Source organism: Rhododendron vialii, chromosome 4a (genome assembly GCF_030253575.1).
Source record: "Rhododendron vialii isolate Sample 1 chromosome 4a, ASM3025357v1".
Taxonomy (NCBI): domain Eukaryota; kingdom Viridiplantae; phylum Streptophyta; class Magnoliopsida; order Ericales; family Ericaceae; genus Rhododendron; species Rhododendron vialii.
In genome coordinates, this window is record NC_080560.1 from 41,820,159 (window position 1) to 41,890,366 (window position 70,208).

Here is a 70,208-nt window from a genome sequence, read left to right on the forward strand (position 1 = left end):
TAGCACCACTGGGTAGATAAAGGTCCTACTTAAGGGGCGTAGCACCGCTGGGTAGATAAAGGTCCTACTCAATGCAAGGGACAAGTTTTTTCAACGGAACTTGGTAGGATACATGACACGGGATACATGAAAGTGTTTATAAAAGAGAATGGACGGCTCAATCTAAATCGTTCATTCTCTTTCCTGGACAGATAGAGCCGTCCATTCTCTTTCATAGACACTTTCATGTATCATAACATTTCGGTTTTTCAACTTCTACTCCATGATTCCCTGCAGCCTTTTCAAATTGCCTTAATTATTTGTTCCAACTCTGTACGCTGAACTCACTGTGGCTTTTCACACTAGTATGGGAAAAAATCCTCAAAATAGGCATATTTTGAAATTTTTTCCACATTTGATCCCATGTGTATTCAAACAAACAGACCAAGTATGTCTCTAAACGGTTGATCCCCCCAAAGTCATTCAACTTTTAAGAATACAAAACATGTGTTTGATTCTACATCAAGACGAATATCATTCAGTTCTCCCAAAGCTAAATTACCTTGCCGACACATCCATGTATTATTCCTGCTGAGCTCACAATTATTTGGTAGAGAGAGAGAGAGAGAGAGAGAGAGAGAGAGAGAGACTAAATCCGGTGATGATGCATCCAGAAGATTAAACCTATAGGCGAGATTTTGCTTGTTCCACCGAAGAACTCTGCAAAGGTCACGTCCACATATTTATTAGCAAAGTAGACACAATAGTCATCTAGTTGAAGTTACTCCCAGTGTCCCAAAATGATAGCCCATTATGAACAATTTTTGAACTTACAAAAAAAAAAAAAATTGAAAAATTATGCACAAAAGTGCTTTATTTTTATCAGAAAAAACAGTACAACTTTTTATGATGAACTAAAGTTGTGGGAGGGAGGGAGAACACTGGTAAACTAAACGAACCCTTAACTACTTAAGTACACAAATAAGTCCTGAAAATCTCACCAGTGGAGCCCCCTTGGCAGCTCTTTCAGCCAAGAATGAGCATGGCTTGAAGAACGCTGCTCCGTACATGTTCGACCATTCTTCCAATCTCGAACAGATATATTTTGATCCTAAAGAGTCCGCCCAGAACAGGATCCCTCCCCTGATCAAAGATAACACAAAGTTATATGAGCAACTCAAACAAGCTCCAACCAAGCTCTGATTGCATCACCAAGATGGATAACACAATTTGAGTATTCATATCTGGAGACCCAAAAGGAAAATGGAACTGGTCTCTATACATAACTAATACTCATCATACATAGATTCCATGTGCACGAATTGGTACTGTGGAGAAGTTATCGACAATACTTACAAAAAGTGATCCACATTTGGTATACCCAAATTTTTTCTAAAACAATTAAAAAAAATATTTGTTGGAAATGAAGGATTGTGTAAAATGAATTGAGCTTTTAGGAACTAGGGATGGAAAAAGGAGAATTGTGATTGTAGGGAATGCATATCAGGCGGATGAAACCACAAACCTGTACGGTGGGAACCCCATGCCCATTACAGCAGCAATGTCGAGATCTGCTGCTTTGACTGCAATTCCTTCAGCAAAGACTCGGCAGGCCTCATTCACCACAGGGAAGAATGTCATCTCCACAATGTCCTTGTCAGATAACTTCATCATCTGTATCCAAGTTCAACCCCGCCACATTAGAGAAGCATCTCACAGAATCCACAAACATAAACATAGGTAATCTCCTGCGGGAATTCTAAAAATCAAAGTAGACACCTTGTCGTCCAATAACTAAGATGTTGCCATAATGTACTTCGTATAGTTGATTGTCGGGCTCTGTTTACACCTACACTTTAGTTTTGGATTCTTTTGAGGCCTTTGATTAGGTTTTTGTTGTATAGATGACAAAGGTTTTATCTAAAAGAGTTGCACCGCTTTCATGCCTCTTTCTGTATGCAATACGCCATGCTTACAGAGTTACAGGAGTTAGGTCAGCGGTAGAGAGTTCCGCTCTTGCAATTAGATCGTTGCTGTTACAGATTAACCCATCCTATAATGAGTTTCTGGGTTTTATTCAGGCTTTTGGATAGGTTTTTGATGTCTAGGTGAATCAGTGAGATATTGTCAATGATTACACACTTTCACGCATTTCGTGCCTCCTTTTTTTTTTTTCTTCAAATTACAATGACTCCATGGGGTTTTAGCAAAAAGACAAAAAGAAAGGCTTTTTTAGACGTGCCTAACGAAGCTGTGGTACACTATTGTGGTATAAGATCTCATTGCACAACCCACACCTAGGTAATGCAGATACTCCCAAGTATTCTCCTAGCAAAGAACGACAAAAGTAGAGAGAGAGAGAGAGAGAGACCTTAGGATCAACATTGACACCAGAAATCTCCCTCGCCTTCTGAATATACTTTTTCAATTCAGGATCAGGATTCGCCTTGCGTTTGTCGTCATAAACATAGAACCCTTTGCGAGTAGTTTCACCTGAAATAATTGCCATAGGAGTTCATGATGCTGGTTCATTTTTTAAATAGCAGCCACAAAAGAACAAAATTCTACCTGCTCTCTTATCCTCCTGCATGAGTGGGATTAGCATTGATTTATAGGTTCTCTCTGGAAAATTTTCGACAAACTGCGAACCAGTAGCAATCGCAACCCCAAAACCAACCAGATCACATAATCTGCACGTAGAAGCAAAAATTACAAAACCATGACTTTTAAATATCATTCTTATTCAAAAAATAATTAAAAAAGCAGTTATGAGATCAAAATAACAGACAACAGTAATATAGAATATACCTAAATGGGCCCATAGGCATTCCAAATTTGGTGATTGCCTTGTCAATCTGATAGACATCTGCACCACGTTCAACAAGCAAAAAGGCAGCTTGTGTGTAAGGGAAGAACATTCTGTTAACAGCAAATCCAGTGCAATTTCCAACCACAACTGGTGTTTTCTTTATCTTTTTCCCAACATCTAGTAAGTCAACAATTACTTGTGGAGATGTCTTCTCCGTACGAACAATTTCCAAAAGTGGCATGACATGAGCTGGACTGCACCACCAGCAAAACCAATTTTTGAATCATGAAAGATATAATCGTCAAGACACTCAGATATGTATTCCAGGCAACAGCTTATTTACGTTAATTTATGTGGATTCTGTGAGATGCTTCTTTAATACCTGAAGAAATGGGCCCCAATAATCCGGTCATGGGATTTGGTCTTCTCCCCAATCAAGTTCAAGTCAATTGTGGAAGTATTACTCGCAAGAATGCAGTGAGGAGGACAATACTTTTCAAGATCAGCAAAAATTTGCTGCTTTAGTGAGACATTTTCAATAACAGCCTGTTTGAAGCACCAAGGAAATGAAACTTTTGAGACTTGACAACAACATAGACACAAAATAACGATGAACCATGTTACTACCTCTATGACCATGTCAACATCTCTAAAGCTTTCATAGTCAAGGACACCCTTGAGAAGGGAAAAGGTTTTCTCAAACTTCTCTTGAGTCATATTCCCTTTCTTCATGCGGCTTTGCAAATTTGCTGAATGGAACGACTATTTAGATTTCGGAAACCATATAAACAAAAGAATCTGAGAAGAACTAATGCAAAAGTTTAAGTTCATAAATCACAAAAGGTCTCACCTCTGACTCTACCTACACCAGCCTGTAGGAACTTGTCATTCACTTCTTTCAAGATCACAGGATAGTTACTGAGAATCAATGCTGTTGCTATCCCAGAGCCCATCAATCCTCCACCAAGAATAGCAACCTTATTTATTCGCCTTGGAACCAGACCACGGTCAGTGATCCCAGGTACCTGTTCTTTATTCCAATCAAAAGGTCTTAGAACCTCAGGTAATGCTAAAATAAAGACAAACCTCAAAAATATACCAGGGTTAAGAGCTGATATATCTGGGTTATAATCCAAACTAACATTTTTATGCAACACAACTAAACACTCTTTTCATTAGTCCTAATCATTGTTGTCAAGGGCGAAAGGCGCAAAGTTTTGTTGGGCCTGAGGCGAGAGGTGCAAGGTGAGGCGCGCGCCTTTTTGAAGAGAGGCGCACCTATGCGACAAAATACTTATTTCTGAAATAATTGTGTTATGTGCACTTTTTTTTGAAAAAAGCTCACTTTTTCATGCGCAAAGCGCGCTTTTTTGTGCCTTGTCACTTTTCTCGCCTTCTTGTTTTTTTGCTCGCCTTTTTCAAGTCGCCTCGCCTGGGGTCAGCAAGGCGCTGGGGGTGCGCCTCGCCTCGCCTTGGGCCTAGGCGCACCTTTGACAACTATGGTCCTTACTACAGTGACCAATTCTCCAAGCTTCGTGCTCATGTAGACCTGGTTATGAGCTTCTAAACATTTTAGAATCATAAACCTGACCAGAGACTCAGAATCAAGTTGGAATCAATATATGTGAAACTGAAAAACCAAAAGTACAAATTAAAACAGCTCAAGCAGCAGAACACTAAGAAATAGCTGCCTGCCTCACATTGTTATAACAGAGTCAAATGGACACATTTCTCTAGAATTTATATTTCTCAAACTTCTAAAAGTAAATCTGGTTCAAAGTTATCCCAAGCTAAGAAATAACTCAAGAATTTAAACTGCAGAGACCAAAGTTGATATTTTTTTAATATGGAGTAGAAAATTACTTTCAAATTTCAATATGCATCCACATACAATGTTTCACCGACAGGAGAGTTAAAGAAACTAAATTTTTATACCTCCTTGCTAGCAAGGACAAGGAAGTTATTATCCTCCACAAAACATAAACAGGTTGCTCGGCTCCTTGCCATAAGCCAGATATACAGTGGCAACATTGTAACAGTTTTACTTCAACTTACCCTTGAGGTTCCACGTTGAGCAAAGAAGATGTGGACCAAGCTCTTGCAAGTATCTGAATGCAATAATTCTTGGAAGTCTTCAGCTTCCTGCCAACACCACACAAGGAGTCATATCCTAAAGAACATGAAATCAACTTTTTGATGGAGGTGAAATAGAGTAGGGGACAGATCAGAACCTTCCAAAGCCCAGCACGGGGCCCAGAAACTATACCAGCTTCAATGACGTCAATGCAAACTATTGGATGCTTTAGGTTGGGAGCTTGTTTCCGGGTCTGAGCTCTCGCAAACTTAAAGATCTCCTTTGCTTCACCAAGGGGTTCTATTTTGTCAGTCTTGTATAAGCTAGCAACCCACGGTCTTCTACGCTCAAAAATATCGAGGGCCCACCGACGAGCAGTGCTTACCAACTCTTCTGGTGATACTATTGCGTCTACTAATCCTAAACTCAGAGCCTCCTCCCCTTTAACCGGCTTTGACATCTATTGGGGGGAGAGAGAGAGAGAGAGAGAGAGAGAGAGAGAGAGAGAGAGAGAGTAAAATTAGTACAATGTATTTATATACGTTGGGAGATGATGTAAGGCAAGCCACATCATACCAGCATCATTTCAAGGGATTTAGAGAGGCCAACAAGGCGTGGAAGCCGCTGCGTACCTGAAACAATTCTAGAAGCATGAGTTGACTTATAGGCAAGGGGAAAAAAAGAGTACAATGACACTTCCAATGCATCACAACAAAGCAATCATGTTATTCACAAGTTAGCAGAAAAATCATCAATTCTGACTACCATCAGTAATTAGGACCTCAGATTAGGATAATCCCAGCACGCTTTGAAAACGAATGAGCACAGAAACAACTACCAGAGATAAATTACACTGTTTATCTGCTTTCCATGACGTGATCCATGAGTAGTTCACATGATATCATTGTTTGTGACTAAATTGCATGCGCTGTCTTCAGCATGTACGTGTATTTGTACTTGGTAGAATCTGACTGCTTAGTGCTTACTGTTAGAGCTTGTCCTGCATTGGTCAAGTACAACGTCCAAAACTAGTATACTAGCTTGGGCGGCCTCTCCTCTCAATGCCATTTGGTTTTCGGAGGCTTTTCGACCAGACTCTCTTGATTGGTTGCCCCATTATTTGTGCCTTAAGCGCACCTTGTTTCGTTGTTCGTGGAGATCCCTATGATATGGATCATTTGTTTACCTCTCCACGTGCGGCTCAGGAGCCACACGTGCGGGGGAGTGTTAGAGCTTGTCCCACATTTTTAATTACAACCTCAAAAACTAGTTTATGAGGTTTTGAGTTAGATGCTTTACCACTTACATAAAGAGTGATTCAGAAATTTCACAAAATAAAATTTCATTCTCCTCCTCCAGTTTATCTAGATTACTGCAGTCACCAATCCTAGCAGAAGTGAGTAGACAACTATTTACTGCCAGGTATAAATACAGCCAACAGAGGAGTACTTGCTTACACAATTGTTGCTAAACCCTGTAGCCCAAAGACAGTATTTAATTATTTTCTTTATAGCAGCCCTCCCACGAGCTATCGCTCTCGTTGGATTGGCATGTTTTGCCAATAACACTCTAAAAGTTTATCTCCTTGGCTATATCTGTTTACTCCAGTCCTTTGTCGATAAAATCCATCCCATGCCCCCCTTCCAGTAGACGGTAAATAAAACCAAACCAAACCTTAAGTCCCACAAATAAAACAACTACAATCGGCAAAACTTTCCATCTTCATTTTTTTTGCCAAAACTGGATTCCTATGCTGGCTATGCACCATAAATTTTCCAAACACATGCTACAAAGGGAAACTTCTAATTATTTGAATCGGATCTGAAGTCAATGAACATTCATGGAACTAACATCCATTCCAGCCTCGTGTTCTAATAAAAAAGACTGGAAGGTACCATGATTTTATTTGAACGAAGAATTATACCTCCAAATCCAGGAATTAACCCAAGCTGAAGTTCAGGCAAACCTAGTTGGGCTCTAGAAGTAGATATGCGTGCATGGCAAACCTGCAGAGCAAAACAACAAATATTTTTACATGAATCTAAGTGAACAGTCTCTGTCCAATACATGAAGGTTAGCATACAAACGCACCATTGCAACCTCCAATCCTCCACCCAAGGCGAGGCCATCAATAGCAGCAACTGAAGGTTTTTTAGCAGCTGGGAGAAAGAGAAGCCATGAAATTAAGTAACAGTAACATATAAGACCTCATAAAACATTGATTGAGAGAGAGAGAGGGAGGGAGGGAGGGGGGGGGGGGGGGGGGGGGAGAAGAAATATAAACCAAACCTATACCTTCCACAGTGTCAGTAAGAATCTCTACTGATATAAGACCAGGTTTTGGTGGTGGAACTGTCAAGAAAACATAACTTCAGTTCTAGCAAATATGAGGTGCGCCCAAGAATATGAGATGTATAAAACAACAATACACGTACCTTTCCCTGCTTGGAATCCACCAAAAGCGGTTATATCAAAACCACCAGAAAACTTCCCCTTTGCACCTGTTTCAAGTAATAAACACATGAATGATTAGCTACATAACTCATACTTCCCAATGCTTAAAAAGTGGTAAGCCACGTGCCCGGCATGTTTACCGGTAACAACAATTGCCTTCACATCATCTCTTCTTAAGGCTTGATCATAACTCTCTTTCAAGCTTTGAAGCACTGATAAATAGAAAGGAAAGGCAGAGAAAGGAGTTATACCAAAAACTCAAAATAAACAAAAATAAATAAAATCCAACATTTATTTATTGGACAAATAGAAAGAAAGGCATCATAAATTGACAAAAATAAATAAGGATAACTAGGAAAGGTCCTTGTGAGTTGCCCAAGAGCATAGGCAGTCAGTCGCTGTATACATGTGGATATCAGACAAGGCAAGAAATAAAATTATGTACGCACTTATATATTGATAAGGTTCTGAAGAACCTGAACATAGGTTTGAATACAGTCTATTTATTTCAAAAGAAGGCATGGCATGATGGAAAAACAACAAGATAACGAATGTGCATACATATATTGACAAAATCCAGCCAGAACTCCCAAGGGCAAAAACAAGCCTTGTGGGACTAGTTTATGTGCAATAAGACTCAAAATGAAGGCACAGCTTGAAAACACAAAGTGAAATAAACAATGGAGTTTACTAGTGTGAACACCTCTATCGCATCTCTATTATGCCCTACATACCAGGATGGAGTGAAGTGGACAAGTGGACTTCAAAGTTCCTAAAAAATACATTAGTACTCTAAATTTACTGCACAACGGTGTATGTAGGTCCGCTACCCTTAAAGTTAAAATCCTATATCCGTCTCTGCCTAAGCCAAGTCATCATCCATTTTGTCACTTCATTTGATTCTAAATGATAAGGCAAACTCTGAAAATATCCATTGATCAATACAACAATTTTCTAATCTCTCTCCCGGTGTGTGTGTGTACACAAATATCATTCCCCCACCAACAATTTCCTAGCGTTGCTCGAGTTCGCACATTCATCCTCCATTTCTACTTAAATTTTAACTACCATTTGTTCAGCTTATCATTAGTACCACCCCTGCATTTCAAAACTATTCACTTCTTGATTTTGTCTCCTGAAAGCAGATAAATTACCTCGAACAAGCTAAACAATCCAACACTCCCTCAGTTATTTACAAATACTCTTTCTATTGCCCAATTCCAAGTTAATCCTCCAAGATTGCATCAGTTTCCCGACAAGAAAAAAAAAAATTCAATTTGTTTCGTTAAATTCGTTTCTAGATGATCATAGTATACAGATGACATTCCACAACTCTAAAACAGGTCCCAACATATTCCTTTATAACTCGGGTGCCCGGGGCAGCTTATATGCAACTCCACTAATCCGGAGACCAATCCCATATAACCAGCAACCCAATCCCGTATAACTGGCCCCAGAGGAGTTATAACCGGGTGCCTGAGGCAGCTTACACGCAACTCTACTAATCCGGAGACCAATCCCGTATAACCGGCTAAAAAGGAGTTGTTAGCACCCGTAGGTCTCAGCAATTGATTCAAAACATAACTATAAAAACAGAAACAGTAAATTTAACTATAACAACAACAGCAAATTTAGCCTTGAGCTTGAAGAATGAAAAGGCTAAGATTAAACTAGTCACCACTAGTGAGATCCGATATATATACATTTAGACTGATTGATTAGTATGTCAGTTTACCATCGATCGACAGAGAATTGACGGGTGGATTGACGATGGTTATAACGGCGACACCATCGGCTCCGACCTCCATCACTGTTCGTCCCTTCGGATTGCTCCCCATCCTCTCTCTCCCTCCCTCTCTCTCTCTCTCTAAAAATGTCAGCTACGCTATGGGCAATTGATCGGGTACCTTGGGGTTCGTTAGATTGGGATTTATTGAGAGCGGTGGCGTGTCTGACTGTTGGGCAGGGGTGACGTAGGGCGTTTTGGAAGGAAACCGAAGTTAGAGATAACGATCTATACGTATAGCAGTTTGTGGATGAGGTCTGTTGGCTCCTACGCGCGTTTGAGGAGAGTGAGTGACACGCTCTTGATTGCCAAATGGCCATGGTTTTATTTTACATGTAGATGGAAATAGAGATTATTTATTTATTTTTTCTTTGAACACAGGAAAAAGAGATTGATACATAAGATAAATAGAACTTAATAATAATAATATATACTATATATTATATAGATATTGGTTTTCTATAATCAGCTTACTAGAATGATGAAAAGTACAAGACACACGCGAAACTTACCTCGGGCCTTTCACAAAAACTCAAATTTTCTGTTGAGCATCAATATAAAGTCAAATGAAACTAAAATGGAGTAATTTTGCCAAGCACTCTCCTCTCTCTCGATCTCGATCTTGACATTTAGGCCATATTTTGATTAATAATTTTGGGCAACAAAATTATTCCATTTTAATTTGATTTGACTTTAGATTGATGTCCAATAAAAAAATTGAATTTTTGTGAAGGGCCGAGATAAGCTGAGCGCATGTCTTCACTTTTCATTAGCTCAGTTGGTTGATTATAAAAAAATTGATATGTGTGTATCGAAAGTTCTAATATTTATGTGAAATATAACATGCGTAGAAAATGAATAAAAAATTGGTACAAAAGGTAAATGGAGTAGAAGAAAACCCAATTGCCACGAGATGCGGATCATCATCACACGGCGCGTTGCGATACTAGCAGTTGTTCTTCATCACTTACCGTGAGACAGGTGTAGAGTAAAATTACTACTTGGAACAGAGATGAGGGATCGGCCTCCACGTGGGGTTACAATTCCTAGATTCGCTATTTACGAGGTGATCGCTTTCATTACCCAAAGGAGTGGGCCCTCACTTTCAATGCTCCCAGGTAATGGGCCCACACCACCACCGCACGTTTACGTGGGTCCACTCTAGACCCCATAATATTATAAAAAATGCTTACAAATTTTAAAATATATTTTTATGAAGTTTCGTAAAAAATCAGTTTTAATGGACATCAACAATTATATTTCTGAATTCTTAAGTGTGAAATTGAGCAGTAGTTTTTCTCTTACGAATTTAAAAAACATATATAATCTATTGGAGCTGATTTTTTACAGTGCTTCATAAATTAAAATTTATGAATATTTTCTGTATCTTTTTGTGGGGCCCGGAATAGGCCTCATGTAAGCCTGCAGTCATTTTAGACTTTTGGTTGGAGAAATCTTGCCAACATATACGTGGAATTTGATCCGGTTCTTAATTTGGACATGACGAGAGTTACGGGGCACTTTTGGATCATTCAATGCTTCAATTAATGATTTGGGTTCGTTCAAATTCTCATCGGTAAGCATGTATTTGAGCAAATCCGAACCACCGATTGCAAGATTCTTACCGGTTAAAGCCTCTAAGAAAATCCGAAAATATTGATTGCAACAATAGACGATTTAGAGTTGAACTATCCCATCCAGTCGAGTTGTGTTTATCCTCCACTTAAGAGGGTGAACATTACCTTCTTTCCTATTGGTTGAAATGGTGTGGATCATGCTTACCAAAAAAAATATATTGCATGGTAGACATGACATCATTTATGGTGGAATCCACACCATTTCAACCAATAGAAAGAAATATAATATTAATCTACTTTCAAGGAGGGTGAACAAAATTGTACTCCATCCAGTCAAGTCCGGTCCAGTCCAAAATTTCGACCAGAGAGAATCCAACTCATGTTTATGTATACAGGCCAGGGCCCGATAGCCTGCCGAACCTAGGACACACGCTATCTCAAAGATTGATGTTTGAAAAGCCCATTTTTTCAAGATCGATGTAAGCCCATAGGATCATACTGGGCTAATCTTCAAAAAAGGTCGATTGCATGGAACGGGCTGGAAGTTAGTGTTTGAGGCCACCACCATGAGCTAGCCCGGCTTTGATCGTGTTTTGTTTTGAGACACGAAATGGAAGCGCAGATATGGTTCCCGTAACCCAGCTTGATAATTAGCGTACATTTTATACATCATGGCTTTGGAACGACTCAACTACAAAGTATGGACATCGGTGTGATTTTCGAGGCCTAACATGTACGTGGACATCCGATCAAATTATTTTTTTATGCGGACATTTTATTCTATTATGTCAGTCTTTTTATATAATTCAATTACATGTCAGGGTTAACTTATGTGTACATTAACCAATTTTGGGAGGCCAATCCCATCTTAAACCTGAGAGAATTCAATTGTAACTAATTCATCTGTGCCAACGAAAACCAGGAGAGGAGCTTCATCCTTGTAAGTGTTACATGCATGTAGTTGAGATTCAGGTTCTAGATAGATTGGTAGGACTAGTATTTTTTGTGTTGGGCTTAGGAATGAGATTTTGTTTTATATTTTTCCTGATTAGGCCAATGCCGAATTAATCGTTTAAAACATAATAATAACATGGGCATTTTCAAGGCAAAAGCAAGGCAAAATGAGGTTATGCAAATTTTTAATTTTAATCATGGCATTGTATGGGCTCACTCCAAGAAGTGAGTTAACGCAAAAAAACCCACTATAAAGACGATGTTATAATACTATTTATTGTTATTTTTCAGGCACCTGTAAATACTATCCTCTCCACTTTATATGGTTTGTTCCTTTCAAAATTCCTGCAATGTTTAATTTTAAGAAATGTATTGTTTACAGACTTTTTTAATTAACTCTTTTAATTAGTACAAAAATATGCAACATATTCACACAAATACTTTACCTTATATATTAAAATGACAATTTTCTTTTGAAAGAGAGAACAAGATGTTAGTAGTAAATCAACCCATAGGACACCAGGCAGATTATATATATATATATTTGATAATAACATTTTAGGGCAAAATTATTTTTATTTTGGTAAATAACATTTCTAGCAGTACAAAATTTACAAAATGTAAATGTCGTCCTTAACCCATCTGATTGCACTCATTGGCTTTACAAGGGAGTCTGAAGATCAAATCTACGAAGAAATTTCGCATCCCTAATTGCAAACCTACTCTAACCCCCAATTGATGAATACAAAATAAGCAAAAAGTTTTCAAAATGTTAGAATATTACTTCCTTATGCCATGTGGCAACAAAATTTTAGTCCAATTTTTTCCTATTTTGTGACAATAAGATTTTAGGACGATTCTTTATTTTGGTACAAGATTTTTAGTAGTACAAAATGTATTGAGAATTTATTTTCAAACTCATTTTTTTACCCACTTCTTCTTTGGTTTTTGTTTACGTAAATTTACCACACTACCCTTTGATGAAAATGAGCCGGTAGAAGGTTAATAAGGGAAAATAAAATGAATAAAAAGCTGGGAAAAAAAATAGTGCAGATAGTAGTAATATAAAGAGTTGCAAAAATCAATTCTGAAAAAAAAAAAGACCAATGAAAGACCATTATTACAAGAGAAAGTAATTGAAATCGGAAAGACCACACAAACACAGGCGCAGTTCTAGAGAGAGAAACCTTGTAGCTCAAATCCTTCTCTCTCTAAAACCCCCCACCCATCCATTGCTTCACCTCGACTCCACTAAAACCAAAGATTTATCTCTCTCTAATCAAATCGAAAATGAGCGAAGACGGGAAGCGATTCGGCGGTGCCGGGGCAATGGTGGTCCGTACACCCGCCGACGATCGGAAGCCCTCGTCGGCGTCGTCCGCCTCTCTGGCTTCGGCCAAGAAGGTCATCATCAAGAGCGCCGACATGAAGGAAGACCTCCAGAGGGAAGCCGTCGACATTGCCATTGCAGTATTCCTCTCTCTCTCTCTCTCTCTCTCTCTCTCTCTCCGTCCCAAAATGATAGTTCCATACAAGTTTTGAGTCAAGAAATAAAGTACTGGCGTTCCTAATTTCCTAATTTTTTTTTGGTACCAAATTAAAGAATCGATTGAGATCTTTAATTTGGTACGAAGAAAATTGAAAAATATGTACGCAAATGATATGTGTTTTGATTCGAAAATTACATGTCTTTCTGTAGAATACTGTCATTTTCTGGGACAGAAGGAGTCTATGTATGCTGCAAATCCTATTAAGTAAAAGAGGAAAGATGAAAATTTTTCAATTGAGATTAATCCATGAGATGTGAAAATAAAAAAAGGGGAGAAGAAAATTACAGTGGTAGTTTTATTCTCTTTTCTTTTTTTTTCCCCTCTTCTTGATAGGGGTAGTTTAGGAAATTTAAAGTGAGAGCTGGCTTCATTCAACTGTTTTTTGCTTCACTTTTTTGAAATTGGATGGATTGGTTGTATCGAAGTATATGTAAATGGTATACTTGTATAGGCGTTTGAGAAGCACAATGTGGAAAAGGATGTGGCAGAAGCGATAAAGAAGGAGTTTGATAGGAAGCATGGGCCCACTTGGCATTGCATCGTCGGAAAAAATTTCGGTAAAAAAACCCCCCCATCGAAACTACTTCTCTATCTCTAGAATATTTCCCTGTTTTGTTTAGACTTGTAAGCAATAGTAATGTGCAAATATTTGGTGCATTGGCAATTTTTGCAATAGTATTTTCTGAACCAAGAAAGTCTAGGAACACAACTTGAGAATGCGACTCCGGACACAGGGTTGGTGGCTCATGGCTCACTCCCACAGGGTTTGGGTGGTCAGGAGGTCACGGGTTCGAGTCGTGCTAAGGACGCCTTCTCGAACTTGGCCCTCCTGCGAAGCCCGGCTTTGGTTGCTAGCCCTTGGTGGGGCGTTAGTTGCTATGGCTCTTTGGCCCCTTCTGGGGCCCGCCGCGGGTCTGGAGTCTCTACTGTCACACCTAGGGGAGGGTAGCTATGCCCGTTAGCCCCCTCCTCCACCTTTTTACTTGGCAAAAAAAAGAAAAATTTGGACACAACTGTATTCAAAACTGTTCAATGTATATAAGCCCACATGAATCGAGCGGCTCTGGACACAATGCTGTCCATAATTGTGTTCTAAAGTTGTGTTCCTAACATTACTCTGAACTGTGCATAGATTGCTGTAGGAAGAAGTGGTTGTGTACCCTATTTTTGGTTTTATGATATGTGTGTATTTGTGGGTAATGGATTTTGTGCTGTAAGTAAACGGTATGGATCTAGGCTTCAATCAGTTGCTAACTTATTTGTTAGGTAGGATTAGATGTCGCATAAATTGTTTCCTTCCGTTCTTGTGGTCTATGTGTAATTTGTAGGTGCCTACATTTATGGAGGTTTGGAAATGGACTTGCATAAATTGTTTTGTTCCTTTCTTGTGGTCTGTGTGTAATGCGTAGGTGCCTACATTTATGGAAGTTTGGAAATGGACTTGTTTGTTGGAGGGAAAAAAGAGGGGTATAGGCCAAATACTAGGTTGTTTTTGGTAATTAAGGGTTTTTTGTGGGTTGTTTTCTCTTAGATAATGTGCCAAGAAATGTATTGTACCCCAATTGAGTGCCTGAATACAATTATTTGCTAGTGGTAGGTAGAGTATCAGTCAGTCGACTGTAATTACTACTTATTCATAGTCAGCATGCTGAATTACCATGAGAACATTGATGACTTGGTGGGGGGATAAACAGTAGGAGATAGAGCTGCTGAAGACTGGGTTTCTTAACTTTGGAAGTTGAATCAATAATGAAAATAGTTATTTTTCTCTTGTAAAATATGTAGGGGGGTAAAACGTGAAACCGTGAAAGGCAAGTTGCAGAAGTGCCACACCTTACTCACTGAGTGTATTGAAAGAATGACCTTTGGCTGAGTGTTTTCCCTTGTTAATTAACTTCTTTCGTGATCCAACTAGGTTGTCGAATTGGATATTTCGTTGATTACCTGGTATATGTGGGTGGAGGACTATATGTACTCACGGAGTAGTTTGGGGTAAAGGAAACTCTCTTTAGTAGGAAAACAAAAAGAACCTCTTTAGAATCACATAAATCGCTACAAGAAGAACACACCTATTTATGTGTACAACCTTTAGAAAATTAATCACCATTTACAAAACAACACAGAAGTTACACAATGATCAAGACTCTTTTTTTTTTAAAAGGCAATTTTTTTTTATTAATCTTTGAAATTGTTACAAAGATTAATAGGAACAAGGATTGATGGCATCATTTTCCTAACCCGAGACCCAACAGAGTTACGAAGCTAAGAATAATCCTATGCCCACCCGAGACCCAAATCTGAGGTTAGCAAGAACCCAACCAAGGATACAACCTTTGGGACAAGCCCACACCTATAATGGGCCTTACAGTGCCCAGATAAGTACAAATCAGCACAAACAAGTAGAAGGCCTAGATGCCCAAAATAGAAAATACAACTTCCTAACCCTAAATCCAACCACGGATCACCCAAGCTGCCGCTCAAATACTGCCGCCGGTCACCTACACCCAAGCGCACCTCCCACCTCCAGCCAAACCCAGCGGAACCGCAAGAAAGCACAACCACCAGACTCCGACGAAAGACGATCAACGACACCATCACAATGATCAAGACTGACCATTGACTTTAGAAAGAAGGGTTTACAACCCTAACCCTGTTAACCTCTGTCCTTGACGTTTCTGGACTTGATCTGAGAGCTAAAACTCAATTGTCCTTTGCTTCTCGAGGCCACGTTTTCTGGTGCAGAAGGTAGCAGTTTTTCTCAAAAGCAATCTATCATGAAGCTCTAGCCTCTAAAAACAAATTACAAAAGCAACATGCAGATCTTTTTCACAGATTTCTGAGCAATGTTTTTCAAAGCTGATTGGGTAGGTATTTATGTCAAAAGTTTTGTTTTATTTTAACCGAAAAACAAACCACCCAACAAAACCTTGAAAACCTACAAAATTGCTTCAGTGCGCCACTGGGCTTTGAACATGAACACTTACTTTTTCAGAGTAGGTGTCACTCACTCAAGCACACTGTTAAGTTTTGGGTAGTTTTTATTGTGCTTGAATGCTCGAGCGGTTGATCCTCACTCTCGGTTTCTTTCTGTGGAAGTCTCTGTAGCAGACTGCTTTAGCTGTCAATGTGCCTCTTGGATGGTGGGGTTGTGGTGGACTCGTTTCTTGATGCATGTTGACCAATTTTGAACTCATTCTGGACTTCCTAAAACTCCTTACCTTGATCTTTTCTGCCGTGGTTTTGGACGTGGATCGCAAATTCACAATGAGCAATTTGGGAGAGATTAAATTCAGGGAGTCTTGTTTTGGACATATACTGTGAGATGCTATCTCTAGATGTTTAGAAATGTCTTTGAGAGTGAGCTTGTAATAGGAACTAGGGTAGGATTCCCTTTGCTATATTTAGGGGGTTTTCACTAATTTGATAGGAGGATTTTGAAGAGTTTTGGAAAACATATTGTTAAAGCATCTACTTCAAAACCAATTGGCAATGAGAGGAGAGGTTGCTCAGGCACATATAGTAGTTTTCGAGGTGATAATTAACCGATGTGGGACAATTTCCAACACTCCCTCGCACGTGCGACCTCCGACTCGCACATTGAGAGGTCAACAAAGGATCCGGAACACACGGATCACAACGAAACAAAGTGTAACTATGGCTCAAATAAAGGGGAAAACCTCCGAAAACCTAGCTCTGATACCATATTAAAGCATCCACCTCAAAACCAATTGACAATGAGAGGAGAGGCTACCCAGGCACATTTACTAGTTTTCGAGGAGATAATTAACCGATGTGGGACAATTTCCAACACATATGATTACACTTCTGTGAAGTTTGTTCCATGAGAGTTGAGGAAGATTCTGCTCTGCCACCTTTGCTATTCTTTGTATCGCTTGTTCTGTTTGTGTTCGTGGAATCTCTTTTCTTTTGTGATTGCCAGTGAATTTTAGCTCTGGCCAAACCATGTATATCTCGGTTTGCCATCTCTCTCTCTCTCTCTCTCTCTCTCTCTCTCTCTCTCTCTCTCTCTCTCTCTCTCTCCTTTGGTTCACTGTACTTGTTTGTAGCTTCCCTTCCATAATGTGAAGCCATTAATGGTCTTGTTGGGTTGAGTTTGAGTTCTTGCAACACACTTCAAGTGGGTTCGAGCTCTGCCTCCTGGATGACTGGGAAGATATAACATTGCCACCCACTTAAGCATGGACTTGAGTGCTCTAGTCTGTAACTCAATCCTGCGTTTTCACAAATCTTAAATTCCCATAGCAAATCAGATTGGTAATGGATCAGCCAGAAGATTTTTGGCACAGAATACATGTTTCAACATGCTCATTAAAAAATGCTCGCGGTGCATTTGAACTTGATGGTTGATCTCAAATCACCACTCTTGACCCCTAATCAAGCCCATATTTTTTTCTTTGGACAATGCAACACCTTGTACATCAAAAGATTTGTTATCTACGTGTGAATGTAGGTTGTATGTACACAAGTACAGAAGTATGTCTCTTACGTACTTCAGTCATATACGTGTGTGTGTGTGTGTGTGTATATATATATATATATAGCTTTTATCTCCCTAGATTGGGTACATGGGTTACCTAGAAAAGGCTGCCCCTTTCCATGAGTGTTCTCAAGGTTGCTTTGTATTGAAAGTGGGCCAAGTGGTGATCGTGTATTTGAGATTCTGATCTAACTTATTTTCACCAACTTGTTTTTATTTGCTGGTGGCTTAATAAAGGATTGCCTCTTTCATGTTATGAAAAAAAGTAGAAAATACGTGACTGTTCTCAAGGCGGCTTGCGTTGAGAATTAAACAAGTCGTGGTCCTGTGAGATTCAGATCTATCATATGTTCACCAGTTTGCAATTAGGAATCAGAATGACTTGCATAGTTGGATAAAGTACTGGGTTTGATGGCAAGCACTTGCTCATCTAGGTGCTTTAGTGCACATTACAGCCACCATAACCAGCCCTTCAAAAGTTAAAAGTAGGTAAGTCTTCCACCCTCTTCTCTCCTACACCCTTCTCTTAGTAGGTGCCTTGTGCACAAGTCCCGAGGTCAGTCCTTGTATGACCTCTATCATTGGCGATGTTTATGAGAGGAGGCGCATTGAGCGTGCCTTCAACAGGAGAAAACCAAAAAAGGAGAAAACATTGATTGGCTGTTTTGGGAGTTGGTCTAGATTATATTTGTATGAAAAAATTCGGCTTTTGGTGACTACTAGCCAAGGCAAGAAAGTAAGCGTGTTGTAAAAATCCTTAAATATGCTTCGGTACGTTAAGGGGTCAAATTGAGACGTATCTCTAAACATATGTTACGACTTGCGTGTAAGCAATTTTCACAATACACGTGTATCGTACCGTTCAGTACATTTGGAGGTAAAACCGATATCTGTGTCATCAAACTTTTCTTCAATGTGTAAAAGATTGTACTGTATATTAGGTACAACTACTTTTTTTTAGCTTATATACACACTTGTTAACATAACTTATGATGCGTGATATGTATCTCGATACCTTACATAAAATCAACAAATACTGATACACGATATGTATCCTGTTTTGACAACCTTGCATAGAGCATGCAGAATTATCTGTCTGCTCTCTCCACCTAGTGCATTGGATGAACAAATTTCAGCAATTTGCATTTTTTTTATGACTGGAGTATTAGAGAAAGCGTCTTATTGTAGTCTTCAATTTTCAAGTCAAACATCCAAGATTCACTATGCTATAAAAGTACCGTTTTGTATACTATTGTTCTATTGGCTTTGCTTGCTATGCCAATTTCTGCTGTAAGTGCTTCTTGTAGTTTGTTGGTTCATAGTCCAAGGGTGTTGTGCAAAAAATGATGGTCGATTGCGGTGGAGATAGAACATTTACCACAGATGGATTATGAAGTTTCCTCAGAAGAGTTTCTTCCTTTTTAGTTAATATCTAGATTTATCTGGTTTTTCAAAAATTATATGCATCCATTTCCTTAGACAGATGTGAAGAGATGGATAATCCATGTAAGGATCTGTATTTTTGTTAAGAATTGGAAAATGTTATTCTATATACTTGAAATAAATGTGAAAAGAGCAATTATTGTAAAATTTCTAACGAAGGTAGGTTATTATTGATCTGCTTGATGACTTGTGCCAGAATCATGGATTCATGTTGTCACAGTAGCCCAAACCCTGCCATTGGTTGCCAAGCTGCTGTGATATATTAGGACAGGAGGCAACGAACCACGTGACGTACATTTTTCTGTTTAGAAAGGATCTTGAGGAAATAAAAGTTTTGAGAACACATTGTTATTAGAAGTAAATTAGCGTCTTCTAGCTGTAAAAGAATCATTCAGCTGCTGAACTGCATCATGTTATCAGTTGTAAATTCTAATTCCTTGCCTATTTGCTTTGAGATGATTATGATGGGAAACCCATTTCGTGTCTTCTTGTTTTTGTAGGTTCTTACGTGACCCATGAGACAAATCACTTTGTGTACTTCTATTTGGACTCAAAAGCTGTATTGCTGTTCAAATCTGGCTGAGCAGGGTGGAAATTCCGACTTCAGAGATGGCAATGTCGATGGCTATTCTGTTGTTATAAACTAGCATGTGTATGTATGTAGTATTTGCATGACTTCTGCCATGCGAAATGGTCTAGCAAGACAATTCTTTTCCTTAACTTGTATATCAATTTCGACGTGAATTTGGTTTGAACTTCGTGGACTTGGATTTTTCGTGATTCAGTTCATCATTTTCTAGTGTTTTTCCTATGAAAACTATTGGTTGCCAGTTTTCTTTAACGTTATCTATCCGCACTAGGCTAGATTCTGCGGAATGATGGAATCTATGGAGCCCGATGGCATGTACACATGTACTTCGTAAACTCTGGGTATTGGTTGTTTATTAATTGAACCTCTTTTAATTGCTGAAATAAAACTGTTTGTAGCCAGTTTGTTTTTCTAGTTATGCATCTCTGGCAGGATAGTTTTTGTGGAGTGATGGTCCATGGGTCCTTATGGGCCTGTATTTTGTATGCTCTTGGTATCAGTTGTTTTTGTTAACTGAAGTTCCTTATGTCGAAGTTAGAATCTCGTACCTAACCGGAAACTCAGAAAGAAAAGGGGACACTCAGCACAGCCCTGTGTTCCGTTCCGTTCCGGTCAAAATCACTACCCCTTGTGGATGAGAGTGAGAGTGGTGCCAAATTGTTGTAGATCAACGCCATTCGTGTTATTGGGTTCAGAAGGTCACAAATTCGGCTGTGATTACCTAAACCTCGTTGGGATCGCGATTTCAGGTGGTCATAAATTATTGTTTTGAGCTCGGGACGTGACCCAAATGGAGAACACTATAGGATTTGTTGTGCTCCAATCACAACATGCCCCAGTCCACTCCCAACAACAAATTGAAGACTGGTGGATGCTTGGTGGGTTCGGCGCGGCTACTGGTCGGACGAAGGCAGGCGGTGTTAGAGCGTGGGTAGACAGTGGAGACTGGAGAGGATTGCTTGCTGGGTTTGGTTTTTGTTTTTCTTTCTGGGTTTGGCCCACTGGTTTGGGCCTTGGCTATTTAGGTGTTTTTGGTTTCTCGGGCTTTGCCCATTGGGTGCTGGGCTTGCTCCATTAGGTGTATTGCTTCGGGCTTAGCCCACTGGGTGTTTTGGGCTTTATCCTTTTTGGTGTTTCCTTTTTCACTCAACCTTTAATTGGATTCCCTCTCCTCCGACTAGATGTACCATTTGTCAAATTTTCTTGAATAAAATGTCACTTTGGCCGATAAAAAAAAACACAACAAATTGAAGAATGAGATCCAACCAATGGACAACACCTCTCTGTCAGGGGCCTGTTTGGGCGCGCCATGGTTTTCCTCTGTGCATTATGCACTAGCTAATTGATTTTCATACTCCTTTTTTATAACCACACGGTCCACCTTTCTTTTTTTTGTCTTCTTGTGAAGTAAATTTACAAAATTAAGCTTTCACTTGTACGCTCTTTTACATGTGAAAGACAATATTGTAAATTCACGTCACCACAACACAAAAAGGAAGTGTGGTTATAAATGGGCTGATCTTGTTTGTCAAAAAATACCACTCCTACCCTACACATAAATTCTAAACACTTCCACAAAATTGTCAAACGAGAAATCACAATTTATTTTCAGATTATACTTTCAAGCACTAATTTTCTCTAGATATATTCCGCACATATCATTCAAATACTTTTACTGATTCTGATAATAATTTTTAAAAAAATCTGAAATTTAAAAATAATATATTCCCTAATACTCATTTAAACAGCTCATATGACCAACAAAAATGCATACTTGAATAAATGTGCACGGTCATGGGAGCAAGTTATGGCTATACATGGGCCAGAGTTGTCACTTTCTAAGGAGAATTTGGTAGGGAATATAATCAAAGACAGACTGCGGTGGAAACCCCAATTTATTATTCCAATTAGTAATGCCATCCCTCTCCCACCCTCTCTTCCTCTCACAAGTGTCCTCTTCCCATAGTTCCAAAAACCCTTTGTTCCAACTCCATGTGCAAGCACATAGGAAAGTATAGATTCTGTGGGTTTTTTTTTTATATATCAGGTGTTCGGATCAATTTATGCATATCTTGACTAATTTTGGGGCCCAGTTGAAACCGAAGCAGAGCTCTTTATAGACTCCGGGCCAGTTTGTGCTCATCTCGATTAATTTTGGAGCCCAGTTGAAACCGAAGCAGAGCTCTTTATGACTGGCTCCAAAAGAAATTGATAGTATCTGAAAGGTTTCGAACCTGAGGCTTTAAGAGGGAACTCCTAAATTCTAGACTTTGACCGCCGGACCAACCCATCAGTTAGATTCTGTGGTTCTTTAACCTGAGCTCTTCCCTTCCCTTCCCTTCTCTTATATTTTATTTTTCCTTTTAGTATGTTATTTTGAGCATTTGTCGAGTACAATTATGTGTTTTACTAGAAATACTGTTTCTCGTTTCCCTATGGTTCCACACCCCTCATTTACTTGTACCAGTCCAGGAGCACATAGGAAAGTATAGATTCTATGGTCCTTGCAGATTCTATGGTCTCAGTACCTCTTTAATGTGATATGAAAACCGTCTGTCTAGTGGGCTCGTTTATTTGACCGAATATGAGGATCACGGTCCGTGACCTGTGTTGTGAGTAAGAGCACGACACGCATGTTGTGTGGCAAATGTGGGGGCCCTTCTTGGGTTCGTCGATGGAATTAATAACGGTTACTTTCTTATGCTGGTCGAGTAGGGCATCCATGTAAAAATGCAGACCGATCGGATACTGCCAACTATGTGATCAGAGCGCATTACCTTGCAGTATCTTTTCAAATCCATTATAGTGGTCTAGCTTTTTCAACACGTACATGGTCGGATCACGCGTGTTGTCACGACGCACTTTGTCCACAAATATGAGCATCAGATGAAACAGTATATCCGAGGAGACCACGTACTCTATTTCTAGTCAACAATCCACATCCTTTACTTACTTGTACTCACAGTCCATCAGCACATAGGAAAGTACAGATTCTATGGTCTTTGTACCTGCCCCTACAAATTTTTTTTTTTGGTTACGGTATGAAAATTGTGCCTCTGCCTACTATAAGATTTGATTACCTCCTCTGGCTAGTAAAACAGAGTGTCCACATTTCAAGTTAGGGAAAAAGGTCTTGAATTAAGAATCCGCTTTGTCAAAACTTAAAGTTTCACAAAGGTGATTCGGAAATCAAAACTAATATAATTGGCGCTTCGCATAATTAGCTTTTAAAAGTTGGTCTTGGCCGGTGAACCGAAACAAGAGTTATGACAAAGACAAAGCTCAAAGTTCTTTAGACGGAAAGATCTAAAGCTGACGTCCAAGAAGTTGCAAAAAACACGTAATTACTTCAATTGATTGCAATAGATAATCATCGACAGAGGAGTTTGCCTGATTAAATTGTATCTTAGGCCTAGGAGACGAATCGCAAAATCACAACGTCTTATATTCAGAGTCCTACCCACCCAATGTATTTGGCTTGTGTAATGGGTATGATTTTAGGTATTCAAAATCAATATTGCAAAAGATAGGTCTAAAGGGACTTTGCCTTTGGAGAATGCTTAATTTGTCACCCAATAAATTTCAAATTATAGCAGCATGCTAACGGGGGAGGAAAAAAACAATTGAGGGAGACAGAAGATGGAAAGCCAAATTTCACCTCCTTTTCACTTTGTTTCCTTCAGTGGGCACACATGCTCATATGGTTTGTTGGCCACTTTCTTTTTTGAAGAATTGTCTTGCTTTCAAGTCCCTACCTCCTACCAAATTCAACAGTGGAGACTGGAGAAGCTTTGCTCACTTTGCAAATTTCCCTCACCAGACAGTGTAAAGAAAGTAACATGACTTGGGGTTTATAGGTGGTTGTTTTTTTATGATGCAAGGTGTCCTGAGTGAGTTTGCGCGCACCTCGGACTAATTCATACAGCTCCTCCCACAGTCTTTTTCACGCGCTTACGCGTGGGGGGTGAGGTAATCCCGAGAGCTGCCGGCAATGAAAATTGAATCTGAGACTTTAGACATAAGCAAACTCCTACGTTTTTTGCCAAGACCACCGGGCCAAATCCTCGGGCCGGGTTGGATTAGGTATTTTCTACTTGGGTTTCTACTCTCGTTTAATTTGCATTTAATTCATAAGAGAATCGTTGAGAAGGAAAAGAAAGAAGATATACAAAGGACACTCGTGCAGCATGGTTCAATGTAACATGGATGGATCACTAGGGATTAATGCTCACCCAAACAAAAATGGAGGGTCCCATGGCAGATGGGAAACGCTGTAGTGCACTGTGTGTAGTGCGGCTATAGTTGTCCAAAAGTGTTTTCAATGGTTCAGATTAAAAACAAACTCTTCCTTAGAAAAGTTTGTTTTTAATCTGAATCGTTAATTGATGAGATCGACGGCTTTGGACTGTCCTACAGGCGCACTACACAGGGGTGCACTACAGCACCCCGGATCCGTCTCATGGGCTTCCACAATTTTGCCAGCCATTTTGATGCCACCCTCTGCAATTAATATCTCCATGCACTGATCATTTCGATGACAAGAAAAGAGAAGAATAATTTGCAAATCCAATTTTTTTTAAGGCTGGTTTGATTCACTGGCTTATTTGATAAAGAAAATTCATACAGAATAGAAGAAAAAAAGCAATAGATATTGATTGTAAAAACTAATTTGCTTGTTGGGTGCTTATTTACTTACTCCCTCCGTTCGGATTTAATAGTCATTCGTTCAATTCTAACCAGATAAAAAATGAGTTATATCTTTAAATTGGTAATGAATTTTATATCCATATGGATATTGTTTGATAGATCTCAATTAGTTCTATAAGAAAATATTTTCAAAATTACGTAAAATATTATAAATTACAAGATATAATCGATTGAAAAATTACACGAACTCTCAAAAAGAACTATTAATCCGAAAGTGAGAACCAGACCGGCCTTTAATTAGCTATGTTCACAAATCAGTTCGGTGACTAGTGAATTACGGTGAGTAGTAGTGCCAAGCATCTCACCGGATCATCTGTACCAAAAAGTGTCTGTGTCCGTGCATAAAAATACCGTTCTGGCTGCGCAAGAACAGAGTTGCATAAGCTTTTTCGATACAGAATATTTGAATTCTCGCCAAGCCTTATATATTGCTTTACATTATTCATTATTGCGTTGGCTTTCAACCCACAGAAGGAAACTTTAAAAAGTAGGTACTCCATATGAGTACATTTCTCAGTACTTCCGTCGCATTAATCCCAACTGGGACCAAGTACTACAAATCAACGATTTTTCTTTCTTGTATCTGTGACGGCCGACCAGAGTGCTTTCGCCGTTTGTGTTCCTTCCGATCTCTACACATTTCACCGCTCCACCGCGTGAAGCTTCTTGTTTATAACTCTCATCGAAAGGCGCAATGGTTATTTCAGTGCATATTGCGGACAATATATTCATCTACCGTGTCGCTAACATACGCAACAAGTGAAGCCAATATTCGAACCCGAGAAGTTGGTCGAGTGAAAAAGCATAGCAGCAGAGGCTTATATACACCTCACAAATTCAACTTCTTGCCAAACTTTTCTTCTATCAGAGATAAAATGTATACGTGGTCATGTCATTGCATATTGTGGACATTAATCCTTTGTTTTGCTCATAAACGCAATAAGCGAAGCCGATATTCGAACTCCAAGGAGTTGGTCGATTAAAGGCATTGCAGCAAGGGCTTCGGCTTACGTCCCGAGCCCACAAGTTTGATTTCCACCGTTAAGACTCTCAAGACCACAGAAAGTTTGGCGGAGATTCCAAGATTAATCGAGATATACATAAATTGGCTCAAACGTTCAATTATATATAATACGTTATAAACTGAAGCCATAAAGTGCTTATGGAATGAAGTGAACCCAGTATTCGTTGAGCGTCATTGTCACATAACTAGTGCTACTAAAAAACCACCCATTGCTCTGGCCTGGACAACCGGTTATAAAAAAAACACCCATTGCTTTCCCCATAGAGAGAGACAGGGAGTGTGTGTAGTTACTCCCACGAACTCTCTCCATTTCTCCATCTGTTTCCAAAATTCAAGCTTGATTTAACTACACTAGCTAACTGCTAATTAATCAACCCAGTTTTTATTACACATGCAAGATACCAAAAATACCCCTCGACTGACAGAAATCCCCACAACTCCGCCAGCTGTTTTGGCCTTTTGGGAGTGCAAAACCAATGGTCATTCCTGGAAGAGGAAATTAACCGAACCAAGAGGAGGGACAACAGTGTCATCACAAAATGTGGGGAGGGTAAAACTGGAAAGAGGGTTCATTTCAGTGGGCAAAACCATTTGCTCTGTTTCTGGTCCCCTTCCTGTTACGAGAAGCAGCGGCCGAAGAAGAAGGGGAAGGTGACGACGAAGAAGGGTGTTTCGGACTTTTCACGGCTGAAAACGAGCGGTTGTCGTTTCTGTGGAGGGAAATGTTTGTCTCCTCTTCGTCCATGAATATTTGTCTGCACCTGCACTCCACGCTGCAAAATGCCCTGTCCCCTCTGTGCGTTGCAAATACACATACGACCAAATCACGTTTCAAGAACATAATAAAGGTGAAAATGTCTCAAGAAATTTAGGAATAATTAGAAAAAAAATAAAATTATTCTTTTTCTGAATTTATGTCCTTTTTGCTTTATTTTTACAGAGCCATGGACTCTCTTATGTGATGAGCTTCTTCTTTTTCTTTTCTTTTTTTTCTTTTTCAGACGATAGTCATAAAATAAATCTGGATCGCCAACGGTTACCGACTCGTGGTACTCACTTGAGACCCAAGAAATTCTCATAGAATGTGAGTATCTTAGTTTAAGTTGAATTACTACAAGGGCTATCGATGCTATTCCCTCTGCTCGAATCCCTAACCTCTCATAACCTCTCAAAACTCAAGTGCTGGTACACGACCAACTGAGCTAATAATGGACACTGCACAAAATTTGAAGCCATACTTTCGGAAAATATTTGAGAGCTCAAAGCAAATTTTTTATGGTTTGGCTTCGGCTCTAGTTTTGTCAAAATCAATTTTACAGAACAGTATATACAAAGGATATTTCTTTCTGTTCAAAGAAAAAAAATACAAAGAACATTTTTCAAACAAAAAACAGTTGCTGTATTCATGGAGCAAAATGATTCTCGATAGTGTAGAAACAAATAAAATAAGTTTTAATTGTTCTAAAATACAGTAAATAATAGTATCAAGGACATAGTGGTGGGTAGTGGGGGGCTTACTTGTACATGTAGATATCTTTACCGGGCAAGAGTCTCTGGCAGCAGAGGAAACACCGGTCCAGAAACCCGGTCGCCGCGAGAGCCATCGACGGCGGCGGAGAGGGACAGGGTTTGATGGTCACAGTGGCCTTGGTTATGACTTGTGTGTTGTATTTCTTGTTATTAGTAACTTTTTGGGACTCGAGTACTATGCTCAGTCCCACCATCTCTCATCGCCCTTTTCTCTCTCTCTAGTAGTGATGGTGGAAAAATCCCTGATATCTCTCCCTTGGTCTCTCTCTAGTGGTGGTGGAAGAGAAAGTGAGAGGTTGAGTGGCGACGATGGCGAGGTTTGGTTGACGACAAGACTTCGAAATTAAATCCCAAAATAAATAGGAGAGAGAGAGAGAGGGGGGGATGGTGGCGCAGCTGGCGCGGATGGACGAACCAAAGCTAGCTACTCGGTTTTACTGTAATTATCTGCAGTCGAATCTAGACAGTTCATATTGATAATTAATGATTCTGATTTGTAGAAATTTTTTGTTGGTAAAAATATATTATTATCGATAAAAGATTCAAAATAAATTTGAACCATTAAAAGCGCTAATTGACAATTGCGATCATTTGGACATGTACTTCTGCAGCCTAAATCTGAATTACAGACAAGTCATATCCTTTTAATCAGGCCTCAACTAATCGACGATAAGATTGATATTTCAAGACTAGACTAGAAATGCTAAGGAATTTCTACTTTGTTATGGGATATGTAATCATTATTACACATATTTTTCACCATTACCTCTATATTCTACCTATTTTTATATAAGGGACACTTTTGAAATTTTATCAAATTTCTACTTTTATTTTTGAAAATGGACAATTATTTTGGAACATCGATCCCAAAATAAAATAAAAGATTATCAATTAAGAACGGAAGAAGTATAAAAAACGAGCTAAGCTACTTGAGTTCGGATTTTTGTCTGTTTATTAAAAGTCTTTCTAGATTAAAGCAAGTTTGAATAAATTGACCTTTCGTTAAATTGGTAAACCGTACTTGTTTAATTTATGGTGCTCAAAAAACTAGTTTCTCAACATACACTCGTGATAATTTAAATTCTTTTGACATCAATAAAAATCGGTGAATTTTTCAGAATACTAATATTACTTACCTATCGAAGTTGTCAATTTCGTGCCGGCTAGTACACCTTTTTTTCTACCGAGACGGAATATACTGGCACTCGAGGTCGCTTCGGATTTACCCATCTACCATTCGGCTCCTTCCCCTTGTGTTTTTTTTGTTCCCATCAACTGCAGAGAGCTAGGGTGAAAGACTCGAATTTGTTTCCGGAAAAAAAGAGAGAATATAAAATATATACATCGGCAGTACAAAATATTTATTTTCTCCAAATCAATTATATTGTGTCATGTTATCAAAACAGTGGTCGTAATTAACAGAACATTGTCACGAGACGCAATGTAATTGATTTGGAAGAAATAAACATTTACATTGACGGTGTATATAATTTAATAAAAAAATGGTTGGATTCGTACAAAGGGATATATGGTGGGTCCACGATGACCAGGTGTTGGCATTAGCAGAAGCAAGAGCAGTAATTGTGGAGAGGAGTACTAGAGTAAGCAAGAGCAGTCATTCGTACAAAGTGATTCGTACACTGCCTCTGTGGAATCATTATTATTATTATTATTTTTTGAATAGAGTGGATCCATTCTTAAGTCTCACACAAATAATTAAAATCGCTTAATGTTCTTAAAAATACTTTTTTAAAAAGGTTCTTATAAAAATTTAACTCATTCAATATTATTAAGGGCTTGATCAATTCTACGCCAAATTTACTGACACGATATTGAGCAAATGGTGTACCCATAGTAGTAAGAGCCCGTTCCAGAAAATAAATAAGAACTTATTTTTTGTTCAATAATAAGGGTTGTTCCAAAAAAATAAGAAGGTGATACTTATTTTTTCAGAATTTACATAGGTACCAATGGGCGTCGGGAAGGGAAATCGTACCGACGGCTGCACCGGGCCGTCTCCGGCCACCGGACGGCCGATCTGAGCCGTCCAAAAATTCTATAAAAAAAAACCGAGGGGGCTAGCGCGAGAATCAACTACATCCGAGATATATAGGGTGCTTGATCCGAGCACCCCTTTTTCGTGTAGGGTGGTTGATCATATATATACGGAAAAGGGGTGCTCGGATCAAGTACCTTATACACCTCGGATGCAGTTGATTCCCGCGAAGGCCTTCTCTGTTTTTTTTTTAGAATTTTTGGACGGCTCGGATCGGCCGTCCGGTGGCCGGAGACGGCCTGGCGCGGCAGCCGGTATGATTTCCCTCCATCGGCACCCATTATCATAGCAACAGTCTTATTTTTTGTATAAGGCAACTTCAAGCTAAAAAATTATGTGTTTACGCAAATAATTTTCCTACCATTATAGATTTTGTTTGATATATCTCATTGAGATCTTTAATACAGTGCAAAAAAATTTGAATTTTTTTTTCATTTACATTATTTTTAAGTTTGAAAATGTGAAAGGAACTTTTTATTTGAGTTTTGTGGAATGACCCTTCTTATTTTTGAATGAGAAGTGGCAAAATAAGTACTTATTTTTTAAGAAGATTTCCGAAACGGAGCCTAATTCGTACAAAGGGATTCACACACCACCTTCCGTGGGATCTATTTTTAGGTCTCACACAAGTAATCGGAGTCGCTCAATAATTTTAAAATACTATTTTTTAAAGGTTTTTATAAAAGATTAATTCATTCTAATATTAACGAGGGTTTGATCCATTCTACGCCAAATTTGCTGACACCGTGCTGACAACAAAATGGTGTACCCAAAGCAGGGCTACAAATCACTATCTTTAACTCCTACTGCTCCTTTATCTGCCACGCACACCTCCCCTAAGCTGTCACTGTTCTTCTTTTCCATTTCCCATTTTCTCTTTCTACAAGTACTCTTTTGTCTTCTTCTTATACTATATTGGTACATTTGATTTTCATAGGACTACTTTTATAGATATATATATATATATATATATATATATATATACACATATATATAATTTACACACACTCGGGATCCCGCATAGTCTTACCGTGCGGAACTCTCCTTTTTCGATCGAATTGCGACAATCCGAGCCGCTCAAAGTGATCAGAATGTGATTTTAAGAGTATTCGTAAGAAATCAGCAAAAAAAATGATCTGGAATGGCTTGATCAGAATAGTTTTTTATTGAACGGTTCAGTAAAAAACTGTTCAGATCAAGCCCTTTCCGATCATTTTTTTTGCTGATTTCTGGAGAGTTCCCTTAAAATCATGTTCTGCACACTTTGAACGGTTCGGATCGTCGCAATTCGATCGGAAAATGGGAGTCCCGCACGGTAAGGCCGTGCGGGATCCCGAGTGTGTGTGTATATATATATGCAATTCATTTATTGCTCTTTTGTAATGTGAATTTAGAGAATTAATTAATCTTTCATTGAGTATAAATTTTTCTACGCTGGAGAGGAAATATTGAAATTTGACATTAACGTAAGACCAAAAAAAAAATGAAGTGTGGTTCTCTGATATAAAAGAGTGTGAAAACCGCTAGCCTTTAAATTTCGTTGATTAATTTCCAGCCAGATTTTTTTGTATCAGAATCGTGATCTATTATTGTTTCGATGCATAATTCAAGTATCTAGCTACCTATTTCTCGAGATTGTTCTTTTTATATTTCAAGTGAGATTGTTCTTTTTATATTTCAAGTGATTGGCCGGATGATAAGTAATTAAGTACTTATGATAGCAAATAAAAGACTTATTATTGTTTTATCAGTACGAAAATCCTTCGGGGCACAGAATATTTGTCCTTAAACTTTAAAAGTTACAATTTCGATTTTCACACTGTACACAAAAATCTATTACCCAATCATGGCTAAAACATTCTTCCTCTGATCTGATGTGAAAATTAGACTTGCTCTAACTTTGACATGTCACTTTGGCCCCTAGAATACGGGGTTTCAATTAATTTGGATTTGGACTTTTCGTGTATCATTTTAACTAAAATTTATTCTTGTGAATTACTCCCTCGGGCCCAATTTACTTGTCCCAGTTATATTTTAACTGGATAAAAAAAATTAGTTATCTTTAAATTGGTAATGAAATTTTATATCCAATATGGATATTGTTTAATAGATCTCGATTTGTTCTATAATATAATATTTTCAAAATCACCTAAAATATTATAAATTATAAGATATAATTAATTAAAAAGTGGCACGAACTCCCAAAACCGACAATTAAATTGGGACGGAGGTGGTACTAACTAGTTTGAAGTCTATTTAATTACTAGCTAAACAAGTAAAAAAAACGAATTTAAAGCAATTTATTTAGAAATTACTCGAATAATTACATGTAGCAGAGGTTATGAATTTCGCTTGATTTTTCTGTGACTTATGAGGAAAATATATATATAATATGGCCCCATGCGACAAAAATATATGGAATTGACATTGCCCTGTAGATCTATGTATATCAATCTTTCTCCAAACCAGAGCTTTCGCGATATAGATGAGAGAATACATGTCACGCAGCCACAAACCCATGGTATTTGAGGATAATTACGTGCATAATTTATTTTGATAACGTCCTGCATTTCCACCCAAACTTGTTCGACTTAAGGAAATGCATATGCGTAAGTTAAAAAGACACATGACAGTGACAAATGATTTCATTTTTTAGCATATATAATTGGTGTTTATTTTTCAACTACATTTTCAAGCTGAGGATAGGAACGTATACTCAGCTTTTGATTTCTTATCCCTTCATTTCTTTGTAATTAATTTCACCTAAAATTTCTTTTTTAATTCCCAGTTTGGACGTGCATGCAAGAAATAAAGCACTTTGTGAGTTTGCCACCATCTTATAGATATTAAGTTGATTGTACACTTTGTGACTTAATTAGAAGAATGAACCTATACGATTGAATTTCAAAATTTAACTTTTTTAAATTCATGAAGATTTCTTTTTGAAAACACTTCAATTTGTTTGATAATAATATGAAGAAATGATATTCAAAGATAATTTTCGAAGCTAGCTAGACAAACTTTCTCATAATTTCCTTCTTCAATTTGATGGCTGGCAAGTACGGATGACAAATGGATCTGTCCCCGTCTTGAACCCTCTCCGATCGGGACGGTTTTTAAATTTTCTAGTACCGGCTGCTAATTAATCTTAGATATGCATATACCAAAGCCATTATTTATCTACCCATACAACCAATTCTTCTACTCACACAAATATTGTACACTGTACAGAAACACTCAGAGAAATAAGTAGTTTATATGGATATTGGGAAACCATGTGACCGTGCCGCTAGGGCTGCAAACTTGTTTAGTAGGGCTTATCTCGACTTGTTTAGTAATCGAGTCGAGTTCGAGCTCGAATTTTAAGTTCGTTTACTAAAAGAGCCGATAAACACTCCAAAGTTCGGCTCGATTATAGACTTGGTTCGTTTAAAGTGACTCCCTTAGTGAATAAACTAGGGTTGACTCGTTAAGGGCTCGACTAGTTCACAATCGAGCCAAACTCGAGCTCAAACTTTTAGATCGTATGATAAACAAGCCAAGTTCGAGCACACCAAAGCACGGCTTGTGCCAAAGACCACTGAATATTGAATACTCATCAAAACAGAAAAACCCTCGTTTGCTGTAGTGGGGCCGGATTTAGAAACTGATTCACAGCTCTCGCTGGAATCAGTACTGCCTTTGTTTTTGGATCTTATGATCTCCTTTTGCCACGTGTACGATGAGAAGGATAGTGTGCTTCGCGACAACTAATACGAGATCAAACTACGGTCCAACCAACCGAGGTTGACATAACACCCACATTGTTTCTTTGTTTTGGGATTCGGATTCCTTCCGGTTTAAGTTTTAGACGGGACGAGACAGTTCAAATACAAATCATACGTTGTTATTATCAATGGTTTGCATTTGCATGGTTCGCATTTGCTTAGAAAACTTTTGCTGACAACATTGTCACCGGTATTGTAGCAATGGACTATTCAGATTTAAACTCTCCCGTCTAGCCAAATTAAGAATCAGAGAGAATTCAATTCCATTGTTTTTGCTAGGTTTTTATTTTGGGATCTTTGTTTCTGCTAGGTTTAACACTGGGTTTTTTTTGTTTCTAAAACAAACCTCGTATTTTGTATTAGAATAATATAGTAATTTTTGCACTCTTTTTACTATTTTTATTCTGTAATTTTATTTTGTTCATTTGAATTCACACCTTCACCTTTTGCTGGCACATCTTTCACATATGAAGGGATATATCGTAAATTCAGGATAATATTTTAAATGGAAAATTTCGCATGAATAGGAATAAAAACAAGAAGTAGCGATGATAAAGGAGAGTGAAATAAATGTAACTCAATTTTTTTCAACCGCTATTTTCATCCCGTCGATTGCCTCGTTGAGAAAAAGCATATCATTTTCATACTAGTTTTGTTTAATTTGAGTAGTATATTAGACTATTCGTAGTTCAATCCTACAACCCCTTGAAAATTCTACGGTTAGGTTATCTCTACTTTTCAATTATCAATCACGTTTACCACCTAAATAAAAACAAAAGAAGAAACAAAAAGTCCTTTTTCTGATTGCGAATTGGCAGCAAATTTTCAAGATACTTGCGTTTGGAGCTCAAAAGCCAGCCATGATCGAGATTTTGGGGATATTTTTGAGGCCATGATTGTGACTATACAAATAGCAGTGTAACCCTCACCAGGTATTGACGTTGTCATCGAGCAAGAAGAACATATACTAACACCACAAAGTCTACGAACACACACTTTTTGGACGCAACTCCGAATATATACAACTATATCTCGAACAACCGTTGGACGTATACGTATCTATGAACCAAAATTCATCGAATGGCTCTTGACACAGTTGTGTCCAGAGCTGTGTTTAATGACAGTGTTCGTATCATCGCTCTGGTGAAACTGAGCAATGCTAAGAACATAAGTACTTTGGATACAACTATGTCTAGAGTTGTTTAATGCATATGGGTTCATATCCATCGGATGACCCAGGTCACAATTTGTGTCCGTAATTGTTTTTCGAAGTGTTTGTAGACTTTTTGAACGACATTATAATAGTTTAAATGGTCTTGCTATTATCAGTCCACCAGGTTGACGATGAGCGCACCAGGAAAACACGTATTTCTATGTATTTTTTAAGCTCTTTAATACACATTCACACAATTATTATTATCGGCCCAATGGAATGATTTTAGAATTTTCTTAGTTTAAAATTTCTACCAGTTGTGTTCGGAACTTTTTGAATTCTAGAAGATCTCTAGTTCAATAAAGTTGCGTGTTCCTTCTTTTTTCTTTTCTTCTGATTTTTTGTGAGTTACTATTATTTTCATAAAGTTTAGAGCTCATGCCAATTGTTGTTTCGATAGCATCTCCAATCCACGACTTCAAATTAGAGGATACCAAAATTTTTTTGAAGGCTTAATTATGTGACATTTTTACATCTTTAATTTGACATCAAACTCTCTAATTTCATCCCTTATGTCAAAAAAAACCCTCAAACGACACATTTTGAAATCCAAAGGGTCATTTTTTTTTGAAACTTGGCATGAGGTTTGGTTGCTGTCAAAATCAGTAGGCATATCATCCCTTCAAATCCCTCGTCGTCATTGGCATATGGGAATACACCTTAGTTGGATGGTGCAATATTGCTTCCAAAAATTACCGTTACTTGGTCCACATCAACTTAATTTGGCATCTCCGGTTGGAGATGCTGTTAGGTTTTCATGCCATATTGTGGGGAATCTTAGTGGGAATCCCCTTTTGATTTACAACATTTGGAATGCAAAGGAGGAGCTTTGGAATGTTTGGATTCCTTTTGAACCCTAATCAACTCGTTCAACCCATTCGATTCATCTGAAAAAGTGGCTTACGCTGAGCATCCACTTCGCTTATCTAAAAGGAGAAAATGATTACAACTTTGTTAGATCCCCACCAAAAAAGCTAAATTTAAAATTAGTAGGGTGTGTTTAGTAACCTTTTTAGCTTTTTGTTTTTAAGAAATTAAAAATAGAATCAGGTTTATGTTTTTATAAAAATAAAAACAAAAAACATGTTTGGTAATATTTTTTTTGTAAACAGTAAAAAATGAAATATGTTTGGTAGTATCATTTTGATTTTGTTTTTTTTAATTCTTCAAATTGAATGAAATTAGTGGAAACCAAAAAATAAAGTTCCACATACAAAGATAAGGACGTTAACTTAAACCAAAATGCCATTGAGTCTTAATTTTATCGACTCAATTCCGATTTTGTTAAGTTCAAATCTCAAAATAATTTTGTATGTGAAGGTTCTACTCGACGAACTCTTCAAAACGAAAGATTCCAATAGGTATTTTCACTATTTTGGGACAAAGAGGAGCCCAAAAAAGTCAAAGCTGGACGAACAATGGCGATTTAGACTGGTATTTTTCCGAACTGGTGGCGTAACCTCTGTAAAATTTGATCATCATCTACTCTTGTCTGTTAGTCGCGACTCCAACCCAATTACGAGTGTTTAAACCACATTGCTAGCTATCTTCAAATCTTTGATCAGCAAATTAAGCCATCGCATTTTCCGAGTTAAAAAAAACAACCATTTTCCATTGATCATGGCCATTGAATCTGGTCTGCCTTCGCCAATGATCCCACCGGCTTTGCGAGAAGCACGCCAAGGCGCTTCAGTTTATCGAAGAGATGACGAAGGACGCCGGCGTGGTGCAGGAGAGGGTTATGAGAGAGATTCTGAACCGGAATGCGGAATGCCGATGCGGAGTATTTTGGGCGGCTCAGGCTCTTCCGTGGGGCAACGGATGGAGAGACGTTCAAGTCGAAAGTTCCAGTGGTTAGGTATGAGGATATGAAAAACAATAGGACGCTACGTTTTTTTTCCTTCATGCGCAGGTCAAAAAATTCTATAAAGAAAACCGAATACGATAAATTTACTCGAAAATTTCTTAGGAAAAATTTAAATGATGTACCAACCCCAAAAATTTGCTGATAAGTATATTCAGCTGGATATTAAGAGAGAGAGAGAGAAAAGCGTACCAGGTGTGGGAGACGATTGATGGGGGAGACCATCGGGTTATGACCGGGGTTGTGAAAAGTGGAAAGGATGTGTTTTGAAAACAAGGCATAGAATCTTTTCTTTGTTTTCAAAAAGGTAAATTGATATTCGTGCGTTAGCTCCATTTTATTTATGAAGTTACTAAAAGTTACTTCACGTTAAAATTGGAGCGCCATCAGTAAAAAGTAGAGCACGAAAATCAGTTTCCTTTCAAAAATTTTAAAAACGTTTATAATAAACCAAAAATAGAAACAAATTACCAAATACGTTTTCTGTTGCAGTTTTGAAAAAAAATAAAAACATAAACCAAAAACTGAAAAACAAAAATATTAGGGTGTGTTTTGAAAAACCAAACACAACCCAAAAATGTTATCAAAGAAAAATGTTATCCAAACACACCCTAAGCAAATACGCCAGCAAACCAATCATACTCTTAAAACGACACATATTTTGTTAAATTGTGTATGTTAAATTCTCAAATCTAAAAAAACATAAGATCTCGTGAAATCACATAGAGGGCCGATAGATGGAGATCGAATTTCGGGTCATTTTCTTGGTGAATATGATATGATCGGCCATAATCTCTTTGATTCCTTGATTTGTGTGCCATAACACTGGATGGTTTTAGTTAGGGGCCAAGGATTCGAGACCATGACTTTTTTAGCTAGGTTCATGCTTCGACTCTCATGCAAGATCTTAAAGGCCAATGGATAAGCAAAATTATCAAACTAAGCTAAGTATTACTACAATATTTGTTAAATTTGTTAGCCAAGTACTTATATTTCCGTTTTAATTAGACCAAATAAGTACTAAACTTAGAGAAACTTTTTTGTATATCGGGTGTATAAGGGGTGGTGGTATCTTCTCCGGTTCGTTTTCAATTTTTTGGTCATTTCCCAATCACACTTGGATGATCAGCTCCGTTCATTTTGTATATTTCGGCGAGAACCTTAAACCTACCAAAAATTGTGTTCATTGGACTTTTGTAGCTACATGATTGGCACACCTGGAAATTAAAGAAAACCAAAACTGGATAAAAAAACACATTGAATCGGAACCCAATTTTTTTTTCCACATATGCTGATCATGTATCTACTGAAGTCCGATAAACACGATTTTTGATATGATTATAGTTCTCGGTACGTGAACTCTACAAAATAAACGGAGTCGATCATCCAAGTGTGATCGGAAAATGACCGAAAATTAGAAACAGATCGGAGAGGATACCACCACCCCTTATATACCTGGTATACAAAAAAGTTTCTCATCACTTAAGCTCGCCAAAACACTATTTTTGTTGGTGCCAAAACTCTAGTGTACAAAAGGTTTGTACCATATGCAGTGTACGCACAAGACTTTTATGTACTGGAGTTTTGGCATTATCACTGTCCCCATTTATAAGTTTGAAAACTTATTTCTATATTTTGTACTTTTTGTTTAGCTTTTTGTCAAAATTCTTGGAATTGATCGTTCGTCTTGATGATACGAATTATAAAAAGTATAAAAATATGGATTAATGATGAAAAAATTCAAATAAAACGACATTTTAGACAAATAAAACAGTTCGTCGAATTATAAAGTATAAAAATATGGATTGATAGATGAAAAAGTTCAAATAAGACGACATTTTAGATAAATAAAACAACTGTTTAATACTTTTTTCGTCTTTAGTGAGTTTTTTTTGCTTTCGGTCATAGTTTTGCACTTTTTAGACTCCTCTTATCGAGATGAATGATTAATTCAAAAAATATCACGCAAATCTAATAAAAATTCAAAAAAGACGAACAAAACACACAAAACGATAAAAAAAAATTAGCTGCTTGATTTCAAATTTTAACAAAATTCATTACTATTAGTAAATACTAATTTTGAATATACTCGAGGCAAAACGCGGGAAACTCAAACACAGTACTCATTTTTGTTTCTGCAAGCATGATCAACAAGTGAGATATCTCTCTCTCTCTCTCTCTCTCTCTCTCTCTCTCCACACATATCTATACATGCATATATATGTACACACGCAAAAACATTGGGATTACGTTGCATACGGTATGTCTTTCACGAAATTTGCTTTGCTAATTAAATTGTTTTAGGCTCAAATTTATCCAATCATGTGTTCGATTAGCAACTGCATCGTCCTGAAAATGAGGATTTCCACCTTCTCCTTGAAATGCTATTTTCTTCGTCTTGCTCTTTTGCTTTTGCGATCCTAAATTACCTTTATTTCTGCTCGTAGAAGGGTGAGAAACGGTAAAATGCAAGTGGCGCTCATGGATTATGTTTCAAGAGTTTTTTTTTTTTTGGTATTATAATTTGATAACTATAGTGTCCAAACCAGCTTACGTGGACTTCCCTCATCGGTTAATTATCTCCTCCAAAACTAGTATATGAGCCTGGGCGGCCTCTTCACTCTTTGCTAATTGGTTTGGAGTTGGATGCTTTAACATGATATTAGAACTATGGTTTCAGAGATTTTGTTCCCCCTTTTTGTGCCATAAGTGCACCGTTATTTGTTGCGATCCAAGTGTTCTGGATTGTTTGTTTACCTCTCCACGTGCGAGTCGGGGGTCGCACGTGCGGGAGAGTGTTAGAGTTTGTCCTACATCGATTAATTATCTCCTCAAAAACTAGTATATGAGCTTGGACAGCCTCTCCACTCCTTGCCAATTGATATATGAGGAGTAAATTTAGGGTCACATGGGTCAGCTTGGTCTCCTCAACTCATGGGATTGATTGGCTTGATGATGATCTTCAACACACTAGTGGGGGCCAATTAAAGTCGGGGCACTCCATATGGAATGGCTATTACACGGTAGGTGAAAGTGCCCTCACGCTTATGTACTTCATATTATGATGTGGGACTTCGCTTCACAATGGCCTTAAGAAAGTTGACAACACCTGAGGTTTCGAACGCGAGACTTTAGTCTTTAGGAAGGAGCAACGGCTTGGGTTTATTTTTTTGGTTTTATTGTAAATAGTCGTGTACTGTAAACAATAATTATGCTTCATGGTTACGTTACAATTTTATGGTTCTACTGACTTTGCCCAATCAAATTAGATATAGGATTGGAAAAGAACTCTCGTGGGAGGTCAGTTTTGACATTTGGATGTAACAATTGGGGATTACAAGTTTGATGGACGACCGACGCTACAGACTATGGCCTATGGGATATACAATAACTTGGGGATGTGGTGTTGCCAATCCTCGGACTATTTTAGGCCGACGGGATTATTCACGCCATCAGATTAGAAAAGGTTGTTCACATTTCACAACAGGGCCTGGTTTCTGGTTAATGAAGCGATTTACCTGTTAGAAAAGGTTGTATAAGTTTGTGGTCTGTTGCTTTTTTATGAAGAATATTTGTGCGTTTTTGGTTGGGTGCAGTTGTTATTAACAAGATTTGCCTTTTGCTGTTTTAACAAATGCAAAATAAGAGAAACATTTCCCATCTAGATATTTTTCTCATATGCCAAGTGGAATTGCTCTGGGGTAGGGGAGAGTTCTGATTGTATCATTTGCATTTCCCTGCAGATGGGATTTCATTCATCACCAACGAAATTATAGTGGATAATGTGCATTTATCTCAATGGCGGCATCTACCAGGTACCGTGGGGAGCTAATCTGACAATTCCATGTATTTTCTATGCCATATGCAACAAGGTTCTCTAGGTTTAATTTGGGTCAAATTTTTTGGATACGTGTCGGTAGAAAGGCAAAGTAATTGGGCTTTTTCCTGAATGCTGTTTTCCCCCTCTGTATATATGGATTGAAGATTCTGATACATCATGTAAACTTGGGAGCTGAGGTTGCATTTCTTGATTCTCCTTCCAGGAGTTTGCTCTACCTCTGATATCTTCCGCCATCAAGCATAAAACTGCCTCACCAATTTTAGCTTTCCCCTGAAAACTTCTGGCGTTCCTCTCGAGCCATATGTGATGTACAGTACCAGCAGGGCCAGCTTGTACATAACACTAGCCAAGTTCTTCCCCTTCATGTTCCTCAGAATCAATGCTAACTCTGAGCTCCAAGGAGCGGGAGTCTTGACTATCCCCTTTATCCTCAACAAGTTTGCCCAAACCCACGTTGAGTACATAGAATGAAAGAAGAGATGGTCGGTAGTTTCTTTCTTCCATTCTACTGCAAAGAACTCAATGGGGAACAACATTTATGTTCCAAGTTCGAATTCTCTCTTTTGTTGCTAGTATAGCTCTGCAGCAAAGCCATAGAATAAATGCCCATATTGGGACATTACCTTTGAACCACACTATATGGTGCCACGGAACCTGCTGACTTGAAATAAGTTGTTGTCTCAAATGAAAGTACAAATTCTGCAGCGCCGTCACTCTAGAGAACATGGTTAGTAATAGCCAACTTAAATTTTCATATTCTTGCCCATGGGAGCTTGGTCACTGAAGATGAAGAGGAGAACCACTTTCAAGTTTTCACTGTTATCTTCAGTTCTACATTTGGGGGGAGTTGTGGATTCCAGATACCACATCTCACAATAGTAGACACGATACTGGGCTTGTGACATATCTGGTTTATGCATATTTTAAGGTCTAAATATCTGAGACACAAATGTCTGGGAGGTAGGGTTTACCAACTCTAAAAACTGTCCGCTATTGGAGTAAATCTAACGGGGGCTGCTTTACCTGTTTTTTTCCTTCCAGGGAGAACAAGTCGATAAAGTGTTTCTATCCCTATCTTTTGTATTTTTCCTCTTTGGATGCCACAGAAACAAAGGACTGTTTTAAAGTACTTCCTTGCATGTAGTTCTCGATCCTAGTGATTGTGTGATGAAAAATGACAGCCTCGTGGTTAGGGCTGTATGTGAAGTACATCTTTGTTGTATACTATGGCATATTCTTGCAATCCACCAGACTTTATTATGACTAGTGGATGCAGAACATGACACATGAAAGATTCTTTTATTTGATTGCTAAGAAGTAAGAACAGGGAATCTAAGTTAGTTCATGGTCATTAAACAGGCATTAGATGGGCTGTTCAAAGGCCAACATAAAATGCTAAGTGACATCATCTACCTTATGAAAGAAAACAATGGTTATTACATCTGCATGCTGAACATATGGTGAATTTGTCTCATCTCTATTGCTGGAGGTAAATTTCTCTAGTAAACTTTGCATGGATTAAAACATTTGGAATAAGGACTGAAAATTTCAAAAAAATAAGAAGTAAAAGATACAAAACACATATAGCACGATTTGGAACATGAATGTGAGATTCTGCAGCTATCCTGTTTATGTGGTGTTATTGGGCAAGTTACTTCCTTAAACTCCATTCACTTTCCAAATGCTACCTCCTTGAGTGATCCGACTCCATTCTCGAATTTCCTTGTCTGATCAGAATGTGTTAGTGTACAGCACCCTCCCACTAAGTCTTTAGCCTTTAAAGATTCCTTTCCCCAGTCCGTTTTGTATATCACTGTGAACATTGAAATTAGACACGCCACCTGAGCTGCTAAAAGCCCGTAACAAAGTCCCAAAAACCCAAGTCTCCAGACAAAGGCCAAAACAATGGCCACTGGCATACCCACCAAGTAAAATGAGTAAAAGTTTATGCATGCTCCGACACTTGGCTTTGCACTTCCACGGAGAACCCCACAACATGTGGTTTGTGGACAGTTTGCAAGCTCGCAAAGCCCAATTATAGGTAGCACGGCCATTGTCAACTCTAGAACCTCATTATCCTTTGTAAAAAATCTACCCCATGCTTCTCGACCTAAGGTGGTCCATAACAAACCCAACGTAGAGGCTAAAATGGCCAGTCCTGTAGCTACCATTGTTGCCAAACTTGCCTTACCTGGCCGGCCTGCTCCAAGCTCATTGCCTACTCTGGTTGACACCGATTGACTAAGTGCAGAAGGTAGTGTATACATAAGTGAAGTGGTTTGTATTACTATAGCCGACGTTGCAAGTGCAACCTGAGGTTTGTCAAGGTAACCTGCTAGAAGTGTCATGAACTCATACCACCACCATTCCAAACAAACAGCTAGACAACTTGGTATAGAAAGTCGAAGTAGCATTCCCCACTCTTCTCCTAGTGAAGTCGTAGAAGGAAGCGGCATGATTGGTGGTATTAGTGGTTCATAGATAGGCTCCTTCGTTGTATGAGTGTAGATTATGTAGCCTAGAAGGAAGAACAACGTATTAAAGTTGGTGACAAAGGTTGAAACTGCAATCCCTGGGACCCCAAGGCGAAGAATGAAGGCCAAGAAAATGGTTACAGGAAGATGGAGAAGTATTGCGAGTGAAGTGCACCACATCAATGACCACGTTTTCCCTTTACTACGTAAATAGATACGTAGTGGGTGAAGAAGGCTATTAGCAATGAGGTCTGGGATGGCATAGCGGCAGTACACGCTAGCAATATGAGATATGTCCGGGTTTTGATGGAGCATAAGCATGAGAAGCTCTAAGTTAAACCATAACAACCCGATTGGTAATGACGCAAATAGCAACAATATAATTGTTCTTTGAAGAGTGAGTGATACTAAGGTTGTGTTTCTAGAACCAAAACCCTGGCTACAAAGTGGCTCCATACCCATAGCAAGACCTGATAGAACTGAGTAGCCAGTGATATTGGTGAAGCCGATAGCTAGGGCACCACCAGCTAGCTCAAGGCTTCCTAGCCTTCCCATGCACACGACTGAAATCATGTTTTTGAGATAGCCCACCAAGCCGATGGCCACTAGGGGGAAGCCTATGTCTGCCATTCTTTTCAACTCCTCCTCTACCTTGAAAAAGTCACAGATCAAAAAAGGTTTGTCAGAGTGTAATACTATGCATTTGTATTCTGTGAGTTCTTAATATTCTGTAGTTCGTACCTCTGCCATTGTTACATGCTTTTTGCCGTGCTCTGATGCCATCTCTTTTTCCCTTTTGCTTATTGTTGCTTTTTCTTTGTTTCCTTGTGTTGAGAGGGTCAGAGAGCTTAATGGTAGAGATATCCTTTTGTTTACCCTCACACAGAGTGTGAGATAGGTAGAGATTAGAGCTGCCAGTATCAGAATATAATCAAAGACCTTTATAAGGATGGGAGGTGGTGGGGCTGGTCCTAACACACTATCAAACAGAGGGTAGAGTGCTGCAAAAGTTAGAAAAACAAAATGTATAAATTATAGTAGTTATCTTTTTGAGTTCCCGCACCCCCTACTCACCACCCCATTGTTCTAACAATATCGTGTGGTTTTCCCAAATAAATGAGAGCACATCCACTGCCTTGTTAGGAAATAATCATGCCTGACGTAATTTTTCGAATGTTTCTTCACATGAAGACATTTGGGGTTGAATATGACTCTTTTTTTCTTTTTTGTTATTGAGTATTTATTGTGACTACTACTGCTGTAAGGTGTGATGTTACTGGTGACCAGTTACTGGTAATAATGTGCGCTGGGTTCTTGCCTCATGTTAGTGTGTACAGTTTGAAAGGGCGGTGTTTTTTGACTGAGTTTCTGTTTCTTTTTGTTGGACTGAGTGAAATAGAAAGAATAAAGTCTACTGAATTCAGCTGGCTGCAACCAGTTTGGAATCAACTGAAATCATTTTGTTGGAAAAATGAGCTTTGTCATATCACCAAACAATGAGAAGTATATTTCTGAATGAGTTTTAAGGTCACAGGAGTCCATTTTCAACCACAAACGTTTCTTTACATGAAGACATTTGGGGTCGAATATGACTTTTTTTTTTTGTTATTGAGTATTTATTGTGACTACTACTGCTGTAAGGTGTGATGTTACTGGTGACCAGTTACTGATAATAATGCGTGCTGGGTTCTTGCCTCATGTTAGTGAGTACAGTTTGAAAGGGCGGTGTTTTTTTGACTGAGTTTCCATTTCTTTTTGTTGGACTGAGTGAAATAGAAAGAATAAAGTCTACTTAATTCAGCTGGCTGCAGCCAGTTTGGAGAAGCAACTGAAATCATTTTGTTGAAAAATGAGCTTTGTCATATCACCAAACAATGACAAGTATATTTCTGAATGAGTTTTAAGGTCACAGGAGTCCATTTTCAACCAAGGAACTGAAGGAAAATGGTAATTTTGCAATATGCCTTCATTGGTAAGACTTCCTATTTTTATATGTTCTCTTTTTCCTCTTCAAGAGTCATTGGGTTGTGAAAATTTCTCTCTATAAAATTTGTTTTTGATGTTATTTGATGTCCTTTCTGGTTGCAACTTGCAAGGCCTTCATTAGTTCGTGAAGGCCTCGCAGAAACAAACATGCCCCTATATTGAACGTCGGAACAATAGTATAAATAAATCATCAACCTTGAGCAATCTACTCTGAATCTAATTTTTTTTTTTTTTGGGCAAAACAGCTTGAAATAGCTTTTTATGCAATCTAAATTCAATTTATATTGATGATGTACATGATGTTTGTGAGATTGATGAATTACATACGTATTCAGTTACGTGCCTGTGTTTTTACGATTATAATGGCAATATTCACTTTTTCATGGAATCTAACAATTATTAGAGTTTGGTATCTTGTTCTGTCTGTATGATGGAAGTTCTTGGAGAAGGGCAAGGCTAAGTGGAGGTTTAGGTCCATGTCACATACAAGTTGGAGTTTTCTGGCTTTTCTAAAAGCTTTTTGTCACATGTTCTTTGTTAGGTTTTCCTCTAGTGGATTAAAAAACAAGGACCCAACCCCTCCCTAATACCACACGTTTTTAAACACTAGCTGAAAGTCTTTGGCAGAATAGTAATTATGAACATCCTTCACTATCAGCTGTTATTTCTTTCCTTTTATAAATTTGGATCCCATCCGGAACAAGTACACTTTCTCTATCTATAGTGATTTGTCTATTGAAGTTGAGTTTGACACCGTATGTAATTGCTGCCTTGCTTTTTGTGGGTAGCTTTAGATGTCCAATTCCTTTGAAGTTATTCTTGGATATAAAGTGGCAAGTTGCTGCCACACATGTCATCTAGGAGTAGGTGGTATACGTACCATGAGTGGGATCATTGGAGCTGTTTGTACACAGCACACGGATGTGTTTTGTGTTGCATTTATGCATGTATCTATGTTACATGAAAATCTATATGTTTTCTGCACTCACACATGCGAGCGCGCTTGTGTGCATGTATCTATATATGTATGTTTATATATACAGATACACACACACAAATGCAACCAAAAATATAGCAAATGCTGGAACAATGTTTCTGGTGTTCTCTTATCGACGTCAACTTGTGTACAATTGACATTTGCAATAATACACAAATATCAATGAAAAAATGGGGAAGTATTAATGTCCTTGCTGATCTTTCCCTCCAAAATCTCGGAATGAATTACTCTACCTTCATTAGGTACTTTGACGTAGCAATGGCAACATTAGTTTGTAGCCGTAGGCTTTAAAACTGCTTCTAATACGACGTTGCCTTTTAAGTGAGGATTTCTGTGACATTATGCAGATACTTTGAAGGAGACAATTGGACTGATTTCTAGCACAAAAGTAGGACAAAGGTAAAAGATTTACATCCCTCACTAGTCGTTAAAGTTTTTCAAAATTTTCTTCTTGACTGTTTATCCTGTCAAAACTCCTACAGTATCTTTAGGACTATTTTGCTTTTCTCCACAGGGGAAAGTTGTTCAAAACACACTGCCTTCCTGGTCAGACATAGTGGTCTACTTTCTTTGCATGTTTCATTCTTTCATTTGACTTTGTTTGCATTCCCCTCATTTCCTACGGTGATTCTCCGCTAATCTCTCAATTTCTCCCCTTGAGAATCTGAGCCCCTCATGCAATTATTTGCTTTCTAGTTTTTCTTATTCTCAAACAACATTTGCAGCAAAATCAGTCTCTTGTCGCACATTCATCAAATCGTGCATGTGCATTTAGTTACACCAAATGACCCAACAAATCAATCGTTATCAACAATAATTATCTCTCTTAAAAAAAACAATAATTTCTGACTCCTTGTAAACTTGTAGAGCAAATTGCATTTCAATTACTCTTTTTCCACCATTCAAAGGATGGGATATGCCATCCCACCCAATGTCATTCCAACAACTACCACCTACCATGCTGCGGTTGTTAAGAGGAAAGGGGACCTCCTTTCCTCTCTCCAACGGTCACATCTCTAGTGTTTGATGAAGGTTAGTCACTAAGATAGTGTCTTTGGTCCCAAATTCTCAAGCATTTTGATCACTGCTGCTGAAAACCCGACATATCTCCTTCACTTGATCCTCAATTAGTGAGTGATAAAAAGTACCGGTATTTTCCATCATGTCAAATGAGGTCTGAAATCCTTCATGTAGTGGTAAGAAGGTTATGATGCACTAACCACCAATCACGTTGCAGATCTTATTATCTCAGTTTATAAAGCTTTAGCAATTAACCAACAACTTGCATCAAATCAACTTCAGTTGATGCCCCACATATGTTGGTTGCTTGTTTAGTTTCTTTTGTTGGCAAGCAAAAGAAGCTTAGAACAGTATTATTCAACAAAGAAAACATTAGTTTTGAATCAGTAAACGCTGAGTTAGTATAGTAAAAAACTGGACTACATAAAGAGATTTTGTGAATCTTAGGAGGGTAATAGTCCTTATTTGGGTCCGCACTTGGACATTTCTATTAGATATAGGACCCAACTTTTTTCTTTGTTGTTGTAGTCAACCAGGTTTAGTATATTTTATAGTTTAACCATGATTATACTACCTTCATAGTTGGAAGATGGTGGAGAGAATCTCCTTCTATTAGATTGTCCACATTGTTTGGTCCCTTGGCCTCATCAAGTGCCAGTGGAGGAGGCATGTCCATTGAATCTAACGAAACTATCAGAGTTTCCTGTTATTCATGTTTTCTTTGCGCATGATGTGTGAGTCGTGCACACATGGGTGCCATGAAAAACCATAAGAAATTAGGTCATTCTTATGTGACCTGTGAGGTGATAATGTCGATCTACTGTGTTTGGTAGATGCTAGGTGATGAACAGGCCAGGTCCTAGGCATAGGCTGACTAGGCTGTTGCTTAGGGATCCTAATTTTTGGCCCAAAATGGGGCCTCTATTTTGACAGAAGTGTTGCGTATCATGCATGTCAGTATATTGCAATTATAGGGAAGTAGCTCAGCGGTAGAAGCGAGTGTTGATGCTTAATGTTTCAAAGTTCAAAACTTGGGGACCCCATCCTAATGATACGTTATCTTTATGTTTATTAAAAGTGGAGGGCCTAGATGCAGGGCGCAACGGCAAGTTTGCCCCACTGTGACCCAGTAGTGGTCATGGATTCAAGTCGCATAAACAACAGCTTGTGGAGGTAAGCCTCCGTACATCCAACTTCAAACCCTTTCCTAGACCCTAAAGCAGCGGTAGCCTCGTGGACTTAGTTCCTTGGTGACTTGTCCAATTTTGGGGCTGTGTTTGGATCTTGGATTTGGGTTTGGATTTCTGGAGAGAAAATAACATGACTGGCAAACGCCTTATAGGACTTCTATTAACCAAAGTAATTTTGTTCACATCTGCACATCATGCTGTTGTGATTCAATGCGAAACAGCTTAAAAAGGGAAACAACCACGAGGATCTTTACTTGAATAACTTTCTAATGGCAAACTAAAGTCGGTGGAGAGGTGATTTCAAGGGGTCTACAGTAACATGCAGCACATGGTCCTTGACTCTTTGTTGCTTATCCCACCTAAAGTACTGATTAGTTTTTGAACCTAGTAGCTGGATATGACTCCTTGAGTGCAAAAAAGGTCATCTGTACAAGCTAAGTGCGACATACGTGGTTTTAATTAGTGAAATTGCCTGCTTGGATGGAATTACTGTCATATTCTGCGTACTTCCAACTGTAAAGACTGCTTGGGTACTGATGCCATTGAATTGATTTGTGGAAATTGTTGAATATGTACTTAGCCTACTGACTAAAACTATTGCTCTTTACGTTGCCATTTCAAAAAAAAAAAAAAGACAAGAAAATAAAATATGGGTCTTTTCATAATTCCAATTTTGCATCGACCAATAACTTCTCCTTCTTGATGGAGCTTTTATCAGTTTTGGCAAGTTTTGCTGTTTAGACTGAATCACTGAACCATCCCATTGCTAGCAAAATACGATTACATGAGATCTGAGATCATCCTTCTTCCTTCACTACTGGCATTATTCATCACTTCTAACCTAACCTTCTTTTCTTTTTTCCTCTTTAGTCTATACAAACGAAAAGAGCATCATTTCTTGATGGCATTGAAGAGCAAAAGAGTGCTAGAATTCTTGGATTGTGCCAAAAGCTCATGAATCTGGTTTCCTAGTATCTGAATAAAATACAGAGAGTTGGCCCCCCAACAGACTGAAAGGGTGGAGGATTTGAGTGGTGATGATCTAGATCCCATGAGGTACATTACCAAATTTAGAAGTTCATGTGTGCAGTCACTTGAAAGGCCTTGGATGAGAGTAGCTAGTTGATGAAAAAGGGGCAGATTATCATGTGAAGAATGGGCTTTTCAGGTCCCATAAACATGTGACTTGACCCACTCCCTAGTGTTCCTAATCCAGTGGAACTCTCACTAGAGGAAGGACCAAAGGCCCACAGTTATCATTTGGGTGTGTGGCTTTTGCTGTTGTTAAGTTTGCTTAAATGGAGAAACACAACCCATTAGGAGGAGCCTTTTTTTGTGAAACATTGAGAGGTGGTGATAAGGTCAAGGATCATGTGAGGAAGAGCCCACTGGCAAATTCCACCCGGCCACACATGGCGCAATCTCGAGAGTCCCAGAGTTTGGGACTCTGCTATCGTCTTCCCTATCGAAGTGACCAAGCAGTTGCAACCGTCGGATCCAATTGACCGGTCTGGGACCTCTGAAGAAAGAAACTTTCCCTTTCCTTGGAGTTCAAATTCCATGTGAAAGTCATGGTCCTGACCATGGGAGGCAAAATAGTTGGTAATCTTCGTCGTTTATGTTGCTGGAAGCACATGTATACCCTTTACGTTAGGCCTTTTTTTCCCGTAGCCCACGACACATGGAACATGGACCAGGGCTGAAGCCCAATGGCCCTATTGATCCAAGTTACAATGCCCATTGCTGTGCTGTGCACTTATGCCCAATTATGCACAACGCCAGTGTTGTGCGCCCATTATCGGCCTATCCCAAAGGGCCAGACCTGGTCATTTGACGTGAGTGAACTATTCGCAGAATAGTATGTGAAAATTCAGTTTGATCAGACATTGGGTGTCATGTGATCAAAGCATATTTACTTTCCAAGTTAATACGAATTTTATTCTAGTTGTTTTTCGTTGCACGACAATGTGCTCCGATCGCACAACTACCTGTACAAGGCTCGACTAAACATGAGATTGTATGACCATGACAAGATTAATAAATGGAACTTTGAACACACTAAAAAGCATATTAAGCACAAAAATAATTGAATTAGACCTGGACCCCACAACCCATTTGACACGAATCGTTGTGTGCCCATGGAGTAAATATATATTTTTCGATCGGTAAAACTTAAAAGTAATATTTTATTAAGAAAAAGGGAATTTCAACAAAGGTTGGAAAGAACATCTAGATGAGAAAAAGTTCAAAACACCTATTGGGACAAAGTCTATTACACTTGTTGGCCTATATGCTCAAATCTTACAATTAAAATCCAAAAACACCTAACGACCAAACAAAGCCCAGATCTTACAATTCATTTTCCCTAAGCACAAAAAGGAAAACTTAACCCACATTGCCACATTGGTGGACTATGAAAAACCCAAAAGCCTCCGCTGCAAGTCTGTGCCGTTTGGAAACCCAACCGTCCGACCACCAAACTCCAACCGTCCAACATGAAATAGTACATTGACACGATTCATTATTTACAAAAGATTATTCTCATTATTCACGGGACACCACGACATAATAGTTCTCGTGGCTTCTCCCCTGCAAGAAGTTGACGTGAGATTTTTACGCTTAATATTGAACTCCATCGCTGTAAAGCCTTCCCATTTTCTTCTCTTTTTTGAACGGCAGTTAAGTTTTCCCATTTGACGCCACTGGTTGTAGAGTTAGCGTGCACTCGACAAAAAATGAATTTGTGAAAATTAGTTTGATTATACATCAATAGGTATATCAAATTTGGATTTTGGTTTGGGTCTGGATTTTCTCGAGTTCATGTTTTGGACCGGAGGAAATAGTTTAAATTTGGAGTTCAGATTTGCTAGAAGACTCTTTGGGGCAAAGAATTCAATACTTCCAAGAGTTTTCGAGCATATCCGAATCAATGATTGCAGTATCAGACGGTTCAGGTTACAACCGTCTCCTTTGGTCCAAAACATGAACCGGAGAGGAGCAGCTCCATTTTGGTTTATACAATGGATGACCATGGATAGTTTAACTTGACAGAATTAGACCATTTTCTATAAATTAAAATTCGACTCTCAATATATCTATCGACTAGTGTTTGCCCGTGTTTGCGTCACTTGCTGGTTAGTGGCTTGAACACTAAATCGATTCATTAGTGTGTAGTATGTGATCCTCTTCTTAGTAGCACGAAAGAGAATTATCCGTACTTACGGCACTTCCCCAGCTAAACTTTTAACCTTGCTTATGGGATCCTTATAAATACCAGGTAAAAAGTTAAAACCAAGCAGCAAACAGCAGCAACAAATCCAAAGCAACAACAAACATAAGCATATTTTCAATAGAGAGATGGGATTCCATCAAATATGAGTAAAGACACCATCATATCACATCACAGATAAGCAAATTAGCAATAGAAATACACTCAACATAGAGTAGAAATGTACACCATCAGCATCAAAGATCTTCACAACACCCTGATAAATTCACTCATTTTATATATAGTGAAGTAACAAATTCAATCTCTTTAAAATTAGTTATTGAATACAGTCAATCTCATAGATTCTGTCATCTCACTTTTTCATATGTAGGGAAAAAATGCAAATTGATAAGGACCCATCAGATTTTTCAAACCTTCGAGAGAAACCCTCCAAGGATACTGTTCTCAAAACCCTAGCTTTGCCTCACACAAAAAAAAAAACCCCTTGATTTCTGTCACAGATATAGAATCAACTAATTCCAAAAAATCAGAACAACGAAGGAAATCCAAAAAATACATACGAAGCAATCAGCACAAAGAATGCACTCCCTTTTTTTTATGGAGTCGCCACCTTAAAAAACAACAGAGATAGGAGAAATACGAGAGAGAGAGAGAGAGAGAGAGAGAGAGAGAGAGAGACGGTGGTTGGGTGGTTGTCGGTGATGTGTGCCAAAGATCTGGAGGAAGATGGGAAAGAGGAGTGAGAGGCTCGTTCATGGTTCAAAAGGGAAAGTAAGAGAGAGAAAGACCGCATACTTGGGCTTTGTGACAGCTTTGTAATTTAGGCAAAAACAATGGGCACTTCAATAGAATTGGAAGAATGCTTCTCAACCCTTGGATCAATTCAATCTCAACCATTCTAACAACTTGTTTCTATATCCTTTTGTTTTTTTATTATAGAAGAAGATATTGAAATCAATGTAAAAAGGAAACAAATTAAAAGCAAATATTAAATTGCATGTATGAAAAACAACTTTAGACAGAAATCAATTATTGAGTTGATTTAAATTGAAAAAAGATAATCAAGTTTTTTAAGGAAATAATCTAAATGCAATCAATTGAAAAAAGGTGAAAATACATAAACACCCCTTCAACTATCACTGATTCTCGTAAACACCCCCTCACATTTAAAAGCACCCATGGAGGCCCCATCACCTATTCCCGTTACCCAAGTAACACCCTTCCGTCTCAGAACTGTTTGCTGGGAGGTCACATGTCAGCAAATTGGGCATTTTTTGGACAAAAGTGCCTTTTGACAATCCACAGTCCACCATTGTCATCACCACAATCTACAATCCACCACCACTGACTTCACCACATCCACCATTGTCGCCACCACCGCCAGGCACCAATCACCACCACCAAATCCCCTTCCCACACTCGGTCTCCAACAGTCACAACTATCACAAACCACAAATCACCAATTTCAGAAATTCCCAAAATCAAAAAATCCCCAAAATCAAACCCTAACCCCAATTTCAGAAATCCCCGAAATCACCAAGATAGGTTGGAACCCAGAAGAGGTTTCGGGCTTTTCACGACGGATTTTGCAGATTTAGTAGTGTTGGTTTTGCATTAGAGCTTAGGGCTGTCGAGGTTGTCAGAGCCAGAGGATTTCAGAACTGCTTCAGCTATCGTGGTCCGGCAACGCAAGCTTGGAGTCGATGGGTTGCTCGTCAGAAACCCCATTTTGGCGTAGCTTTCGGGGCTCAGGCTCGGGCTCACGCTCAGGCTTTGACTTCGGCTGGGGGAGGACGAGGAGGCCGGAGAGGCCCATGGCGTCGGAGGGGTCGTGGAGGAGGAAGCGGGAGCGGTAGGTGAGATCGGAGTCGGGGGCGGAGAAGGGGTGGTTGCTGAGGAGGCGAAGGAGGTGAGAGGCGGCCACGGGGTCGTCGAAGAGGTCTTCGCCGGCGATCAGATCTCATCTTCGCCGGAGGTGAGTGCGCCACCTGGGCGCTGCTACTGCTCTCTCTCCCTCTCTCTCTCCCTCTCCCAAAGATTGGTGGGTAAATAATAGAAAAAGGTATATTGGTCATTTTCTCAATTCCATTAACAGAGTTAGCATTTTTTTCGTTTCTAGTAGTTGAGAGGGTCTCCATGGGCGCTTTTAAATGTAAGGGGGTGTTCACGAGAATCAGTGATAGTTGAGGGGGTGTTTATGTATTTTCACCTTGAAAAAATTTACCAGTCACAAAGTTATGAGGTTTATATTAGGAAGCATGCTCTCAATTGGACGAATATGATTTATTGAAAATTTGATCCGATAGTTGTAGAAGGTGTTGGGTATGTATGGATAGACAAAAACCGCTCTGTCTATGTTATTTTCTTTCTGTATATAACTATAGGGAAATTAATATAAAAGGAAACAAATTAAAAGAAAATATTGAATTGAAAGTAAGAAAAACAACTTTAGACATAAATCAATTATTGAGTTGATTTAAATTCAAAAATATAATCAAGTTTTTTAAGGAAACAACCTAAAAGCAATCAATTGAAATAATTTATCAGTTACAAAGTTAAGAGGTTTATATTAGAAAGCATGCTCTCAATTGGATGGATATGATCTATTGAAAATTCAATCCAATGGTTGTAGAGAGCGTTGGGTTTGTATGGATAAATAAAAACCGCTCTGTTTGAATTGAATGTAAGAAAAACAACTTTAGACAGAAATCAATTATTGAGTTGATTTAAATTCAAAAAGACAATCAAATTTTTTAAGGAAACAACTTAAAAGCTATCAATTGAAAGAATTTACCGGTCACAAAATTAAGAGGTTTATATTAAAAAACATGCTTTCAATTGGACGGATATAATCTATTAAAAATTTGATCCGATGATTATAGAGATCGTTGAGTTTATATGGATAAACAAAAATCACTCTGTTTTAGTAATATAAATGTTCGATAAAGTTAATTTTTAGCATTGATAGACTACCTTAATTCTTATGAGCTTAATTCTTATGAGATGAACGATTTAAATTCAAATTATATGATGCGATGATGGATTCTGCATCGACGGTGGTGGAAAACATTTCCGCAGATGGAAAGAATTTGTTGATATATAGTTAGCGCGCATTGGACCAAAAATGGATTTTTAAAATCGCACGGAAGCAGCAACGAGACATGATGGTCGCCATCCTTATCCAGCGTGGGCGTGTCTCGGCCCTTTTCTGCAACTTTCCTGCCAAAATTTGCCTTGAAGTTTGAACCACCACCATTACTAAATTCGAGTTTCTCTCTCTTCGTGTTTTTTTTTTTTTTTTTACATTTTTTGTTTGATCAAGACTCATGTTGGATTGTTCCAAAATCTAATTCTACCAAAAAAACTGAATTGTACTACTTCTGGTCCAAAATTCAGTCAACGATCGGCCAACGATGATTTGCAGGCGGATTTTGAAGCACCACAAGGCGTGGAGCTCCGGCCGCCGGTGGTGGTCGTGCTCTTACGCCGCCGCGCGCGCCTCGCTGCCGCCCGCGGCCTACCGGAATGAGTCTCCATTTCTAGGGTTTTTGACTCAGTTGCGTTACTCGCCACACTCGTCGATGGGGTTTGGTTCTAATAAGCGCACTGATGTGAGTCTATGTTTTTACGTAATTGACATGAATTAAGCTCAATTAGTTTTTGATATGAAGCTCAATTTTCGGTTGGGTTTTTCGTATTGCTTTGTGATCAGCTTGATCTCGAAGGAATTATTTGTTTAACTGCTGTGCACTAGCTATCCAATTATCCATATCTCTTGCTAGCGAACTCCTTTGTAGCCAGCCCATATGGGGCTTTGCCCAGATTTAATTCGGCCCCTGCTAGTGGACGGTAGGGTTTCGTCCCAAGGTTAGTCGTGGTGCGCTTAAGCTGGCCCGAACATCTGAGATATCAAAAAAAGAGAAAAGAAAAGCTATCCATATCTCTGATTGATTTTGGAAGTTCTATAATTTTGTTGATTGGGACTTGAGGCGTGGTTTGGTTTGTAAGATTGTTTGCTACTTTAGCTCTGATACTCGTTGTTAGTATCACTACGATGATTTTACATATCTAGATTTTAGTTCTATGTAATACATGAACAGATGGTTGCCTCTTATATTTGTTGACTATGTAGCAACGAGCACAGACACAGAATGCAACACTTCTCAAAAAATGGGGAATGGGGACACGACCACGTCAAAGTTTTTTTTTTAAATAATGCTTTTAGGTATGAATATCCACATTGTAACCACTAATTATTTGGGTTATGACTCCTATGGGATGCATTATCTACAGATGGTGTACGCCTATACACATACAGATGGGTTTCCTATTACACTTTTGGCCCAACACTTTTGAAGGTGTAAATCTTCTACCCCCAAAAAACAATTAAAATATTAAAAAAACAGCTTACTGTGTCCCTGTGTGTGTCCATGGCATGTCCCTCCTGTGTGTCCCCATGTTCCTGCATAAAGACATTCAAACATAATGGGTCCCATATGTGTCCCCGTGTGTTCCTGGCGTTTCACGTGTCCCTGGAGTCTAGGAGTGTTTGTGCTTCATAGTTTGTTGATCTTTAAATGCACCACAAGTATGTCGAGTTGTTAAAGATCAGCAAGAAAACACAAAAAACTCCGCACTCTCATAAATAGTTGTTGCTATTTAGACAGAACTGTATATGCTTCCAAGCAAAATTTGTTCATAAGATCAGTTTGGTACCACAGGCTTGTATTTGGGTGATATAATGGCTTTTAGAACAGAGCTAGACGTGGCCGTCTTAGAAATATTGGGACGTTGTTATTTGTTTCCAGACTACAAGTTCATGTCTACTGTGCTCTTTCTTGGTGACATAGTGAACTTGTGATTATGGTGACACCAGTTGTATGGTACAAAAGCTAGCACAATTTTAATCGGCGAGCTTTCTTTGTGGATTTGTGAACTTATAAGCCATAGCATGTTGGTTTTTATACTTCCATTTTCTACTTTGTAGTTGAACATTGCTCATGAATTGAGGGGATGTTGCTTTTCAACTCAAGCTTCGATGGAACTTCAAGTCGGTGAGATAGTTGATGTACCTTTAGCGCAAACTGGTGAAGGTATTGCTGAATGCGAACTTCTCAAATGGTATGTACAGGAGGTAGGTGGTGCTAGTTTAACAAGTCAATCCCTTTCATTTACTTGTGCATCATGGACTGTTGTTGAATAATCTTAGGGATACATGAATGTTAGTTTGTGCACAGGTGTCGCTGGCATCATACAGGCTATCCCACCACCTTTCATATCGAAGTGTTGTCGATTTTGCTTATTCTATTTTCCTTTTTCATTGCTCATGCTTTCGGATGTTATCTTCCCTTTTGATTATATTATCCACTACCGAAGAACATCTGAATAGATGTACTGCTTCTACAGTTTCTACAGTCAAATGCTGATAAAGTTCCTTCCAGGGGGACGAAATTGACGAATTTCAACCACTTTGTGAAGTTCAGAGTGATAAAGCGACCATAGAAATCACAAGTCGTTACAAAGGAAAAGTTTCACAAATTCTCCATGATCCTGGTGAAATTGTAAAGGTAATCTGTAAAATTACTTTTCTTTTAGTTGTACTTTTTGATCATCTCAAATTTTGTGCAAGTTTAGTTTTTAATTGCTTCAATAATTGCCCAAAGCATTGTTATCAAATTAGGAATGGGAATGGGTTACAATGTTGCATAAGGTAGCGGAAACTTTTCCTTTGATTGAGATGGTATTTGTGGAGAAGAATAAGTCCAAGGAACTATAACAATCTATGTCAAATGAATAGAATTATCAATTTTGATAGTGGCTACTTTAGTTTCAATTTCCGCTATTTTCTGTCTGTTTTTTTCATTTCTAATAGTAATTGTTATCTTGCCCACTATCCTGTAATGTATTTTTGATGTTTAGGGATTTTGGTTTGCTATATTTAGTTGCTTTCCCTTTTAGTTGAGATATTTAGGATTAGGTAGAGTAAAAATTGGTGATTTCTTGTATATAGTTAGGAGTGCATAAAATTGCTTCTAGAGATCCTAATGCCTTCCATGTTCACTGAAATTTCAGGTTGGAGAGACACTTCTCAAGATGGTTGTCGGGGAGCTTCTGGCTCCAATCGAGATTGTTGGTAATGTGGAAAATCTGCAGTCAGTGGTTTCTGAGATATGCAACTCAAATAATCAAAGTTCAGAGCTTAAGAAGACTAGCATAGGTGGAGTTCTGTCCACTCCTGCTGTTCGAAACCTTGCAAAGCAATATGGTATAGATATAGGTGATATCCATGGAAGTGGTATGGATGGAAGGGTAATAAGAGAAGATGTCCTGAAATATGCTGCCGACAAAGGAATTATCAAAGAAGCTTTGGCCTCCTTAAGTGATTCTTCTGGAGAAAAGTTGTTGAGAGTAGGAGGAGGAGGCACACACATGTCAGCTGCACAGGGATGGGACTATGGAGATGAGACAATTATTTTGAGGTAACATTCGATGATAAATGTGAACCTTGAGTAGGTAACTAAAATGTATGTCATTATGCAATCTGCTTTATGTCGAACATTGACACAAAATTGCATGAAATAGACATGATATGTTAGGAAAATTTAATGTTGGATATCTTGGAACTGTACCATTGAACATAATAGGGAAAAAAAAGAAAAGAATAAAGGTAGCCTAGGGAGCCATGATGTCTAGCTTTTGGTCCCAATCAAATTACATTGCATCTGTGCTGCGGAGCTATGGCCTAATCATTGTTTCATGCAGTTTTAAGATTGAGGAGAATGTGTATCTGTGTGAAGAAGAATTGACTTTATTGTGTGTGCTAAAGCAGACAGGCAACATGTAATGGTGAGAGTGTCTGCTGTGGAACATAATCTCATCATTTCATTGCCATTGAGGGTGTTGCCTAGAATGTGGAAGAGTTGCTTAATAGCTGTAATGGAATATTGTCTCAGGCCATATTTCACTGCCAGTGGTAGTGGTCCTTGTGTGAACTCACTTAACAAGGGAAGACAGGATGATGCAGTAGCACTTGAATTTTGCTAGGAGTTGTCTCTTATTCCACCAAGTTTGGGTGTATACCGGTTGGTAATATGACAAATGATTCATCCTATCCGTTAGTATGCATTTGGTATCTTATAACCCCTTGGCCATCCAAAAAAATAGGTTCATTCCGTTACTATGTATTCAGTATCTTTTTGACCCTTCCGGTACGGAGGGTTCTTTTAAATGCGGGGACAGGGGTATTTGGGAGCTCTAGGGTTTGATTTTGAGAGTTCCGGGATATAATTGCTCATTCTATGTTCCTCTTTCAGAATCACTCCTTTGTTGATTTTTGCTCGTGGATGCAGGCTTTAAGCCGAACCATATAACTTTTTGTGTGTTTTGTGTGATTGCTTTGTTTTCTTTGCTTGATTTCTGGTATCGTACTACGACGGACTCTAATAAGTTTGGTTCCGTGAATGAACCTGCAATAGAGCTTCCCCGTTTAGTATCATGGTTTGTTTTGTTATGAGTAAATTTCCATGACAACCCCTGAGGTTTTCCTTAATGACAAATACTCCCGTCGCATATGAGAAATACGATAAACCCCCTGTGGTTTCAATGTTCATTTCACCGACATCCCAAATAACTGTTCAATAAAACACTTGATGGAATCCGCCAAAAGTGGCTTACATTGACAAACACACGCTTTTTGTTTGAAAATAAAATAAATAATAAAAGGCTCTCAATTCCCAATAAATATTATACTTTTTGATCAAAAAAGGTTGGGTAGAAATAAGTCATTTTGATTCAGAATAAGTGAGAGATGATAGTTTTTACCCTTAGACAATTCATGCACTTGAAATGGAGTTCTCCAGTATGCATCTGAAATCTCTTTTCATTCGGTATTTTGCCTGACCAGCAACACTGCACTGATTAATCTGTCCTGTTTCACTCTTGATGATGATGTGCGGCCATTCAACTATTTTTAAATATGTTCTTACCTTACAGGGGATTCCAGCGTGCGATGGTTAAGTCAATGACCTTGGCTGCAAAAATTCCTCACTTTCATTACGTAGAAGAGATCAATTGTGATGCACTTGTGAAGCTTAAATCTTCTTTTCAAAAGGAGAATTCTGATCCAGATGTGAAGCACACTTTCCTTCCAGTCTTGATAAAGTCACTCTCAATGGCATTGAGCAGATATCCCTTTCTGAATAGTTCCTTCAATGACGAATTGCATAGAGTCACTGTCACCCTTAAAGGTTTGTATGTTCTACTCTGCTTTTTAATTGCCAATTATTGGCTGATTCTTTAGGTTGTTTAACCATGACACTTTACCTTCTGTCAACAAATGAGATAGAGACATAGCACACAAAAACATAAAATTAAATTGAGGTAGAGATAGAGAGGGTACTGTCGTATCCACGTCATTTTTGACAGTGTTAATTATGTTGTAGGTTCTCACAATATTGGTGTCGCCATGGCTACTCAACATGGTCTAGTTGTTCCCAACATTAAGAAAGTTCAGTCTCTTTCCATCTTGGAGGTTCGTTCTTTCTAACTCCTAATCTATATAATTAACATGATTTGTAGATTTTTCGTTGTTTACAAGAGATTTCTAAGTATTGCATTGCTTGTATTTTCCGTTTCTCTCTTCAAAAGGGGAAAGAAGAAAGAAATGACAGTGAGCTTTGTTGAAGATGTGTTTGCTACACTGGATATTTAGCATTCTCTTTTCCTTAGTCATCCTCACATGTGCATGTTACGCTCCAGACTTCCTATTTATTATTTGCTTTGGTGGTAAAAGAGAAAAGGCTTTGCTGTCTATTTGACAGTCAGTGCTCTTGCAACACCTTTTGAATTTCCTGTGTGATTTTGGGTCATTGGATTATTCAAACAAGTTTCCCAAGGAGATGTCTCTATAAAGTACGAACTAAGAGAAAAACAATAACTGAACCAATTGTCCGGGGAAGCAAAATGAACATAAGTGCATTTTTTTAGCTTTTCCTATGAAGAAGCGAACTGATATTTCTCTACTCATGTCACCAGATTACAAAGGAACTCTCACGGCTACAACAATTGGCTTCAGTTAACAAGCTTAGTTCTGATGACGTATCTGGTGGGACCATAACTTTGAGCAATATCGGAACAATTGGTGGAAAATTCGGTTCTCCGCTCGTTAACTCACCTGAAGTTGCCATAATTGCAATTGGCAGAATCCAGAAGACTCCTCATTTCGATGATGATGGCAATGTGTATCCTGTGTCAGTCATGAGTGTAAGTAGAAAATTTTCAAGTACGGAGCATCTTTCTTCCTATATTAGAAACTGATAGCACAATGATTATACATTACCACATTCCTATAATGATGGTAGCATGCTATGCTGCGCCATTCTTTAGTCATTTTTCCCAAGAAGTGATAAACCCTGTTAACGATAAGGTATCCTTTGCCTTCATGCCATCTGATGGGAATGATTAAAGTAACATTTGCTTACAGTTGTAACATTATTGGATGCTGTGATGATGCATTAGTTTCTCTCTCTCTCTCTCTCTCTCTCTCTCTCTCTCTCTCTCTCTCACACACACACACACACACATCACGCACACTAAGCACACCCGCTTGGTCACCTGCCGCTTAACCACACACGTGCAATAAAAACAGACGCATGCACTTGCATACATGTGGAGGTGTGGCCCAGTAACAATGTAAGTGCATGTAACTCTTCTGTAAGATACACTATCTCAGAAATGAGATGGAAAATAGCATCGTCTTATCATTTGAGACCAGGCTGAAGTGATGGAGATTATTAATATGCAAGTATATTTCATAGTTAATGTGGTACAAAATGGTGAATTGCGGTTGATGATTTATTAGGGTTCTGACCATGGGACGTGTTCTTGGATTAGTAGGAACTGTAGGATAATGTTCTACCATTTTTGATGTTGGCTCTCTTTTTCCAGATAAATATAGGTGCTGATCATAGAGTTCTTGATGGAGCAACTGTCGCAAGATTTTGCAACGAGTGGAAGCTATTCATCGAGAAACCAGAGCTGCTCATACTGCACATGAGATGACTGGTTAAGGGTATTCTTCCTCAATGTGCTAAAACTTCTATTCCGTTCTACTTTCGTTACATTAGATGCCGAAGTGTTTGCCGATATAATGAAGTCCTTGATTCAATGGCAGGAGGGATTGACTTGATCTGGCATACTGTCCTGGTTCAATAAAAATATACCAAGTCCACTCAAGCATCATTAGTTCATGAAGACTCGGAAATGGACATTTGTTGTTCTGTGCCACAGTGACGGTGAAGCGGAAATTGAACTTGACCCTCAGATGGCATATGAGCACGATACATCTATCACATGAACTGAGGGTTTGGAGGTTGGGGTTTGTCGATGCAAGACCAAGCAATGTAGGTGGTTGCTTTACCTTTCGTTGTAAAGAGACCAGGCCAATACTTTTCGCTATTGTCTGATAATAAAAGTTTCCCATTTGTCCCCTTTTCATTTATGTTACATGGTTCTTGAGCTTGAAAACAAAATTGCTTGCTCCTGTGGTTGGTGCATTGCCACAGTGGTGATTTGTTTCATTTGAGTAGCTGATGAGTTCAGATGGACAAATCAACGAGCTTGCCTTGCTCGAAGAAGAACATTAGAACAGGACAATGGGTGTCAATATCTTTTGTTTTTGGGGGGATCATGGTATTGAAGTCGGACCCGGGGATGCTGCCAAGCGCATCTGGACCATCCATCTCGGCAATGTGGGTGCTCGGATGTGCATCTGGACCGGGCCAATTTTAAATCTGGATTGCTAAAACACTTTTGGATGGTCCGGATGCGCCCTGCACCTGCTCGGCAGGGAGGTTGACAGCGTCCCTGGATCGGTCAAGGTCTGGTTGATGCATACGTCTTGCCAAGAACAATTTTTTGCTTTCAGATGTTATATTCGCCTGCGTAGAATCTTTACTCCATTATACAACTGTTCAGAATTCAGATCATCCATGTGGGCGCCCCACAAAAATCGACGTCCAATAAACAGATTACGAGCTTTTTATGTGGCGATCTCGATCCATCAAAAAATGAGATCTACCATGTCCCATTCGAATGAATAATATATATACTCATTTATCTTCTAGTAAAACACAAAGGTGTGGGGACCATATAAATACAAGTTAAAAGAATGGGTGAGATTCATTTGATCCAATGGTTGACAAGAAACTTTGCAAATGGAATGTAAGTGCTCACATTCTTTGTAGTAATTGCACAAATGCCACCGATCTTCCAATTCCAAAACCCTATATGCAAATTGATAGTTCTTTGTAGCTAACTTAAAAGTTTAGTTGGGGAGTGCCATAAATACGAATAATTCTCTTTCGTGCCACTAAGAAGAGGATTACATACTACACACTAATAAATTGATTTAGTGTTTGAGCCACTAGCTAGCAAGTACCTTAAGTACAAGCAATTCCAACTAGGCTGCGTAGTGCCGTAGGCATGGACAAGAAGTAGTATATTGATAAATCGGGGCGGTTCTGTGGACAACCAATTAAATACTTAAAAAAATATCCCAAATCTCAATCTTATAGGTCCCGATCAAATTTTTATGATCCGAACTGTTCAATGTGTGTAGAATGTGATTTTTAGGGTGCCCGTGAGAAATTAGCAAAAAATATGATCGGGAAGTGCTTGTTTTGAGCAGTTTTTAATTGAATCGTTCATCAAATCTAAGCTAAAAACTACTTAGATCAAGCCCTTCCCGTCTTTTTTTTTTTTGCTAATTTCTCGCGGGCACCCTTAAGTTGATAAATGGATGTTCGGTCAGCTTGAGCGCACCTCGACTAATTTTGGATTCGGGGCTTTGAAATGAATAATATTGTTTTAGGAGTGTTGGCGGGGTTTGGAGGATTGTTACTAATCCGCAGAAATGGAATCGAGTTGGTGTGGTTTGAACTCTCGTGCAAGGAGCATAGGGCACTTGGTCTGGAGGATTGTTACTAATCCGCAGAAATGGAATCGAGTTGGTGTGGTTTGAACTCTCGTGCAAGGAGTATAGGGCGCTTGGTCGCCTACCATTTGACTGTCACTCCATTTGTTAATCCTAGTGGATAAGGAAAATCATATTAAAACAATCTGAGTTTGACTGCTAATTACTCCAACACATGCTTGTGATTCAACCAAATCTTTGTCGATGTCTAATCAACTTGATTTTTTGCACTGTGAATTTATACATTGAGAAAGCATGAGATCGTACCATAGAACTTTAATAAGGTCTATTTTTTGAGTGGTCTTTTCTTCTTGGAAACGAGTCAACCCCAAAGACCAAAAGTGCAAATATGATCATGGCCAAGAAGTGCAAATGTGATCATGGCCAAAAACTATTCGCAGTCCCGTAATTTTTTTTATAATTGTCTGTTTCCATGTATTTGTGTTTATAGAGTCAAATTGCGTGCGTCCAAAGTATATTGAATAGTTCGGATTGTAAAAAAACTATTCGCATGAAGAGTTAAACTCTTTCAGCAAATAGTTTTTTAAAATCTGGACTATCTAGTCTAAAACGGACCGTTGTGATTGCGCAATTCTGTGAAAAAGTTTATCTCATGACCAAAATGTCAGTTAAAAAACTGCCACTTCAAGTCCATGATCATGGCCTCAACCGCTTTACCTCCCTCCAGAGAAATTCAATCCAAACTATTCCCGCTTATAAAATCCATTCCACACCAAATTTCGTACCCAATTTTCCCTGTCAATTCTAAAACTCCTCTCTCTCTCTCTCTCTCTCTCTCTCTCTCTCATGGCATTTCTCTTACCCTTTTGCACAATCATCTACCTATTTCCCATTTCTCTCTCCTCCCCATTCGGTCCTAAACTGGCACAATCAGGTACTTCCTACCCCTATATACATAAATTGTATCTGTAATACATATTGCATGAGTGTATGTATATTGTACAGATACATACTTGTCAGTGTGTTTTTACAGCCTTCAGTGGTTTTGAAATTTTGCAGAAAAAGTTCCAATACCCAGTTTTGCTTTCGGTTGGGCGGACCAGAAAGACACGTTTATGGCCGGTGATGTGGCGACCATAAAGGTTATAGTATTGGGAAATTACGAGAGAGACAAATACAAATATGGTTTTGATCCCAACGTTACAGTGAATGGGAAGATGGGAAATAGTTCTTTGCTATCTGGGCTTTCTTCTAATTTTGATAAAGACCCAAGTGTATGGAGGATTTCTTTCATTCCGATTAGGTTTGGGTTATTCAATGTGTTAGTCACTGATGACAATTTCAATGTTCTAGACTCGTCACTGCATTTTCGGGTCACAGCAGGTTTGTCCCCAAGTTCCCCCCAATGAGAATTGCATGACCGATTCCACAGTAATCTTGTATCTTCTTTTGTGTTGCTTTGTCTACAATATATTCAATGAACTACCGTTGGGGTAATTGGTTTGAACTTTTGGTTGCAAGTGAATGTTTGTTAGAGCATCTCCAATGCTAAGCCGAAGCAATTGATTGGCTTGCTACTATGTCATTTCGCCAAATTTTAGCAAAATTAACTGATGCTTCACCGCCATTGGATTATAACTTGAATCATTAGGATCAATTTCTAGTTGCATAACTTGATAAAAAATCACTTGGTAAAGACTGACAACAATTCACCTAACCAGTCACAACCGTTGGAAGGAAATGGCTGGCTCAAGAAATGGCTCATCATTGGAGCTTGAAATTTTGGAGGTTTTTTGAAAAATTGGTTTCTGGCTACAGATTTGGCTTAGGGTTGGAGATGCTCGTAATGGTATTGATGTTGAACTATATCATAACCCAAATGCTGCTTTGCGATTGAAGGGAAGTTCTATCCAACTGCTTGCCTTGTCTCCTGGATGGGTCAGATGAATGAGTTTGTGGCTGGTACTAAAGCGACAGTTGTGATACCTCCTGAAGATGCATTTGGGAATAATGTCTCTTTAGCTAGTCAAGTGCAAAGTACCTTCAACTTTACAGTTTCTGCAACTTACGTAAATGGTTCCGTCGCAACTGTGCTCAACGTCACTGACATCGGATGGCATGAAAATGGGTATCTCCGCATTGAGTTTATCGTGGCATCAGCTGGAGACCTCTTACTTTTTGTTAAGGATAAAAACCAAAGCTTGAATGGCTCTCCGCTGCCATTCAAGGTGAATCCAGGTGCTTTACTTAGAAACTTATATGACATGTGTTGCAAGAGTTCAATATCGTACGCAGTGTTGGTTTTGTCCTATGAACCCATGGAATACTCTTTTCTCCCAGTTATGTAGTTTCCTAAATTTAGTCTAGAGCTTTTCTATGTTTTTTTTGTAAGGGACACTTGACGTTCTGTTGAAACAGCAAAAAAGATCTCGTGTTGGATTCTACTATCTTATTTGAGTACACTGCCCAAAGACCACAAATACATAAGCAATATGGATGCCATTACTCTGGAAGTAATTTTTTGAGTTCAAATTTTATGTGTTCTAGATTTTGCGAGTTAAAGCATCCAACTCAAAACATTGGCAATAAGTGGCGAACCCGCCCAGGCTCATATACTAGTTTAAGAGGTTATAATTAAACCAATGTGACACAAGCTCTTACAAGTGTTTAATCTCTGGTGTGCTAGTTTGTTGTTTCTATTACGTGACTCTTAAAGTTGGTTTTTTAACAGGAGCATTGGACGTCTCCAATTGTGAGGCAAATTGGATTACTGAAACAAGCTCCTTCCAATTGTTTTCTAAGATGGAAGCTTTTGTTCACCAGCGGGATCAATATGGGAACCTTGTTCCAGGATTATATCAATTTGATGTTGAAGTTATCGAGAAGGGGACAAATTTGTTCATGCCTGTAGCAGATTTGAGCTCCAAAGAGGTGGCACCAGGTATTCAGTTGTTTTCTTTCAGCCTACAGGAACCAGGGAGCTTCATGCTTATGATTTCTGATAAGGGGCAGAGTAAAGCTATATCCAACATGCCGTGCAATTTTACTGTCTTTGTTGGTGAGTCTTTGTTTGTTTTCTGTTGTCCGAACCATTGATTATACTAATGTACGGTCTAGTTGTTTCAATTAAAGGTTTGCATTTGTTAAAAGCTCTTACCGGTAAGAGTTTTTGAACAAATCCATACCATTGATTATACTAATGTATGGTCCAGATCTGGACTGTCTCGTCCAGTTTGGATTTGTTCAAAAGCTCGTCAGTAGGTTATTATCTGATCAGTGAACTGGCATAGGCTATTGTGATGGAATGAACAGCATTGTCAACGGGTCTGGTTTAAATGATTCCGGTGCTGGGGAAGTTTCTAGATTTTCAGTTGTTTTGAGAGATGCTTACCAGTATCCTGCTCCAGTTGAGTTAGAAACGCTTCAAGTACAAATCATTCGGGATTTGGATTCCTATCACATTCAGCCAAGCATATTCCCTATGCCAACTGAAAATGCTACCGTAACAGACAATTGGTCCACCAGTGACCTGGAAGTCAGTTCCGTCAATCATATGGAAACTGCATCTGCACCAACTGTTGAACCAGTTAACAATGTAAGTGGTGTTTATTGTTTATAACTTCTAAGGATTTTCTTCAAAGTTCAAACATATGGGACTGCAGTCTGCGGATACTGATTACACTGTTTCCTGCATTCAGTCTACTGAGCATGGGAAAGTTCGGGCAAGCTCTTTTGATGTCATCTATACACCTGAAAAGAGTGGAATATATGCAATTACTGTATTTTGTGGAAATATACCATTAAATGGGGGTCATCCATTCAAAAAGGAAGTAAGTGCAGGTACTTTTAAGACGTCATGATTTTTTTCTTTTTCTTTTTTTTAAGGAAGATGCCTATCCCACGTGCGACATGTGTTGCGGTTTGTTTTGAACTATTTCTCACTTCTCCGGAGCCATATCAGTTATTTGTCTTCTCCAAAGGGAAGTAGACAACCAAATATAAACCAGACACATAACTCACTAGATGTATCAAAATTGATGTTTTTCTTGCAGGAGGGTTGATGTCTTGTTAGTTTTAGTTAACAGGAAAAGAACCGAAAGGGATAGAATAGGTATCAACCCAAGTGGATAAGATGCTGCAACAAGATACTTTCTTTGGACAAATCAATGTTTGAACTAACACATCCATGAAGCATACTAACAGAAGTTTTCTGATTTTCCAAATATCTCCAACACTTATCCCTCTATTTCCAGGAGATCAACAAATCCTTAATCTATCCCATCTGTTTGAAGATTTCTCCTACAGATTGCCAGATTACTTGTGAAAATATAAAACTATGACACTTCCATAATGTTTCTGGAGAGATTTTTTTTGGATTAGTCTTGGAAGTATTATCAAAATTGTCCCGAGTAACTCCCACATTCTGAATTATTTAAATGGCTTACATTATCAGAACCCGAAAATTTTCTCTATATGTGTTTTCATCCTCGTATAAAGCACATCTTTCATGAGTTTGTCTCCTATATTGTTCTTGAACCAATAACAGGTTCATTAATATTATGCAGGTGAGGTCAGTATATCTCTATCTGGAGTGGTGAAATTTGAGCCAAAAGCACCAAAGATGATACGAAATGAAATAGTTGTGCAGCTCATGGATTCCTTTTCTAACCCTGTCTTATCACAACAGTCAAAGCTGGAACTAGAGATTGCCTCAATTAACAAATCTGGTTTCTCTACTTGGATGTTTGTCAATGATAACTATGGTTTATACACTGGCTACTATCTGGCGAAGGATGTTGGCTCGTATGAGATATGTGCTTCATTTAACAGCAAGCATTTCCTGCCCTGTCCCTTCGGGGTGAATGTGTACACCAGTAAGTTCAAATGGCAATCGAATTTGTAATGTGTGTTATCCTCCTGTAAGAAGTAATGAACCAGTGTCATCTCGTGATGCGAATTTTTGCTGTTTGTATACTAGCATGTTGATTCTGTTATCTAATTTACTTTTGACTACGGGTCTTATGAGTTATGAATGCATGAAACAGCTTAAGATGCTATTTATTTGGTTAGAACTTACATTTACCAATATTCTGTGTGCTCACCACTTATGCCTGGTACCCATGGTTTAACTATTGAATGCCAAGCCATCACCGCTCGCACAATGGGTGACTTGTCCACACTGTAGTGCCTTAGGCACCAGATCTAAGTGCTTTGCGAGATTTATTATGATCTTGATATGATGGGTAAACGGATTGGGTTAATATCAAGAAAATTGGCCAACTCTTTTTTAATTTAACGGATTGTGTGTTTTGATTCTTCTTGCTTCTAAATTGGCGGACTCTTTTCATTTAATCATTTTCATCTGCTGGCTTCTTCATCTAGTGAGTATGTGCAAGCATAGACCTATATAGCATACAGTAGGAGTTTTGAGAAGAGCGGCAGGCCGGCAGCTTGCCTACAGAGTTTGTGTGTTCCTCAATGAGGTCTGTACATAGGTGACTAAGGATTCAGCATAATGATGCACGCCATAGTATGCGATGGTTCATTAACCTCCTTTCTTTTGGCTGGCATATACGATGCTAATTTCCTGACTCTCAATTCATTGATGTAGACAACGTGATTGTATGAAAACTAAAATGGTTACCTATCTCTGCATGCCGTGTATTGTTTGGTTTTGTTGATCAGTTCAAATTTGGTCTACCTATTCTTCAGTTCCAGTTTACACACTTATCTCCTGATGGTTGGCATATTTATCCTTCAGGTGACTATTTTCCGAAAGCCTATGACGATTCGGTATCTGTTTGGGAGGATGAGTCAATCACCTTTGATGCCCTACAAAATGATTACTTAGCTGGAGGCAATGCAAACATCGTCGAATTTTCACAGGTAAGATTTGAAGCCTGCAAAAATTTTCAGAACCGTAGCCAACAAAAGATAAGAGAAATAGACATCAATGGGTGTTGACGCATTACAAGGCCAATGGACTACTTGGGATCTCCTTTTGAAATAACTAAGCCATCTGTTTGCATCGGATTCAACAACTTTATTTTGACATATAAGCCATTGGTTTAGAAGCAAACTCATTGAGTGTAAATCTTGGATCCCTCGATAACTCTAATTAGCTAAACTGATGACTTATTCTGTTTAGTCAACTACACTATCAGTTTTGCTCACAACTCACCTTCTGATGTGTTATATCCTTGCAGCCGGGTCATGGTTCGCTACTACAGTATGAACAGCTCTTCTTATATACGCCATATAAAGGTTTTGCTGGGAATGACTCTTTTTCGTATACCATTTCCGATGTAAATTCCAATCTTGCTTCTGGTGCTGTAAATATATCTATCATCAGTATTCCGCCACAGTTTATTTCTGTTCCAAATCAGCTGCACGCCATTGAAGATTTAATTAGCCCCAGATTTGGGTAAAGTACCACTCTGTAGTTTGAACTTGGAACATTAGAAACCTGATTCAGGCCTACTGTTTAGAATTTCATTTTGGTTGATCAGGACAATTTTATTTTGCTTTTTATATCCTTTAAATTCTCTCTTGGCAGTGGCTTCTTGGGAATTGAGATACTATATTCAGATTTGAAGGAAAACATTTCTGTTAGTCTCGTTGCACGGACTGGGACAGTCCTCCTGTCTCCTATGCTCATGCAGTTTTGGCAGCCAATGTGGAGTGAACTTTCTGTAAGCAAAGGGGATGGAAATGCTAAAGAACTGAAAATTGAGGGACGTTTAGAAGTAATCAATTTTGCCCTTCAGTCAATCCAATACCTCGGGTACTTCTCAGGAAACGCTTAATTTCATGTTATTTTGCTTTCAACATTCCCGTTGTGGTGTTGTGTGACACCTTGAGTCTTTTATGGCTAAACTAAAACTGGATAAGTTTTAAGGCATTGCGAAATAGTTTCTTTTTCACTTGCAAAGCAGCACATCTCACCTATTTTTACCATTTTCAAAACTTTGCATTTGGCTCTCTTTCTCTCTCTCACACACACACTATCTCATCTATGAATGTTGTACTTGCTTACTATCTCGAGTATGTTCAATGACTAGTTCAATTTGTTCCCATCCATCAGAAATGAGAACTTCTGTGGTGATGATATGATCCAAGTCTCTACCATGAACGAAAATGGAGTAAATCACGTGGATGTCCCAATTTTTGTGGAACCAATGAATGATTCTCCATTTATTAACGTCCCGAAATTAGTTGTCTTGGGGGAGAAGAATGATGAAGAAGGACTTCTCATCTTTGATCGACAAACAAACAAGTTTGATTTCTCCATCGGGGACCCAGATCTTATTAACTTCCCTGGTACTTTTTATGCAACTTTCTTAGCAGATTAACTAGCAATTTTCGCCCTCTCTCTTTAACTTGATCTGACATGAAAGGCAACATAGGAAGAAGTATGACATCAGCTGAACTGAGTTCCGGATTTTTATGTCAGGGAACGATTCTCACTTTTTGGTCATGTTTTCCGTGGAAGTGAGTTCCGGATTTTTGTCAACCAAATTACCTGCTGAGCTCATAAGTACAACTGAGCTGAAGTTGAAGAATAGTCATCAGTGGCAGGCGCTTCAGACATTCGTGACCATCTCAAAACATTTTATGGTCAAAGCAAGAGGCATCAGATTCCAGGGATCAGTCAATGATTGCAAT

At 38.6% G+C, this 70,208-nt stretch overlaps 6 protein-coding genes and 1 long non-coding RNA gene across 9 annotated transcripts in view; 4 read left to right on the plus strand and 3 right to left on the minus strand.

Moving 5' to 3' along the window:
• Positions 1-349: 349 nt before the first annotated feature.
• On the minus strand, positions 350-9,299 carry LOC131324521 (glyoxysomal fatty acid beta-oxidation multifunctional protein MFP-a-like). Of its 2 annotated transcripts, XM_058356504.1 has the most exons (18): positions 9,052-9,299; positions 7,457-7,528; positions 7,298-7,363; positions 7,158-7,214; positions 6,954-7,021; positions 6,787-6,868; positions 5,439-5,494; positions 5,020-5,322; positions 4,844-4,930; positions 3,639-3,813; positions 3,416-3,537; positions 3,171-3,334; positions 2,788-3,042; positions 2,548-2,669; positions 2,351-2,472; positions 1,505-1,653; positions 981-1,122; positions 350-699 (listed from the first exon to the last, which is right to left on the minus strand). In XM_058356504.1, exons 1-18 carry the CDS (start codon positions 9,152-9,154, stop codon positions 664-666), a joined length of 2,181 nt encoding a protein of 726 aa, XP_058212487.1. In that variant the 5' UTR covers positions 9,155-9,299; the 3' UTR covers positions 350-663. The 2 variants fall into 2 exon arrangements, with proteins under 2 accessions (XP_058212487.1, XP_058212486.1); XM_058356503.1 differs by having other exon boundaries at positions 3,171-3,537; positions 9,052-9,280.
• Positions 9,300-12,730: 3,431 nt separating this feature from the next.
• On the plus strand, positions 12,731-20,101 carry LOC131324528 (uncharacterized). The gene is made up of 3 exons (XM_058356511.1): positions 12,731-13,103; positions 13,635-13,740; positions 19,625-20,101. Exons 1-3 carry the CDS (start codon positions 12,924-12,926, stop codon positions 19,705-19,707), a joined length of 369 nt encoding a protein of 122 aa, XP_058212494.1. The 5' UTR covers positions 12,731-12,923; the 3' UTR covers positions 19,708-20,101.
• Positions 20,102-25,525: 5,424 nt separating this feature from the next.
• LOC131324526 (FCS-Like Zinc finger 15) lies at positions 25,526-27,410 on the minus strand. Its single transcript, XM_058356509.1, has 2 exons — positions 26,963-27,410; positions 25,526-26,238 (listed from the first exon to the last, which is right to left on the minus strand). The coding sequence occupies exons 1-2, from the start codon at positions 27,166-27,168 to the stop codon at positions 26,019-26,021; spliced, it is 426 nt and encodes a 141-aa protein (XP_058212492.1). The 5' UTR covers positions 27,169-27,410; the 3' UTR covers positions 25,526-26,018.
• An 11,755-nt stretch (positions 27,411-39,165) lies between these two features.
• Positions 39,166-40,922, plus strand: LOC131324531 (uncharacterized). The gene is made up of 2 exons (XR_009199376.1): positions 39,166-39,404; positions 39,618-40,922. It is a non-coding gene; the product is annotated as an uncharacterized LOC131324531 (long non-coding RNA).
• Positions 40,923-41,171: 249 nt separating this feature from the next.
• LOC131324524 (protein DETOXIFICATION 55) lies at positions 41,172-43,287 on the minus strand. Its single transcript, XM_058356507.1, has 2 exons — positions 42,931-43,287; positions 41,172-42,840 (listed from the first exon to the last, which is right to left on the minus strand). The coding sequence occupies exons 1-2, from the start codon at positions 42,970-42,972 to the stop codon at positions 41,386-41,388; spliced, it is 1,497 nt and encodes a 498-aa protein (XP_058212490.1). The 5' UTR covers positions 42,973-43,287; the 3' UTR covers positions 41,172-41,385.
• Positions 43,288-53,761: 10,474 nt separating this feature from the next.
• LOC131324522 (lipoamide acyltransferase component of branched-chain alpha-keto acid dehydrogenase complex, mitochondrial) lies at positions 53,762-61,102 on the plus strand. Of its 2 annotated transcripts, none has more exons than XM_058356506.1 (9): positions 53,762-54,222; positions 55,599-55,745; positions 56,053-56,178; positions 56,684-57,090; positions 58,604-58,857; positions 59,053-59,141; positions 59,645-59,872; positions 60,557-60,695; positions 60,783-61,102. In XM_058356506.1, the coding sequence occupies exons 1-8, from the start codon at positions 54,025-54,027 to the stop codon at positions 60,668-60,670; spliced, it is 1,563 nt and encodes a 520-aa protein (XP_058212489.1). In that variant the 5' UTR covers positions 53,762-54,024; the 3' UTR covers positions 60,671-60,695; positions 60,783-61,102. The 2 variants fall into 2 exon arrangements, with proteins under 2 accessions (XP_058212489.1, XP_058212488.1); XM_058356505.1 differs by having other exon boundaries at positions 53,763-54,222; positions 60,557-60,680.
• A 2,105-nt stretch (positions 61,103-63,207) lies between these two features.
• LOC131324532 (protein GAMETE EXPRESSED 2) overlaps positions 63,208-70,208 on the plus strand; it is a 10,247-nt gene continuing 3,246 nt past the window's right edge. Inside the window, exons 1-12 of the mRNA XM_058356513.1 lie at positions 63,208-63,477; positions 63,603-63,926; positions 64,443-64,781; positions 65,275-65,601; positions 65,834-66,138; positions 66,242-66,383; positions 67,109-67,417; positions 68,305-68,429; positions 68,750-68,967; positions 69,100-69,327; positions 69,628-69,863; positions 69,997-70,208. The exon at positions 69,997-70,208 is cut by the window's right edge and continues 27 nt beyond it. Coding sequence (XP_058212496.1) covers positions 63,390-63,477; positions 63,603-63,926; positions 64,443-64,781; positions 65,275-65,601; positions 65,834-66,138; positions 66,242-66,383; positions 67,109-67,417; positions 68,305-68,429; positions 68,750-68,967; positions 69,100-69,327; positions 69,628-69,863; positions 69,997-70,208 — 2,853 coding nt within the window. The 5' untranslated portion in view covers positions 63,208-63,389. The remainder of the gene's footprint in view (positions 63,478-63,602; positions 63,927-64,442; positions 64,782-65,274; positions 65,602-65,833; positions 66,139-66,241; positions 66,384-67,108; positions 67,418-68,304; positions 68,430-68,749; positions 68,968-69,099; positions 69,328-69,627; positions 69,864-69,996) is intronic.

Excerpts from the sequence above, each read along its gene's own strand:
- LOC131324521 (XM_058356503.1), bottom strand. The coding sequence starts at position 9,154 with ATGGGGAGCAATCCGAAGGGACGAACAGTGATGGAGGTCGGAGCCGAT. Across the intron at positions 6,869-6,953 it reads GAGGATTGGAGGTTGCAATG|GTTTGCCATGCACGCATATC; the intron begins GTGCGTTTGTAT and ends TTTGCTCTGCAG. Across the intron at positions 5,495-6,786 it reads GTTAATTCCTGGATTTGGAG|GTACGCAGCGGCTTCCACGC; the intron begins GTATAATTCTTC and ends GAATTGTTTCAG.
- LOC131324528 (XM_058356511.1), top strand. The coding sequence starts at position 12,924 with ATGAGCGAAGACGGGAAGCGATTCGGCGGTGCCGGGGCAATGGTGGTC. Across the intron at positions 13,104-13,634 it reads CCGTCGACATTGCCATTGCA|GCGTTTGAGAAGCACAATGT; the intron begins GTATTCCTCTCT and ends ATACTTGTATAG. Across the intron at positions 13,741-19,624 it reads CATCGTCGGAAAAAATTTCG|GTTCTTACGTGACCCATGAG; the intron begins GTAAAAAAACCC and ends TTGTTTTTGTAG.
- LOC131324526 (XM_058356509.1), bottom strand. The coding sequence starts at position 27,168 with ATGGTGGGACTGAGCATAGTACTCGAGTCCCAAAAAGTTACTAATAAC. Across the intron at positions 26,239-26,962 it reads AAAGATATCTACATGTACAA|AGGGGACAGGGCATTTTGCA; the intron begins GTAAGCCCCCCA and ends TGCAACGCACAG.
- LOC131324524 (XM_058356507.1), bottom strand. The coding sequence starts at position 42,972 with ATGGCATCAGAGCACGGCAAAAAGCATGTAACAATGGCAGAG. Across the intron at positions 42,841-42,930 it reads AGCATGTAACAATGGCAGAG|GTAGAGGAGGAGTTGAAAAG; the intron begins GTACGAACTACA and ends GACTTTTTCAAG.
- LOC131324522 (XM_058356506.1), top strand. The coding sequence starts at position 54,025 with ATGATTTGCAGGCGGATTTTGAAGCACCACAAGGCGTGGAGCTCCGGC. Across the intron at positions 55,746-56,052 it reads TCAAATGGTATGTACAGGAG|GGGGACGAAATTGACGAATT; the intron begins GTAGGTGGTGCT and ends AGTTCCTTCCAG. Across the intron at positions 56,179-56,683 it reads ATCCTGGTGAAATTGTAAAG|GTTGGAGAGACACTTCTCAA; the intron begins GTAATCTGTAAA and ends CTGAAATTTCAG.